The following is a 69,595-nucleotide window of genomic DNA, read 5'->3' as shown; positions in this document are numbered from 1 at the left end:
AGGGATTGATGGGTTTTGGGCAGTTTTAAGGGTGGTTTTTGACCAATGAAGCGAAGAGGCAGCATGAATCGAAGAGGCATGGAGGTTGACACTTGGAAATTGGACTGTGGGTACGTGTTTGTGAAGTTCAGAGAAAGGGACATGTGGGATTAGGGTATGTTAGTGGGCTCCATGCATGCTTACACATATCATGGAGAGACCATGGCCGTTGACAACTGAGCACCGAAGTCAGTTTTAGGACTTCTGGGTTTTCCCTCTCGCACACCAATTAGAGCCCTCCTCATTATAACGCGTGTGGAGTTGGCTGCCATGCGTGGATACACCTATCAGGATTGGTCTGGCCATTTTTGTTTTTGGTATCGGTTTTACCAATAAGGCCTCTTATATGGGTCGGTTATTTTTGGCTGCCATACATGTGTCAGCTCATTACAATTTTGTACTGCATGCAAAGGGATGGGTTAAATTCTGATGGCAGTTGAAATAATATTTCTTTATTTTTTAAAATTAAAATTAAAATTTAATTTTAATTTCGAAAAAAAGGCAAATAAAATCACACGTGGCTTTTGAGCAAGAATGTTGCTAAAACGTGTTTGCCCTTGGAAAGTGTGCTCCTTTTCCTATTAACCCCGTAGCCTTCTGTATGCCAGTAGATATTAAAATATATATATATATATATTTATTTTGAATATATATATATATATTAAAAAAATTTATTTTGATAATACTATATTAAAATAATACAAAAATATTAAAAAAATATTTTTTTTAATTTTCAACAAACACGCAGCATAATCAAATAAATTCTTCGTAAAGCTAGTCGTGGCCACTGGGCCCCAATAGCATCCAGCTCCCCAGGTGAGAGAAATGTTAGAAAATGTTTCGAACGAGAAAAATAAATAAATTAGAGAATGATGTCGAGGACCGTTCGCCTGTGCATGGTAGGGGTGTCTGTAGCTGTGCGGAAGTGATGACAACAGACACAACAATAATCAAGAGTTCCTTTTATCAACACTACGATTGTCCAGAAGGATTGGCAGGAAGACATCGTAAGAGGGACTAGGCTTGTCTTCCATGTTAAAATATAGTTTAAACTAGTTTATCGGTCGTGCTCTCTATAGTTTGAAAATATATATATGTATATATCTAAATTATTAAAAAGTTTTGATGTTATTATTATCAAACTATGTATGATGATTTAAACTTGAAAATACTTAGAAAATTTCTATGCAACTATTTTGGCTAGCATGAGTTTTAAAATAAATGATATAAGAATTGTCTCCATCTTGTAATCCAAAAATAAAGATTAATATAATACTAAAAAATAAAATAAAATAAAATTTTCATGTTAAATGGTAGAATTGAAAAAAAATATAAACAAAAAGGGAAAGCTTTTATTATATTATAAAAAAATACAAAATTTATTTATCATTAATTTAATATTGAATGATAAAATTAAATAAAACATCATATTAAAGAATAAAAATAAAAAATAGCCAAAAAATTAAAGAAAATATAATTTTTATATTAACTGATATAATAAAAAATAAAAAACTTAAATGATCAATAAAAAAACTTGTAAATATATTAAAAAAGTCCAAATATAATCCTAAAAGAGAAGCTCAAGTGTTCCACACACCTAAGGAATTTAATTACTTCCATTGAGTTTGAGCCCTATTCGCTTCAACAAATAAGTTACAACATGAATTCATTAACCTAATATTTAAAATAATATATCAAATTGTTTCAATGCTCATATGAATTAATAAAGTATTAAAATCAGAAATATTTATAAAATAAGATTTTTTAGTACTTAATAATAAATAGGTCAAACATCTTTTTAGATAGTTCATTTCTTTAATATTAAGATCAATTTTATTGATGAATACCTTTGAATACTTGCAAAAAATTCTTTGATAAGGTATTTGAGAACCCTCCAATAATAAAATCACCAACTTTGTATAGAAAAAAAGTGATAAATTCACTTAAATAGCTTTAAATTCTAAGATTTAGATTGTTCTTGTGTTAAATTTGTATCTTTTTAATGTAAGAAAAAATTGCCTATTATCTGGTAGTATAAGAAGTATTTATAGTCCTTAATCCTTGTATTTTTTCTTGACTAGATAAGCTGAAAAATAATTTCACCATGACAATATTTATAAAAAATAAAAATATTTCTTACACAAGTATCGATAGAAAATAATATCTTTTACATAATTATTATCAAGAAAGGATATTTCTTACATAAAAATTAATAGGAAAGAAAAAAGAAAAGAACTTAGCACATGTTTTTGAACTTAGAAAATAGGTCAAGATACATCATTTAAGGGTTGGGCTCAGGTTGTGTGACTAAGCCTATAAAAAAATATCGGGATGCCCTGTCCATCTCTCTTCACTCGAATCTTTGAAAATGGCCAAAAAATTTTATATTTGTAACTGTTATGAGTTTAATGTCAAATGGAAGAAATTTATAATATATTAATAGTTGTAAATCTTTTTATTAGATTGATAATTAATTTGAATAATAACATTTTATTAAAAAAATAATTGTTGTGATTAGTTTTGGTTTTCCAGCGACTTATCTCTCTAGTGCGTAATAATATAAGCTAGAATTAAAAAAGTTACGACATTATTTGTGTAGTTTAACAACAATTTTGTTTTTATATAGATCATGAATAAAGGAATTAATAAAATATTTTCTTGTGGGATTTTTCTTTAGTATAATCAGGTTTTGAATAATTATATATAATTTATGTGTATATGTTTGATTAGTGGTTAATTGTAATCTAGTGATTTTTTTTTATGGAATAGATGCTGTCGAATGATGTCAATTTTTGTCCCATTTATGTTGTCGCTTGGTTTGCATGAATTTTGTACAACAAATTAATAGCGGAGCTTTGTTTGAGGTTTATTGAAGTCTCGTGCAAGACAATTTAAAATGGTGAGTACATAAATTGGTGAGATAATATTTGAGATTGATTATTTGATTTGGTAAAGCAAAGTAAAGGATGTTCTAACAACTCAAGGACTTGATATTGTTCTTCGAGAGAGCAAACCTGCACAAATCCAAGGCAACGATGGGAACTCAATTTAGGAGAAAACAGTGAGTAAAACTTGATGGACTTTGGTTCTACCTTGAGGTTAAATACAATGTACTAGGCAACTTGAGGTATATGGAAAAGGCTGAAGAGTATTTATACTTACAAGTCATTGACAAATCATGGCTTGTTTTTTAAGTAGGATCTGTATTCCTCGAGAGTGGATGAAGGAGTGCACAACCATGTTTCAAGATTTAGTAGGTTGATGTCATAAATAGTTAATGTCGATATATATTTTGTAAGAATTTAAATTGATTTTTTTTTTACAAAGATCTATTTTAATTATGATAAAACTTGATAAATAATTGTTTTTGAAAACTATCCAACGACACTCCCAAAGAAGAAGAAGAAGAAAGTTCCATCTAGCATAGCTAGTTGCAGAAGATGAGATGTACATTATAGCTTCGGTAGCATTTCATCCAATCACAAGATAGACCATCTTGGCCTTCTTCGGAAGGGCCATGTTTTGCTTGCTAGCAAGTAGCTCACGCCTTCTGTTGTCCTGCTGCTCAGAGCGGATGTCTTGCAGTGTAGAGAGTTGACTATGCAAGCATTGATGCTCTAACCTCAAGATCCTTTCACCCTCCTGGCGACTACTTCTTCACGCGTAGCCGCATCCTCTAAGGCGTTTATATGGGGTTCATAACAGTATTGGGTTTTGTTGCCGTCATCACTCTACTTCCAGTTTTTTCGAGGCCAGACTTTAGGAGCGTAGCCGCATCCTCTAAGTCGTTTATATGGGTTTCATAACAGTATTGGGTTTTGTTGCCGTCATCTTCACTCTACTTCCAGTTTTTTCGAGGCCAGACTTTAGGAGCTTTCCTGCTGCGCTCTTCTTCGGGATGGGCCTGTCAGGTGTGGCACCTATTTTTCATAAGCTGATGCATGACAAGAACCGATCTGAGGCCCTCCAAACCACACGTTTTGAGATCCTGATGGGAATCTTGCATGGAATTTGAAGAATTGATATTCGTACGCCACAAGAATTCCTAAGCGATGGAAGCCAGGCAAGTTCGGCGTTGCCGGGCAGAGTCACCAGCCTTTTCACTTGTTGATGGTTGAGGTGCTTTTATACACGCTATCAAGACGGGCTAATCTACATCAGCTGGCGGGACTCGAATGATTGTTAGAAATTAAGGAGCAAAATGGCTTCAAGTATTATAAGGTTGAAATAATTTGAAAGAAAGCTACTGCTCATTTGTTAGTTAAATTGTAAGTGCTGATCGACATCCTTAAACTAATATTGTCGATATCCTACCGCTTGAGAGCTGATTAGGGGGTACCGAATGAATCCAAAACGTAAAAAGGTACCGAATGAATCCAAAAAGTAAAAAACAACTTCGCTGCTTTCATTGAGAGTCGAACTCAAGACCTCCCGCTTACTAAACGGGTGCTCTAACCAACTGAGCTATGAAAGCTCTCTGCGAAACCTTTATTATAAATATTTTATTATTTGTATTTTTAATAGGCCCCAGCTCAGTACGGCAGTGGTCTGGCCACGTCCATTTTTAAATATATGCGAGCTTTCTTATGCACTCGCAGTTAGAATATGTCCTTTGTGGTAAAAGGAGCATTTCTATTTTTAATTTATTGTGTTCCTCCCGCTCTATATTTCTTAAAGTTTTTATTAATAAACAACGCTACCCTTGTATTTTATTTTGGATGAATCACGGATATATACACATTATTTGAAGTTTAAGAAGCAATATATATATATAAAGTGAGTTTTTAAAGAATTAAACTATTAAATTATTCCTTCAAATAGATATTGTTTAGTGAATAATATGAAGAAACATAATAAATAAATTTCAAAAAGAAAAGAGAGGTTGTGGGACCAAATTTTATTTTTTTCGAATAAAATTAATTTGTCCGTATACATTGAAAAAAATGGTGAAATTTGAATTTAACAGTTACGAAAATGTTTCCTTTAGCCATGTAGTAGGTTAATAAAGTATAAAAATGAATTGATTGTTAAGTAACCATAGAATACCATTTTATACACAAAGTGTATACGACGACAAAGAGTGATTTAAAATCGAATGATCCCATTTCATATTTTGATCAGTCTTTTATTTAGAAACATTGCATCATGAAAGTAAACCCTCTTCTCTTCACTATAAAGATGTCTTATAATATTTAAGATGTTCGCATTTAAAGTATGAAAGTTTTTTTTTTCTATAAATATATTAAAATAATATTATTTTTTTATTTTTAAAATTTTATTTTTAATAACACGTGTCTAAACAATTTAAAAATATTAAAAAAATAAATTTTAATAAAAAAATAAATTCAACCGAGCATAATCAATACTGTCATCATCTTAATATGGAGGAGAAAACTAGATCAAAGACGTTGTTGTGCAGCTGTGGGGATAGAGCTTGAGACCTGCAAATTGAGATCCTGTCTCATTTCAATTGGAAGGAAGGCTTCAAAAGATATCCTGCTTTTTAACGCTTGATGTGGCTGTGACCATAACTCCAATCATGTAAATTCATTGCAACTACCCGAATTAATTAGTTTCTCACCATGTACGGGTAACACTGAGAGTTTATATATATATTAGCACAGGGAAAAAAATAATTAGAACTAAAAGATATTTTAGAAAATAAAGAGCTTGATGAATAGCTGGCAAACCTCATCCAGGACTCATGGGTCGCATTCCTATGCGACTTCCTAAGAAAATGATCAGAGCAGCAAGACTATAATCAGGCTAGCATCCTTGTACGCGTGAGGACATCTTTGACGTACTTCTTGGAGACACATTCTCGTCGAATTCTTAATGCCTCGAGATCCTAATTGATACCTTACAGATCAACCGCTGAACAATACACACGAATGACTATGATTATAAGTGTGCACCGCAGCATTGATTAGGATATGCAAGCGTTTGGAGATTTCCGGTGGAATTTGTGGACTTCGAATTCTTATTTTCTCTCCAATCATTTAGAGGGCAGTAGATAGATAAAATGTGACAAAGTAAAATGATCGGAGGACTTTATTATTAGCATGTACAGGGGACGACTTTCTTGTACCAATGGTTTAAATTTTCAGTGAAGGACAAAAAGTATTAATGGATGGAGACTTACTTGGGTTCGTTTGGAGGGAGAGTCTGAATGTGAAAAATGGTGGTGTTTCCACGACACCATAATGTGTAGCAAGTTTTGACCGTGCCGTTGTTGGGGACCATCTTGACAAATCTCAAGCCGCAACCGGAAGCCCATGCTTCAATGGTTTCATATATCAGAGGAATCTACAGTGAGATACTGTCGTGTAAGCAAGATTTCAGGCATTATAATTGAAGCCTATCAAATATCTTAAGGTCTATATATATATATATATATATAAAGCTCAATTCATTTGCTCAATAAAATTAGTCGAAACAATTATGACTTTTTTTTTTTTGGTTAATTGGGTAATTTTTAGTCATTTTCCTCTAATTAGATTTAAGACATCATAAAAAGAACACGGTGATGCCATTTTTTATTCTCTTACATTTTATTATTTATAGCACTGTTCAATTTTGTCCTTAAAGTTTTGTTATGGCTGTCCTAATTTTCTATCATTTCTCTTCGGACTGCATGTTACCGTATGTCTAAGGTATCTAGGTTGTTCCAGGATTAAATGAAATATCAATTTTGTATAAGAAGATTTTTAGTGATTATGAATTAAAAGAACAATGATTTAAATTGATATTGATTAAATCAATAGACTTCTCTCTTTCATGGTAAATTGTTCGGGGGCGTGTAAATATACAAAAGAACAATTTTTTACTATTTTATGTCTGGTCCCTTTTATTTTTAGATTTTTCATTTAGGTTTAAGATTTTACATTTTTTTTAAAGTTTCAGTTCCTACATCTTCAAAGAAAAAAGGGAAAGTTGCTGAAATTTTTTAGGGGAGAGAAAGCTTCCAGAAGGCTTAGATTTCAACAACCAATAATTTTGTTTTTAGTATTTATGGATTTTATTTTGATAGACCAGCTTAACAGAGTTAGTTTTCATCTTCAATAATGTAAAAAAAATTGCATTTAAATTTGAGAAGCTTTTTTATATTTGATTTTATTTTGATTTTTTAGATTGATTATAATGTATTTTGTTATTAGAAATAGCATTGTAGAAGTTCACGTGATGTTTTTTTTGTTATTTTTTTTATGTTTTCAAGTTAATAATTTATTGAAATTTAGAATTTTTTTATTTAAAAATTTAAATTCTAATTATTATTTTTTTATAATGCAGGCACATTCTTTTCTTATATTAAAATTCAACTTGAAATCTTACCGAGCATTTACACATTTCTAGTTCATAACTAGATTTGTAGTGTTTGTTTTCCATAATTTCTTAATAAATATCAAATTCAAAATAATAACATGAAAAATATATGCACTTGTCATCCTAATTCATCATTAAAAAGGTTCAAGATAAAAATAATTTCAAAAAATATAGCTTAATTAATCAAATCTTACTACTAGTAAACTTAAAAATTACTAAAAAAATTTATAATTATTAATTTTAAGAATTATAAAATTAATTAAAACATACATACATACATATATATATATATATATATATATATATGTATATCCTGGATGAACGAGAGAGGTCCCGTTAAGTTTCATGATGAACGAAATACACGTCGACTGTGACTCGACAGAGTGTAGCTGTGCAACCAGATTTGAAGCTCATCTCAATTATTGTTGGTGTAAAAAGGAGAGAGCCTTGGTTCTTCTCAATAGTAAAAAATAACTACTAAATCAAAATGAAAAACAGGAAATATTTTAAACCGACGGAGTCCATAGACATGAATTACGGATCATGCCCTGGCAAAGGGCCACAAACCAGCAAAGGGCATGTGCACCTTAGGGCGTGGGACAATTTTGAATCAGACGAAGATCTTAGCTTGGCCCCATGATCGATCTTTTCAACTAGTCACATTTCCCGATCATTGTATCAAAAATCAGCCTTTGATGTATTATTTAAAGGTCACTGATTTTGTTACCTGTAATTAATAATTAAGCACCTCCTGCAGGTAATTTTCTTCAGAAAAAAAATATTACAGGCGTCGGTCTTGACCTTTGGGTAAAGGATTGGTTGATACAATGGATCTCGAGGATTTTTTACTCATGGTTTGATCCATTTATACACTAAGGTTTATATAATATTTTTTTTCATCCATTTCATGGCCGCTTCAAGGTAAATCCCTAGTAAAAACCGTAATAAGGTCGATTTGGGAGAAAATTTAGACCCCGAAACTAAGTCCATCATGTGATTCCAAAAAAAAATCTCAACGGAAATGCAAATTAGAAGGCTATTTTCTATATATATATCGTACGAATTAGTTTAGACATAATTTAGTGGTGCCGAAAAAGAATAGCAAAATTATTGGTAAGGCCCCATAAACGGCTAAACTTGAACGTACCAGGGGGGATTTTCTACCTGAAAACGAGATATAGTTTTTTGTCACTAAGCAAACGACATATACTTGGTGGAACCATAGAAAGCTAGGCTGCATCATTCGCTGTTGTTCCATCTCTACACGGACCAATTCATCATTGATTTCATGCAAGAATTCACGTGGAAGCTTGAAAAGGGGAGGGTTTTAGATACTTCACATCAACAAATCAAATAGAATTAGAGTTTTGGGATTAATGTTTCTCTAGTGAAAGAACAAATCTTGTGGCCAAGAACAAGGTCGGCCAAGCCTTCTAATTAACTAGAGAAGTGAACAATAAAAAGGGAAACTCTTAGCTTTTGTTTTGGTATTGGGTTTTAGAAGAAGGTTAGGTAAAAAAATTAAAATTAATTTTTTTATTTGAACTATTTTGATATATTTATATTAAAAATATTTTTTAAAAAATTAAAAAAATATATTTTTAATATATATTTTTAACTATAAAATACTTTAAAAAATAATTATTATTTTATCTAGTTTGATGATAATTCAGCAAGTAATTATTTTAAAATCAGTATATTAAAACGATTTTAAATATATATAAAAAAAAAATTAGTAAAAAAAAGTTCTCCAAAGCAACATGGACTACTACCAAACGTGCAGACAAGGGGAAAGAATCTCATTTGTTGTGTACACTCATGCAATTGTATGCATTAATAATATTTATGTTCAAATTGGATAAAGAAGCTATAGTAATTAGACACTTGAGTCATTAGTTAGAGACACAGCGAGCCAGTCAGAACACATATAACCCCGCACCGTTCGCTAGTGTTGAATTTGAATACCAGGTGTCACGCGCCAAATGCATCCCATATAATTTATTTATTTTTTTGATAATTGTATCCCAATATCATAGAAAAAGTCTATCTTAATATAAAATAAAAAATTATTTTTTAAAATAACATCATTTTAACTAAATTTATTTTAAAAAAAAAAATCACTAGGATTTTTACCTTGACTGAGTTTTTATTCAAGCCAGATTAATAAAATCTTTTCAAAATCAGTCAGCTTTTAAAATGAACCCTCCAAATTAGTCTAGAATTTATAACTTAGTTATTATATTATTATTAAATTTAATATTAGAAAGTATCTAATTATTTTTAAAAATATATAAATTTGACATTATTATATATTAAAAATAAAATAAATTTTTTATATTTGATTTTGCCTTCTCCGATATCAATCAAATGAAATAAGAAGAAAATCAATTTATTTTGTACAACACTAACACATAAAATTTTATTTTTATTTCATATTATATCTTATCTTTTTTATTTTAATTATATTTTTTTATCCCAAAATAATAACTAACTGTTAGTTTTAACATTCGAGCTTATACTGATTTTCTTACTAGAAAGAGATTGGACACTATCCCTTTCTATTATTTAAGGACATGTTGGTCAAATTACTTTCAAATTATCAAACAAATAAAAAGAAAAGGAAAGGAAAATGGTACTCAGATAATACCTAATTATTGACCCCATTCAAGGTCCCCATGGGTTCACTAGTAGAGTAAGCTGGACATTTATCGTTTCCCTTGTCACAAATGCTTACCAGTTGGTGCAGTCTCCTACATGCTGGCAATTCTGGTTGCTTCACACACAGATAAAACAAGATGGGTGCGAAAGGATAGAGCAAAAGACAAAAAAATAGTCTATGATTTGAATGTGATTCATTTAGTTTTTCATAGCTCTATTCCACTACCGTCAAGAGCGGAATTGCGTTTTCATTCTTATTCTCTCTATCACTGTAACTGTAATTAGTAATAAGTAGCCTTTGTAAGAAAGCCATTTGAGGTTGGCTTCAAAAAGAGAAGACTGGAGATGAATGTATCAGCTTCTGAATATAGTGGTGGTGGCAGTGAATCTGGTTGGACATCATACCTGAACCAATCGTCTAATTCAAAACATCAATATCAGGGTTTCGGTGGTTTTGTTGATGGAGATTATGCAAGAGTAGAGGAAGACCAAGAGGAGGATTTGTCTATGGTTTCTGATGCATCCTCTGGGCCTCCTCAGTATTGTAAAGCTGATGAATACGGCTGTGATGAATTGGCCAAGAAGAGCAAAAGCAAAAAGAAGAGCAAAGAATATGGTAGAAGCAAACAGCCTTCATATCTTGACGACACTGCTAGCTCTCCTGCGTTGGGCAAGGCAAGTTGTTCAAAAGAAATGATATAATCTTCATCTTCCATATATTGGTGGAAAAACATTTTTATATATTGAAAAAATGGCTACTGGAAATATATGCAGAAAGTGAACAATGAAGGCACAACAGAACATGTCCTGGAATTCTCCCAAGGTTTCTCTGCAACACATTTTAAGGTATTTGTCAGCGTTAGGCATTTTTTTCCAGATTTTTTCCGCATTTCTTCTTATCGATCTCTCCACCTCTGGATAAATCTGAATGTGACTAGGAGCGAATCTGCATAGAGCAAAAGGAGGCCGCTAACCCCCTTAGTTTTTTCCTGCACATATCGTTTGCCCGTATGCTTTTTCATGTGTTATGGATATATCAACACATATACAAGTTCTACGGATTATTACACCATATTGTAACTTTTTATCTATAGTGTATTTCGATCCAGCCAATCACTGCAATTAAATAAAAATATAATTTTCTATTAAGTCAATTTACTTTTATTAATAAACATTTCTAAATTGACCACTAAATATGACCAAATGCCATTTCAGGGGAAATCCTCACTCAAGAAGCACCCTGGATTCTTTCAATCCTCCCATTCTGAAAAGGCAGCTTCAAAAGAACCAGGTTAGACTTTGTTCGGTGTCTGGTTGGTAATCTTTAATCTAAAACTATAAGCATTAAGGATTCATTAGTACTTCTATTGTCTGAAATTTGTGATGATTGCAGGTGATTGTCAGGCAAGAAAATGGAAGTGACAAATTGTAATGATTAGCATCCTTTGTCTCTGCCACTGCAGTTGCTCTAGACTCTGGAGAGAGAAATGGAAGGAGTGTAAAAGGGGAGGAAAAGGTCATTGGATCTCAAATAGATTTTGTTCATTTGTTTTTATTTTTGTTTTTTCCAGTTCTAATCCTTTTTTATTTCTTCTTGTCAAAGCAGTGGGAAACAACATGCGTACATTAAAAAAAAATAAACTAGTTATCTGCTTTAAGACACCCTTTTTTTTCTTCTTCTTTTGTCACCATTGCGGCGATCACACAAGGAAACTAGTAGGTCTCCTGTGCAGTCTTGCCTTCTCTACTTTAACTGGTGCTGAATCAAATTTATCAACTTGCTCGGAGTAATATAAGATAAAAAATAGCAGAAAGCAATATGTCTAATTTGGAGGCTCAAGCTTTAGTTGTTGTCAATATCTATCCTGAGCAATTGTCCAGAAATCTCGAGAATAAAAAGTTCCCTAATTTATACCAGAACTTCGGGTTATTTTGTAAGGATAAAAAACAGATTTTTCATTATCCTATTTTGACTAGATTATAAATTCTTTATATATAACTTTTACACCTATATCTATCATGAACAGTGCTTTGCCCAATATTTAGAGTTCAACATACTCTAAATCTTAATTATAATTTAATTTAAAATCTACATTACATGTCATAAAGACCGCGTTAAAAATATTTTCCAACAAGGTATCCATTTGCAACCTTCCCAACCACCCATATAAGATTGAGGAGAAAGGGCCTTGACCAAGCATAATAAGTGCCCTATTTTTTCCCTCTTCTGTAACTGCTAGCCTGCATTAAAATTAGGTAAGAGTTGGTAAAATCTGGCAATTGATGCCCCTCAGGACTCGAGCCAGACAATTTTTCCCGATGGAAGGAACCAAAAGGTAAGCCACGATTTCCACAAAAAAAGGACCAAAAGAAGAGCACCCCACCACCCCGGATAGCAACCTGCTAAGATTGTGATCCATACATAATATTGGTTGCAATTATTGAATTTTTTTTTTATTTTTTTGTGGTTTCCTTCTAAACCTCTACTAAGGGGCTCCAATCCTCAGAATTAGCAACTCATGTCTCGGAAAAAGACTCGGAATTAGGAAAAGGACAAAACCCTCACTGGTGTCCTGTCAAACCTCCTATAATGTAGTTTCTACTTCATAAAAAATAAGTTGGCATCATACTAGCAGAGGACCATGTATCGGGATTAATGCCATACCAACTATAGTTTTATTGTATGGTCAAATAACTGAAGAAATAAGGATAGATAATTGGAGACAGATACCAATATTTTAGCTTGATAGATAATTATCCTCAGCAGTCAGATCCTGTTGCCGCAGGTAACTGTGATGGAGAAGAAATAAGAAAGAGTACAGGGAGCTTTCAGATGGAATTTAGACCCTACAATCACCATAGAAGCATACAAGCTATTGTGATAAATCAACAGATGTTGGCCAGGCAACTTCTTGGACGCACTTGTCAAGCTCTCATGAAAATTAAAATCAAAAGAAAATATCAAAATCTCCAGCAACTGAAAAGCAAACCCAGAGCATCCTTTTGAAGTGGTGAACCTGGTTCTTCTTGATATGGAGAAATGAAAGAGCCTTCGACTTCAAATCCTTCACTAAATCATCACACACTGTTCATCCAGTATGCTACTGAGATCAGAGGTGCTTATAAAAAAGAACTAGCATTTACAATTTGTCTCTCAAGGAACTCTATATATTTTTTAGTTCTCCACCCAAAGAAGATTGGGTTAAATTAAACATCGACATCGATGGTGCCATCATGGGTAACCCGGGGCTTCTTGGAGCGGGTGGTTAGATTTGAGATTGCATGGGGCGTTTTGTGGTGGCTTCACAACAAGAAGGGGTGTTGTAACGCCATCCAAGCTAAGTTCAGAGCGTTCAAAATAGGGCTAGATATGGTTTGGAAGAGGTTGGGTTAAATTAAATACTGGTGAGAAGAGATGGTGCGGTTAGAAAAGGAAAAATGAAAGAAATAGGCGGAGGTTTTGTAAACAATAGGTTGGTGCTGTAATGTGAATTTTTGAAATATTATTTTTAATGTTAATTTCTAGGAGAATTACGTAGCAAATCAAATGGCCTTCGCTCTTTTCTTTTCTTTTATTATTTTTTAACAATTTATTTTTATTTAGAATTCAAATCAATATCCTTAACAAAAGTTCCACACAAGCTATATGTTCTTTTAAAAAAAAAAATATTTATGATGCCCCTCTACAATATAGTTTTTTATACCTGAATTAAGAGAATAAATAACTAGTTATTTGATCTATACTTTACCATGAGCAGAATATTTTTTTTTTTAAAAATAAATATATAAGTTTTTTCAATATATTTTTTACTTAAAAAATATAAAGTATAACTCAAAAAATTTATACACATATCTAATTAAATAAATTAAGAATTATATGGGTCAACAAATAAAACAAAAACATCAACTCTAACTAAATATGTATCTTGCAAAATCAAAAGGCCACAATCTATTTACCTGATTATATTCAATAACTCTATTTAATAAAATTATATTTTTACTTAATCAAATGATAATAAAAATAAACATATAAAATTCATTAAATAAAATCAAATGAAAAAAATATATTGTAAAGCTGCACTTATTAGAAGTACTATTCAAAAATAAATATTTTTTGTTTTTAAAAATAAATATCAATTATATAAAACATAAAAAAAATTATAGATGAATTAGAAAAATTTATTCAAAAATTAAATACATACAAAATACTTAAAAAACAACCACTATTTAAAAAATACCAAATACAAAAAAAAAAAAAAACCAAGACATGGTACTAATTTAAATATAAATTAAAAACTTATTTACAAAACAAATGCACGACTTTTTTCTAAAAATCAGAATTACCAAACAAAAACACTAGCTAAAAAATCATGAATAAATATTATTTTATTTAAAAATATATTTTTTAACATATTTTTTTATTAAAAAACCTCAAAAAACATTAAAGAACCAATAGAAATAGCTGAAGTTATTTGTTACAGCTGCGTAAGCTTTAGCATTCAAGCAAGGACTTAAATACTGAATATTTTTGAAGTCATCCAATGGAAAAAACTGAAGTTAAAAGGAGGCTGATGCAATTTGACCTCCCCGAAGAATTTGTGGAAATTTGCTAAAGTTACCTCCTTTACAATATAACCAGTCTTCCCAATTTTCATTTTACAATTGCCTGATCGATTTGACACGCTCTGCCTATCTACTCACAAAGCTATTATAGGGCAACACAGGAATAAATTAGAAGGTTCAACACGTGGGGGTTGTGAGGAGCTCTACTGCAGAAAGGAGGGAGAAGAAAGGAAAAGAAGAGGGGGAAGAAAGGAAAAGAAGAGGGAGAAAATGTGAGATTTTTTTTTTCTTTACCATGCGTTATAATAATGAGGTAACTAGCGACCTCTAATTTATTATCATGCAGGGACTTCCACCGGAGTTTAGAGTGAGAAAAGAAAAGAAACTGACTATTATTTTACTGAAGGCCAAGCTGCCGCATACCCCCGCAACCGCTACTAGAAATAGGATGCTTTATTACAGGGTATTTGTTTTTGCATTTTAAAAATATTAAAAAAAATTAAAATTTTTGTATTTACTTTAAATTAATATATTTTTAAATTATTTTAATATACTAATATCAAAAATAATTTTAAAAAAATACAAAAACATCATTAATATATATTTATTTTAATATAAAAAATTATTTCAAAACCAATCGCAATCATACTCCCTCCCAAGCAAACACTGCTTCCAAACAAACACTGCTAAAGGTCTCTGACTCCTACATGCAATAACAACGAGGTCCCATGTTAGCAGACTAAACCAGAATAACGAAACAGCAAGCAGACAATCCATAAAACAACTACGCAGGCAGACTCGATAAGCTAAGTCCAATTCTCCATTTCATTTTGAGCAAGATTTACATCTTTGATTCTTCAGAGCAGACTGCTGCGGTCCACCATTCAATAAAAAATCACTACTGAATTGAATCTATAAACTGACACATCAAACACGTATTGGACAAGGCTAAAATATGGTTAAGACAAAATTGCTATTTTAACTTGTTAACAGCAATTATTTTAGGAAATACAATGCACAGCATGCCTTGGAAACCCATAATCCCCACCCCACTCACCAGTAAGATAACAAAATTGTGATGTCAATAATATGGATCGAATTGCCATATCTTCCTTCCCTATTATGCCTGTAAAGAACCCTTGACTTAGCAGTTATGTCCCAAATATATGTCTGTGGACAGGTTGGGCATCAAAAGTTTTAACCACATCCATCCATGGTCTGTCCAGGATCAAGATAGAATTTTCAGAAAGGTGGCTAATAAATAAAACAGGATCTCTGAAAGCAAAAAATTCAAAATTTTTTCTATGTTTAGACTCTGGTTGATATTCCTTCAATTTACGTTTCAGTCCCCCATTCAAGGTAGTAGCCTGTAACTTCTTCGGTGAAGAATGCTGACTGTTTACCAAATCACCATCTTCCTCTCGATCAACTGGCATCCCAAAGTCAATTAAGCACATTGCCCTACATCAGACAAAATCTCAAACATTATATTTAACATTGAAATAGATAGCAAAGAATGCTGCCATATACGCTTCTAAAGACCATCCAAGGATAGAAGTTTAATCAATCACGAGTTCCAAGCCGGCTGTTTTACCCCTTAAACACACTCAAATCCATTAGCCCTAATTACATACTAGATGGGAACCGCCACCATGTTAATTCATTCCCTACATTACATCCTGTTTATATCCCAAGATGGGGAATGAACATGGACCAAAAAGGAGGGGGGGTCATAAATGCTTTCTCTCTAGCATTCTTTTAACAAACTTCAGAAATTTTCTAAGACACCAGTGTTTCATAAATAGTTGAGATTTACCCCTCTCAAATATAATGTTTGGAAAACCTTCCCTAGAAAACCAAGTATTGGAATGAATAGATGAGAATGAAGCCCATTCAATCCTAAAAATATAAAAGGGGAACTACAGATGGACAAATTTACATGCTATAAATGATAACAAATAAGAAGATAGAAGCAGCACCTGGCACTGTAAATGATAACAGACGGAGGACTTGACAGAGGCAGAAAAGAGAGCCCAATGACCTCCCCGGGAAATTCTTGGTATCTCTTTGGTAGAACAAATGAATGCTGCATTGACCATTGTCCTAGCTGTTTTGCCTCCACATCGAATGCACAGACTTGATTTGATGAGGTTGTGATTACAAGCACGTTGTTATTTTGAGGGGGGAAACCACCAGCTGTTACAGAGGCACCATCCAATCTAGCTATGAACCAGTGCTGCCTGTTTTACAGGAGCAAAATATAGTTAGTCCTGTGGAAGAAAACTAGTAGACTTGTAATCTACAAGGCATGAGACTCGTCAGGTGACTTAAATCCAATTAGAACAGCCAATCAAACAAATTAGGTTCCTTGACCATCAGAAACCATGGACCACATTCTAAACAGATTTCTTGAACATCAAGGGTCTCAAATAATTATAAGTAACAATGAGTGGCTCATACTTGGGCTGTTAAACATGCAGTTAAGAATGGCTCAAGATGCAAATAAAGTAGTATCAAGAAGCTAGATTCCAAACCTTTGGGTCTCCAGGTTAAATACATATGTGTCTCCAAAGCAGTTGATGGCAGCTAACCATTGCCCATCACAACTAGTAAACATTTTTGTTATGGGAGGCTCACTAGGGGGTAATTCCTCACCATATTCCTCACGACGTGGTGTGAAGGTATGTACTAGCTCTGAACTGCCCACATCCACCACCTACAGCAGTAACAAAAGCAAGCGGGAGTATTGAAAAGGCCAATAGCAATATTGGGGGGGGGGGGGGGGGTGTCTTTCAAAAATAATTATTGGTAAATACAATCACAGTAGAATTTTCTTTGCCACCCAACAAAAGCTAGAATTACAGGACCTATTTCATGACACAAAACTAGATTTTTTATGAGGTGACAGACTAAGTAGTATGCCCTGCAATAAAACATTGCACCTAAAGTTTTACACAACCTAATTGAAAATAGGTGTTTGAATGGTTTTATTTAAATCTTGACTCGATGCAGAAGACCTCAGTGAAATTTCCAGTGACATTTTTTAAAGAAAAAAGATCATTGAAAATACTTACATATATCTTTCTATCATGTCCTGCTATCATCAATCGAGATGAATCCACACTGAAAACCATGGAATGTGCATATGGCAAGTTCTGAGGGAGAGGCTTTTTATTAACAGTCCATGCACTTCTTCTGACTTCCTTCTTCAATTCAAAAAGGCAGGGTTTAAAATGGTCTGAGTAAGCAAATAAAACCCCTGCATTAGAAATGGTGCTGCAAATAATTTTCCGAGATCTCTTAGTCTTAATTCGAGCGAGAATATCCGTTGTCGCACAGCCTCTTGATGGGCCAGGACCAGTATCATTCATGGATCCACCTTTTGTTTTAACACAAAGAATATCCAGCCACGAAGATGATTGGACTAGAAGCAAACAATTTTGGTTGAATACGGTATTAAGAGCCAACTGAATTGGCACTCTTTGGGGTGCTGGGCAGATATCATGGGGCGAGAACTTAGTGAATTCCTGAGCAGAATAGGCAAAGAGCTTTGTGTCATCACCAGCAGAGATAAGCATAGGAACTCCCATATGCGCCCATTTATGGTAACTAAACTCGATAGGCTTCTTCTTATGACGAATTCGTTTAACTTTATCATCAGGCAAAGGATCTTCATTCAGAAGCACACAGTTTCAGCAAGTGAGAAACATCAAAATACAGAATCTAAGGCAACAAAAATCATACACAAGTATTTGCAATATACATTACATAAATACATACTAAAGTGCCATGAAAAGTACAGCACAGGGTAAAAGATACCATACACACCTTCTCGACTAATTGGTACTGCCACTGTCAAGGCTCTAACATCATGTGTATGAGCTCTTACATAACCGACATATATCCATTTCTTCAGCATTTCAGAAGATGTGTCGTAAACAGATTCAACTGTCTCACTAGAAAGCTTATAAAGAATAACCTGCAAACAGAAGCATAGAAAACATTAGCCAAACAGTAAACTCCAATCCCAAATGGATAGCAAATGACATTCTTGTCAGGCAAATGCAGAAATGAGTATTGTATGGTGGAATAACATCAGGTTTTCTAGAGGATTGAATTTACTTTTTACATCTCACAATGGACAGATACATATTTAGAAAATTATAGCGAGTTTAAGCTCCACATATGCAAAGTATCTTTACCTGACCATCGGATCCTGCAGAGAACACCCTGTTATGAGAAGGTGCAGCTGCTAGAGCATTCACATCACCCTTGTGAGAAGTGTGTGCCTGCAAAAGTGTCCCATGTTGAGAGTCCCAAAACTGAACAGCACCAGTACTGTCTGCACTAACAAGGGTCCCACATCTGAAATAAGAATCAATTATCAGATGTGCTGAAAAACTACAGCATGACCTAAAGTACACTATACACCTGCTTCCTACACATACTTCGCCACAAAGAACAAACAAACAGGAATGCGTGTGTATCTACCTCAGTGCGAGTAAAGACCATATGCAAAGGTCAGGTCCGCTACCCAAACCACCAAGCCCAGCTGTAATCCTGTATATCTCATTACCCAGCTTAGCATCCCAGCACCTTACAAACCTGCAAGAATGCTGACATGCATAAGATAGCATATACTTGAAAATGAAAATCATTAAAAAAATGCTTTAGAGCAAAAAAGCAACAATATTCCAGAACTGTTAGCTAATGTTATGATTAAATCTGAGGGTTTTGAAGTCAAAATCACTGAGCTACATGTGAATAGCATATTGCAAGGAAAACTCACCCATCGCTAGTGCCTGAATATATTCTACTCGCATCAGGACTCCATGTCACACTTAAAACACGCCCTGCAAACAATCACATGAGCAAATAGTTCTTCACAATTGGGAAAGCAACAACTCAGCAGAGGATTCACAGAGGTGCAGATGTCTCACCACTGACCCTGGGCAATGTTCTATTGTATATTAACTCATCCGAAGCAGGAATAGTGTATATTCGCACACACCCATCATCACAAGCAATTGCCAGACGTGGATCCTCGACAACTATTTGCTCATGTTGTTCATCCGATCCAGAATCATCTTCACTATCGCTACTGTCTTCAGAGGCTTCACCACCTTTGTATCTATTATTTAAATATCCATTTCCAAGATGCTGTGAATTGTGCTCTGTATGAATTTCTGAATCGGTAGATGGTGCCACCGCCATCTGCCAAATTGAGACCCCGGTTGACTCCAACACATTCTGCCAGTGCATTCAACAGCATATGGAAATTTAATCAATTCTCAGTATTGCGTAGCCCAACATTCAGAGAGTATATTTGCGGCTGTAAAAAAATAGGCAGCAGAATATTCCATACAAATTCTTAAAAGTAAACCAAATGCAAGCAATAATTTCACCTTCTGCTTTAAGTGAAAAATATCCCACTCCGAAACTGAACCATCAATGCTAGACGAAAACAATCTACCACAAGGTAACCCTTTCGAGCCAGCATGACACCACACTAGCGACGAAACTCGCGAGTTAGGGTCCCCGTGAATTGTCTGCGCATAAGAATTCGCAAAATGATTAAGAAAAACCTCTGACTACTTAATTAAATTAGTTTCATAAGATAAATAAGAGACTAAAAGTGTTACAATTAAGTACCAGCTGGCAGTGCCAACCGACGGAGCCAGGAGACACGAGCCAAATCTCGAGTGAGCCGTCTTCACGAGCGGCAGCGACCTGAGACTCGTCGGCGCTGGTGGCTAGACATACAACTGGAGACGGCCTCCACTCGATTGAGCTGTTCCTATAAACAGCCCCTAGCATTTCTGCTTGGCTAAAATCAAAGCCAAAAGGAGAAATCGGCGAGATATGTTCCCTAGGGTTTAAGTAGTTAGGGAGTGATGATTTTAGGAGGTGGGGAGGGAGGGAGGGAGAGCGACGTAAGAGAAGGCGATACAGTGCGTGTTAGGTTTCCTATGAGAGTTAAAGCGCGTGATTGATTCCTGTGCATTGTTTATACCTGAACCGGACCCTTGAGGGACCGGTTTATCTGGCGAAGGACAGTGTTTCTAGGGTTTCTACGGCTGGGCCGAGGCCTCTCTCTATGAAAGAGAATTTGAACTCGAAACTCCACGGTTGACCTTGCTTGGGCCTTTAAGGTGTGCTTCCAATTAAAAGTTATCAATTTAGGGGCCAATGTCAACTCTGCTGGTATTTTACATTTAAAGAATATGTTAGGCTTTAATTGTCTGCTTAGGCTAGTGTTCACTAGCCTCCGTATGCGCATTGTCATGGGACAGACTATTTTAAAAAAAAAAAAAACAAAATCATGTTCGGGTTTAAAAAAAATATAAAAACCTATTTTGGACAATTATATAATCAAGTTAAGCTAATCCGGAATATTTTGTTAAATTTGTGTAACTTAAAATAACCTTTAAAAAAAATAAAAAGAATTATAAAGATTTTTTTTTAAAAAAGCTTATATTAACATTTTAAACTTGTGATCTAGATTATTAACATTAAAATACCCTATCTAGAAAAAATATGAATTATAATTCTTAATCAATCATATATTAAATGATAAAATTAAAAAAAAATTGTATAGAAATATTTTTTAAAAAATAATAATTAAAAAACTAAAGATAGAAATTATATTAAAAATAAATTTTATATTTAATTGAATGATAAAATTTAAAAAGAAAATAATTTAGTAAAGGGACAATACAAATTTAAAAATATGGGACTTAAAATTAACATAAAAAATAAAAAAATGTATTTTAATTAAATGATGAAGTTAAAAAAGATAATGACTTTTACAAAAAGTCCATAGAAAAAATATAAATCAAAACGATAAGGATCAAGTTGAAAAATATAATGCTATGAATTTGAATTAAATGATGAAATTAAAAACCAATAAAACTTTAAAAAAAAACTAAGGCTAAAACTTGGAAATTTAAAAAATAAGGATTAAATTGAAGAATATAATATTTAGTGAGTTGGGATTTAATAATAAAATTAAAAATAAATAAAACTTATGCAAAATGATCAGGATTAAAAATAAAAAATTAAAAAAATAGAGATTCAAGTTAAGATACAAACAATGAAGAGGGTTAAGTTGTAGTTTTAAATGAGGAAAGAGAGAAGAAAATGGGAAACAAAAGGATCATCAAAAGCACGCACACACCAGCAAAAAAAGGACTTGATGACATTCTAAATTGCACAATGAAAAGGTATTATGAACACTAAAAAGCACTACTTAAAAGGTATGAGCACCCTTTACAAGTTACCTAAATGGCATGAACACCCTTTACGTGTTATGTTGCACACATATATTTTTTTTCGTTTTCTTTATATTACTAGATACAAAAGTGTTTATAAACTGAATTTTTAATTAAAAAATATTTAAAACCAAAAATTTCCATTGACCTCGTGCATAAATTTTTTTTATTTTAATATTAATTTTGTTGTTTTATTGTGTATTTTAATTGTCTATTATTTTTTATATCCGGTTAAAATCAAATTACTTCTTAACTTAAGTTGCAATAATGAAATAACATTATGAAAGTATGAAAATATCCTTTGATGTTATATGTTTAAATTATTTGTTTTAAAAAATATTTTAAACAACTTATTATACAATCAAGATAAGAAAACACTTACTTGTTTTTTAAAATGATAAGTCAATCATATAAAAACACTTCAATGTCTTTTAAAAAGAGTGCAAGCTTTTTGGGTGAAGAAAAAAAAATCATTATTATTAAAAAAATAAAATAAAGACGATGTTTGAATCACCTCAGTAATGGAAGTGGTTGAAGATCATGGTTTGGTACTAGTAGTATGTTTTTTCATTCCTTACGCTCTCATCCTCTATTTACATTCCCACGCCCTTAAAAATTTTAAGAGGCACTTTAATTATTAATCCATTCGAGCCTGGTCTATTTTATTCTAGTTAATATAAGATTCCAAGGAATATTTTCAATGATGTTTATAATTTTATACTTAGAATTTTAGTGTATTTTTATAGTCCTTTTCTCTTTTATATTTTTCTTTCATACTTGACTTATTTAATATTTTATTATTATTGTTATTTTAAATGGTAATGATATATAAATATCATGATTGAAAATCATGACAAGTATAAAATATATTATTTTACTATTTTTTTAATCATGTTATTCTGGTGATTTTTTTAATTTATTATATTAATTTAAAAAAATTAAAATGATTGGTCCTTGTCCTCAACTAAGAAAAAAATTAATAATAATTAGTTAAAATAAATGGATTTAGATAACTAATCACACCATTATCAATGATTGATGACGATTTTAAAATTTTTAGACGATCAAGTCTCGTAAATAAAATAATAAATCCGGTCAAGATTCGCTGAGACATGACGATAAACAGTAAGGTTGATTCAATAATAGTAATTGTATTTTAGAAGCAATTACAATTAAGATTTTTAATTAAAAAATAATAAACCATGGAAAATCAAGGATGAGTACACTAAAAAAACTATAAATAAAGCATATGAAACTAAATAAAAAGACACAAAGATAAAACATAAAATTTATAATAATAAATAAATTTAATTGAATTTCACGTATTGAAGCAGAACAGAGAATTTAGCAGACTTCTTCCTTATCTATAAATTATTTAATTGTTTAAGCATGACAAGTTAGAAATATAAATGATGATATAATAATAATAATTAATCCAAATTTCAAATGCCTAAATAACGTAATTCTCCAAGCAAAAATCACAATCCACAAAGCATGCTCCTATGCCGTAATCATCAAAATTACCTCGGGCTCCTCGCGTCCCCGTCCCGCCACATTGCAGACTCCAGAAGCTGCTACTATCAAAAGGATCACTGCTACTGCTACCAACACCGTCAACATCTCTCATTTATCACCTCGGAAAATACAAAAAACATTGTGCGACTGATCGGAGGCCGAGAAGTTGAAGTCGACGGAGTTATCATATGGGTGTAGAGAAAGGGACTCGCGATTCAGACAGTGAACACGAGGAAGACCTCGATGAAGAACCAGGGGAGGTGATCGAATCAGCTCCTCCTCTCAAGGTTGGCGAAGAGAGAGAGCTTGGTAATTCTGGTATAAGGAAGAAACTCCTCAAGCGTGGCCTTGGCTGGGAAACCCCAGAATTCAATGATGAAGTCACCGGTACTAATTTATTGTTTACTACAGCATTTGCTTGTTTTAGTGACACCAGTGTGGTTTTTTGTGATGAATTTTGAGAGAAATTGCTGATCTAAATGCAGTTCATTACGTGGGCACATTACCTGATGGTACTAAGTTTGATTCCACAAGAGATAGGGATTCATCTGTGATTATGAAACTTGGTCAAGGTAAGTCCCTTTTAAGAAAAAAAGTTTTTTTTTCCCTGCACGGAGTTGCTTAATCTGTGTTTTTAGATTGATTGATTGATTCTTATGTTTGTGGGTCTAATAGGGGAAGTGGTGGCTGGATTGGATCATGGGATCATTACCATGAAAAAGGGCGAATGCGCATTGTTCACGTTGCCTCCTGAATTGGGCCTTGGAGTGGCAGGGCGTGATGCTGTGCCGACGAATTCTTTTGTTCGATATGAGGTTGAGCTTGTTTCGTGGATCAAGGTGGTGGATGTGAGCAAAGATGGTGGAATTATAAAGAAAATCGTGGAGAACGGAGAAAAGCACGAGCGTCCTGGTGATTTAGATGAAGTCCTTGGTACTTCAGTTGCTCAGTTTGTGATGTACTTTTGTTCCTTTCTGTTAATCATTTGGAATGCATGAGTGGGATGATGTGGGTGGGTTTCTGTATAAAATGCAGTGAAGTATCAGGTGGCCCTTGCTGATGGCACTATTGTGGCAAAAACACTAGAAGAAGGAATTGAGTTTTATGTAAAAGACGGTAATGTTGATCAACTGGAATTTTGTGGTTCTTGTCTGGGAATATCAATTATTTGTTGATGATGCCTATTTTTGTTTAATAAAACTTGTGCTTGTATTCAGGTCATTTATGTCCAGCATTGCCAAAGGCAACCATGACCATGAAAAGGGGAGAGAAAGTCAAACTAGTTGTTCAACCTCAATGTATGTCTTTTACCACTGTTACAAATTGTTTCATGAGAGGTTATGGCATTGTTCATCTTGAAATTGAGTCCAAACTTCATGCTTTTTTAGTTGTATATCTCATAGGCTCCCTTATTTTAAATTTTAATTTTAGGCCTTCACCTGGAAAAATGATGTTTGCAGATGCTTTTGGACAGGAAGGAAAAGATGCTAGTGATGCAATCTGTCCTGTCCCACCAAATTCTACTCTGTACATTGATCTGGAGCTAACATCCTTTAAGCCTGTTATTGATGTTACTGGTGATGCTAAGGTCTTCAAGAAGATCCTGAAAGAGGGGGAGGGCTCCCTTGTTGCAAATGAAGGTGCAACAGTAACTAGTAAGTATTCTGATATTGGTAAAATCAATTTAGATAAGGAGTTTTTTGCAAAGTGACATCTCACTTGGGTCTAAAATGAAATTAGTGTGCCAGATATGTAAACCTGTCCAGGAAAACCATAGTGAATGGGGATTGCTTAAATAGTTCCAGCTTCATGTTCAAATACCTGCTAAGTTCGATAGGAATATATATGTATATTTGACATTGAATCCCTCTCTCTCCCCTTTTCTCAGTGAATCCATATATGCCACAAATAACAGGCATTCAGAAATGACAACAGCAACTGACTCTTCCAATACTGCAAAAACTATTTACTTACTTAAGAACTGATTGATCCAGAGAGCAAAACATCCTTTCCAGCCCATAGATTTCTTAACCATGGCATTGCGCAAATGTATGTTCTGGAGATATTAATCTTTACAAAATTCTTCATGCAGTTAGCTATACAGCTAGGCTAGAGGATGGAACTGTGTTTGAAAGAAAAGGAATTGATGATAGGCAGCCTTTGCAATTTATAACAGATGAAGGTTAGTTTAACTCTGATATGGTGTGATCTCTTTGTTATGGTATATCATTTACTGTTTCTGAGAATCGCTAATAGAAGAATATTGCATTTTCCGTATCTAGAGCAAGTGATCGCTGGTTTAGACCGAGCTGTGGCAACAATGAAGAAGGGGGAACATGCAATATTAACAGTAAAGCCAGAATACGGCTTTGGAAACATTGAAACAAAGAGGGATCTTGCTATTGTACCCCCATCATCAAGCTTAGTCTATGAAGTTGAAATGTTAGATTTTATTAAGGTAGTCAGTTAAGTGATTGTATTGTAGAGCTACAGTTGAGATACTACTTTCTGTTGTCAATATAATAAGACATGATAAACCACAGATGGCTATTTGTTAAGCTGCATCCCTTCTCCCCAAAGTCTCCTTTTACTGTCTGGTTTAGGATTGTTGACTTAATACTTTCTGTTGTCTAACAAATAGGAGAAAACACCATGGGAGATGAATAATCAGGAGAAAATTAAGGCTGCTGAGAGAAAGAAAGAAGAAGGAAATCTGCTATTTAAAAGTGGGAAGTATCTAAGAGCTGGAAAAAAGTATGATAAGGTAGCTCAGCACTTGATTTCTCCCATATTTCATTGCTTATGGTCAGATCTAGAGATTTTGATTTATTTTTAACTGCATGTCCCATCCCATCAGGCTGCAAGTTATGTTGGTGAAGAGGAAGTTTTTGGGGATGATGAGCAAAAGCTGGTTACAGCAATGAGAGTAACTTGCTGGCTAAACAAGGCAGCATGTAGCCTCAAACTTAATGATTTTCAGGGAGCAATCAAGTTATGTTCAAAGGTAAGATGCATCAACGAAAGTAGTTGCCAAATGCTGTCAAATTTGAAAAATCATATTACTTGAAAAATCGTTTTTCAGTGAGAGATTATATTTGGAAGGAGGAAAATTGATGATAAAATAATAGACATAAGAATTAAGTGTGAGGTATGGGATCTCTAAAGTTAATTCTGAGATATAAAAGTTATTTACTGGGTTGGAAAAATGTATGCTCGAGTTTGTCATTCCAGTCCCGTATGCTTTTACAAGTGAGTAGAAATTTGATGGCGGTTTTTCAGTTGGCACCCCTGAGAAATGGGTTCTAATTGCTATGCAGAATTTTCACAATTTCATTGAAAGGGGCAATGGCTAGATGCTATAAATGTCCTTTGCTCTTGATGAAATGATGACTCTAGGCTGTTCAGTGCTCAGTAAAAATGATCTCCGCATTTTAACTGGTTATGGGTTGAAGAATGAAGCTTCTATTTAAAATGGATAGAGAGGAGCAAATTCTCTCGGCCTTCAGCATTGTAGAAGGCTAGATAGGGATGATACAAGACAAGATGACATGTTGTATTCTGTGTTTTGATCATAGGTACTGGATATTGAGTTCTACAACATAAAAGCCCTTTACAGGCGGGCACAAGCACTGATCCAAACTACAGATTTGGTCTCAGCTGACATGGACATTAAGAAAGCTCTTGAAGTTGATCCTCAAAACAGGTACTAGAGGACATAGCACTTTCTTATACGTTTATAGCTAAGATTTTCTCATGCGTGTTCCTTGTCTTTTTCAGGGAGATGAAGTTAATTCAGAAGACATTGAAACAACTTCAAGCAGAAAGTAACAAGAGAGATGCAAAGCTCTATTCCAACATGTTTGCGGATATGACAAGGCAAACATCTGCCATAACCAAGGTAAAAAAGACACTAACCATGTCAAACACGCCTTAAATTTTAAAGCTGAAACGTTTGAGGTGCTTTTCCAGCATTCGGAGGAAGTGCTGTGAAATGGTGTCAAATGCTATTATTTTATGATTGCATTATTTTTCCAACTTTCATGGAAATGTAAAATATTCTGACAGAAATTGAAAGTCGAGAGAGCAGATGATGACATGAAAAATGGAGAGGCTGTGGCAATGGAAATGGAAATGGAAAATGTTGCTGATAGTTCATATCCACCTGACAATGGAAAGGCTGTTGATTCCTGTCAGCATCTTTGTTAAAGAAAACTTATGTATATAATAACCTAACAAGCAAGAGGGAAAATGCACGCACAGATGCAATAGAATTATTGTCCACTGTGAGATAACAAACAAATCTCCTTCGCTGCTCATCTTTGCATTATAATATTAACCGTACAGGGAATGCAACATTTGGAGACCAATGAGGGATTATTTTTTCCAGTTTCCTTTCGTGCTCTCTGTTTTCTTTTCCTTCTATTTTTGTTCCCGTTCTTCGTACCATGTTTTAGATTCGAAAATGATAATGTACTGGAAGACATGATTTGAAGTTTCAAATTAGTGGCTCAGAAGGTTGACTTTGTTAGATGGTTGGAGGTTTGATTAGTTGGATGCTTTTCCTTGCTTCTTCGGTAGGACGTTGTATTTGAGTGTTTGTGTTTTAAAAAAAAAATTAAATTGATGTTTTCTTTGTGTGTTTGATTTATGATTTTAATATATTGAAATAAAAGAAATTATTTTTTCTTTAAAATATTTTGATTTATTTTTTAAAATATTTTTAAAAAGTAATATACAGCAAGATACTAAAAACACACTAGTTCAGTTATTGCAGTCCTGACATTTGAGATGTGTATGGTATTTAAAGAAAAGTACATTTTAGAAAAATAAAAAGATATGAATAGTTAAAAATTAGAAAAACTCTTAGTTTTATCTCTCTCTCTCTCTCTCTCTGAAACAACCATAAATTTATTTCCGCTTTCTGTTTCAAATCAATTAACCTAACCTCATCTTTTCTTCAATTTCTAAACAATTTTATTTCTTTATTTTTGTTATTATATATATATATTATATTTTTTTTTAAAGCTCAATCACCAACCATGATTTGGCTTTTAAAATCACAAATCACCAAAGATCGACAGTCTGAAATCAACACCCAAAATTCCGCATGAACCTTTTATCTCATCCTCACCGCCATCCACAAACCATTATCATCAAGGGAGGAGGAGAGGCTGAAGTGATTGTCTGGGGTTAAGGGAAAAGCAAGAAGAAGGGATGAACAAGCATGCCATTGATTCACCGAAGACAACGCTTGGGATGAAAGCAAATGTTTTGACGAGGGAACCTCAGATTTAGAAATCACAGGAGGATAATCAAGTGTTCATGAGAGTAGAAGATAAAATGAGGATTTTTTTTTTTGAAAAATAGTACTTTCCAATTTTTTTTTTGGAAAATAGTGTAGTTAGAAAAATGTTTTGACGAGGAACCACAAAAATTGATAAAACTATGCTTATGATCTATCTCTTCTCTTTGAGTTTATGTACTGTTTGAGATTATATAACAGTATGATTTAAAGTATTTTTTATTTAAAAATATATTAAAATAATATTTTTTATTTTTAATATCAATACATTAATAATTTAAAAATATAAAAAATTTACAAAAAAAAATCAAAATTTTAAAAACACATGTGTATCACATTTCCAAATGGGTACTCTATCGTTCTCTCTTCTCAACTTTTCTTACTACTTTCCCTCTCTCCCTCAACGTCTAGTGATTGAAATATGACAATAATTAAATTTAAAACTAAAATACAATAATTTAAAAGAATAAGAATGAAAAAAATAAATTAAACTCCAGTAGTTGAATGGAATTTTTGCTGGCGCTAATTATGAAAATGGACTTATTTTTTTCTATATTAATCTTCATCATCAATATCTTTATTTGATTTTTAAAGGAAGCTAAAATTGCATTTTATAAAATCAGTCGCTAATTTAACATTGAAATATTTAAATACACATAAAAAAAGAAAAAGCAAGAGAAGAAAGGGCAAAACAAATTTGAACTTGTAAAACAAAGAAAACACAACTTTAAAGGATGTCATTTAAAAAAAAAAAAGCATAAGTGATCAAATTGAAAAACATGCAAACTTCAAGGACCAAAAAAGCTTTGTGAATGAAAATTTTAATTTTTACGAGAGCGTGAACAGTAGATTTCAAATAATAAAATTGCATTTTTTTTTATAATATAATATATAATGATCTTCTTCCGGCTTCGTAAGTAAGATGGCAGATGGGGCACCGCTCTGTGGTGAGAATTCGTCGACAGAGTTTGAATTCTGTTTTGCTGCCACGTCACCTTCAAGGTTCATCGGATTTGTGATCTCTCTCTAGGATCTTGTCTTGGAATGGGTTTGTACTCTAATTTGAAACTTGGCCTCTAATGGGCCAGGTAAATCTGTTTTTACCTTTTATTTATTTATTTATTTATTTTATAAATTAAATACGTATATGTGTAGGCAAAATTGAATGTCTCGAACTCACACTTCGTTTAATGGTGAGATGGTTGTTTTCCCCTTACAAATTGCTTTAAATATTACCACCGTATACTTAAAAAAAAAAGTTTTCACATGATTTATCTATCGAATTTTATTAATCCATAAAAATATAATAAATGTGAGATGTAATGAAAAAATATAAAGTCAAATTCTCTTGAAAAAAACTAAAACAATTTGAATCAATAAAAACATAAAATTGTGAAAAATACAATGTGAGATTCCCTTAAAATCCAGTCAGTGAAAAAATACACATGTTTTATTTAATTTAATTTAATAAAAAAATAAGAAGAAAAATACCAACTTGCTAAATAAACTAATTTTTACACTGAAAAAAAAAATAATGTCAAAACAAAATCTATAGGCATGTATGCTTTGTTCTATTCTTTTACCTTCTTTGTTGCATTTTGATTTGTTTTCAAAATGAAATTTTGCACATAAATATTTGAAATGAATTAAGTGTAGGTGTGAGAAAAAAATAAAAAAATCAATTAAATTAAGAAAACTAAAAAAAATAAATCGAGAAAAAAATTATTGGATTGGAAAATCCTAAAAAAAATTGTGGATTGGTTCTACTATGAAAAGTTAACGAGTATAGATGAAAACCTTAAGACTAGGCCTCTCCCTGGTCCTCACAAACCCGCCCCCTCTCTCCCAAATCACAATTTTCTCGTCTCCTTTCTCACTTCCCTTTCGTTCTTTCTTGATCACCAATCCTCCACCTAAAATCCAACAAAACCATACATAGCTAGCAACCTCTCTCCGTCGTTCAAATCACTACTCTCTCATTCTCTCTCGATCTCCTCCTTCCATCACCAAATCCCTCACACGAAAAACCTTTCTCTCCATCCTCTACCACCACAGACACGGTAATAGCCTCCTCCTCCACATCATAGGAGCGGCCTGCAACCCATTCCAATGAAACCCACACCAAGCACCCAGAACGAAACCCAACGACGCCCTCAATCTTTCTAGAGGTAAATCAAATTTATCTCTTTCTGTTGTTTTTTATTTATTGCTTTAGATTTATTTATTTTTTCATGATTTTTCTTCTCTGTTAGTTTCTTACTCTTAAGCCATGATTTTACTTTGTCGGGTTGGTTTTGCTATTAATACTGATATTTTTATTTAAATAGGATTTATTGCCATGATGAAGAAATGGCAGTTACTTTTGTGCTTGTGACTCGTCGATAGAAAATATAAACCCATGCGCAAATGTAGGAATTAGTGTAGATATAAATCTACCAGTAATAGAAACTTGAAATCAGTAAGTGATATAAATAATAAAGAATATGATGTGAAACGGTGAGTATGGTTTCATGATTAAATATAAAAGTATAAAGGTTCCTACATGAATTATAATTATAATTTAAAATTTATCACAAAATTGGTAATGAGTTTCAATAAATAAAAAATTTAGAGAAATTTAAAATAAACATGTTTTGAGAATAAGAAAGCAATTTTAAGGAATTATAATGGAAATAAGAAATAATAGTTAAGAAAGAATTAGATGAAAAAGTATTGGTGTACCAATGTTAAATATGCTGTAACAGCAGCCAATTTTTTTTTTTTAAATCACTATAGAAAAATAAAAATTTTAAAAAATAATTTTTATATATAAAATTAATTTTAAATTAGCATCAATCACAATTAAAACATGTAAATAGTATTTAATGATGACTCTAATATTACTATTAGCTTTTTAAATGTATACACATAATGAAAACAATAAAAAAAATTATTTGAGAGTTCTTGAGATTATGTTAGATAAATCTAAAGTTATTTAAAAATTTAATATTTTTTTATTTTAAATAATATTTTAAAGGTTAGATTGTTATAAATCATAAGTTACTAAATTATCTAGCTTCTAACAATAATTCACACGAACCTTTAACGAAAAATCTTCAAAATTTCTATTTAGAAAAAAAAGAATTGTTGGGCCAAAATTTTTAGCTCTTTGTTTTGTGATTTATATAATTTTTTTGTTTAATAAACAATAATATAAAAATAAAAGACATAATTTATTATTTATAGAAAAATATAATTTTTTTTATAAATTATTAAAATATCAATTTACATTTTGAATAACATCCATATTTTTCTTGAAACTAACTCAAAAAACTCTTTACTTAGCATTTTATATATCTAGAAATATAATATATGTTTTTCATTAACTAATATTTTAAAAGGTGCATGAAAAGTAATGTAATTTTCTTAATATTACATTTTTTTTCATTTTTTTATTTGTTTTTTTGTTTGTTTATTTTTTTGTGTTTTGTTTTGCATGTTTTTTTTCTTTTTTTTCCAAGATTGTTTTTTTTTTTAATATTTTTTTAAAATTATTTTTGTTAATTTTTTTTAATATTGAACTGGTTATAAATTTAATTCTATAGTTTTTTTTTTAAAAAAATATTATGAATTATTATAATTTTTCTCTATATAATTTTTTTATAATTTTTTTAAATGGTCTTTATTGATTTTTTTTTCATATCGAGTTGGCTGAGAATTTTGATTTATAGTTTTTTTTATTCAAACACTGTGGATTATTACAATATTTTTCTACCTGGTTTTTGTTTTGCTATAGTGTTTTCTCACATGTTTTTTTTACAATTATTTTTGTTAATTTTTTTTTAAAGATTAAACTAGTTGAGAATTCATCTTTAACGTTCCCTACATCTTTTTTTTTTAGAATAGTTTTTGCTAATTTTATTTTATTTAATATTGAGCTGTTTTAAAATTTAATTTTGTAGTTTTTTCTTTAAAATACTATGGATTGCTACAATGTTTCTCTATATGATTTTTGTATGATTTTTTAATTTTTTTTCTAGAATTGTTTATGTCAATTGTTTTTCTTGATATTGAGTTGATTGAGAATTTAGCTTCGTAGTTGTTTTTTTAAACACTGTCGATTGCTACTATATTTTTTCACATGGTTTTTTGTTATAATTTTTTTTAAATTGTCTTTATTGATTTTATTATTTTTAATATTGAGTTGATTGAGAATTACAACTGTATATTTTTTTATGAAACACTATAGATTATAGATTGCTACAGTGTTTTCTGGATGATTTTTTTTCTTTTTATTTTTGTTGATTTTATTTTTTTCATATTGAGTTAATTAAGAATTTAGCTTCATGGGTTTTTTTTTTTAAACACCGTGAATTGCTATAATATTCCTCCACATAGTTTTTTTTATTATGGTTTTTTTAAAAAATTTTAAATTTTTTTATGTATTAAGTTGGTTAAAAATTTAGTTTGGTAATTTTTTCTCTAAAAATATTATGAATTATAATAAATTTTTTTTATTTTTTTTATAAACTTAAATAATGTATAAACATGCTGCAAATCCATAACATCGTGAGGGATTACATCTAGTATGTTTTTCAATTATGTTTCTATTGAAAGGAAACATCTTAATATAACTACCGTGATTATAGATCAGGTTTTGTTAAGTATCTATTGAAACTAATAATTTGTTATCAGAACTCCAATAACATTATCACCGCAACAATCATTACATCATTACATGATAGCAAAATTCATCGGTACCATCACTGTTATAATCTTCAATAATATTTTAATAATTTTAATAGCATCTCCACAATTATATTATTGCGAATGAAAAATAACTTCACAAAAAAAAAAAAAAATCATAAACCAAACGCATCCTAAATTAGTTAGTTAACTTGCAACTTGCAAATTCTCTGGGACATGGTTGGGAAGAAACTATGGGACCGCCGATGTTCGTCATCATTTCTTGGGTATGGATTCGGATTTAATCCATTTGATATCCAAAGATGCAAATACTCTCATTAAGTAAATATTATCACACTCCAAAAGCCCAAACGCCTTCAGCACTGAAATCAAATATTCCCAAACTAAGCTCCATAACAGTCCAACCATTACCCAAGAACAACAGAAAGAATTAAACCAAATTAACCACGAGGGAGGGCTCTTTACTCAACTCTCCCAATGGTGAATCCCTCTCAAAAAATCAGAAGGCAGCCTCTCTCTTTTTTTCTTAATGAATTTCAATTAATTAACCCTTCCTTCACATGGTTTGTCTCCATCAATCCTTCCCATGATACCCATTACAACACCGCAACTCCTTGGCAAAAACATTTTGGATCCCACCATCATCGATGATTGCTGCTGCCTCAATTGCTGCATGAACATCTCAATTTCATTTCTTTGACCTAAGCTCCTGGCAGAAGCAGCTCTAACAAGCTTTCTGTAATCGTCATTGTCGTTACAACTTGACGAGCCAATACTGAAACTCCAGGGCAACGGAGGGTATTGTCCTGTTGGCAAGGCCATGGAGTGGCCATAACCCATCCTCGTCGAGCAGTCTATTATGCTTTTAACATAAACGTCCCTTGCTTTACACAAAAGTCTTACTGGGATTGCAACGACTCGCATGAACTTGCTTTGGTTGTGTGCTTTTGTCTTCATGCTGGATTCTAGCTGGCTAGCTAACAAAAGAGGGTTTTGGAAAGTGATCAAGAGTGAATTGAAATGGGATTATTTGAAAATAAGAAATTCGATACTCATGCTGAGAGACAGAAAGAAGGATATGAGGTGATGGGGTTAGGTTTGTGGGTTATAAGTAGAGGAGAAAATGACGCCGATGAGGTTATAGGTATGAACTAAAACAAGGCAGGCGTTGGATCGTCTTTTTTTAGTTTTTCAACTAGCACACAGGGTTAGAAAACCTTGTAAAAACGATGGGGAGAGCATTGGTGCTGAATAAATAAAGCTTATTATTATTATTATTATTATTATAAAAAGGAATGTCAAATAGCTGGATTTACTTCCAAAGCCGGAAACTGAATTACTGAAGAAACCGAAGTGGCTAGTTACGGGGCGGTGCCCTACCACTTGCATAGATTATTGTAATGAAATTTTGCAAGCCCAATTGTTTTGAGTCGGATCCAGAGAGGAGCCTATGGATTTAAGAAGGAAAAGTAACGACTTGTCAGTTTACCTAAATCTGCAGGCGCCCATAGTGAACCCTCTATATAAAACATTGGCTTTAGCCGCTCTAATAAGTCAATGACAATCTTTTTAGAATGCTTAGTGCTTGCGCTATGTTGGCCTTTACTGTGCTGCAAATCGAATCAAGTTGTTATTTTTTGGATTGTCTTTTACGTCACTGCTTTATTATCTTGAAATGCTATGTAAATTATGCCAAAAAATGCTTCATTCTGCATCAAAAGAATTCAAGTCTCTGAGTTGAAGTGCCTATGTTCAAAATTGTTCTGGAATGGTGTTTATTTTTGTTCCAGTAGAAGTTTCTTTTCCATGTTTTTGACATTTACATACTAATAATAAGTCCATTTCCTGGTACAACCGTATAGCTTGGCCAAGCAACTCTGATATCTGTATTCTTATTTTTTTTTCTTGGAGGCCGATGCTTTCATATGCCAACATGAACAATCTTATGGCAGTGATATCACTTTATTATAGTTCATCGCATGCAACAGACATTTTAAAAAAGTTTCGAATGTAACTTGTGTACAATAATATGTTTTGAAGCATTTAAACGGCAGTGTATTAAATGTATGTTCACCTAATTGCTACTTGTATATAGTATCACTATCTTACTAATTAGAAATGATGCTAGGTTATAGAATTATCAAAACAATCTTTTACCTTCTTTATGTGGAAATATTCCTGACAAATGTCCTTGTAAGATGGATTTTTGGATGCTCTTAGTGGAGAACAAGGATTTATGAAACAACACAATACTAATGGTAACACATGGCAAAACTAATGATTTATGACATCCTTTGTATGATTGGTGCACTCTGTTGTCACTGTGGTCTGAACTTGCAGTTACAGGGTGTCATCAATTCTAACTAAATAATTAGTTGAAACATTTTTATGAATTTAAATTATTTAAATTATGTATGAATTTTTATTTGAATTATGTATTTTAAGGTATATAAACTTTTTTATTGTTTATTTTAATTTTTTTATATTGTTAATTAATACTTTACTAGAGTTGTCAATATATAATTAATTAAAATATTTTATTTATAATTTTACAATTTAAATTTACAATACAAATTTATATTATATATTTCGTGTAATGTTAAAAAAGTGTTTTTTTTTTAATAACAGTGGCCTTTTATTAGCAGTGTTCGAATTCTAGGCTGCTGTCGTATCTATCCTGCAACCTCCTCTACTTTACATAGCGGTCTCCTCCTTTTGCTTTTGCTGCTTCCATAAAAAACAATACAAACAACAACATGAGCTCTTCTTTTTCTCATTCCAATAGAGGGTGCGTTTCTTATTCTTCTCACCTGATATAATTTCCCCTTTTCACTTGGTTTTGTTTGATTTTTTCCGGAAATACTATATATATCTATGTACCGCTTCTTTTCTTGGAGGAGGACCGAATCATATTTTGTTTCGTTTATAGGTTCCAGAGTTCCATATGATATGTGGGCTTTTATGAGCAGTGTTCGAATTCTAGGCTGTTGTCGTATCTATCCTGCAACCTCCTCTACTTTCCATAAGCGGTCTCCTCCTTTTGCTTTTGCTGCTTCCATAAAAAACAATACAAACAACAACATGAGCTCTTCTTTTTCTCATTCCAATAGAGGGTACGTTTCTTATTCTTCTCACCTGATATACTTTCCCCTTTTCACTTGGTTTTGTTTGATTTTTTTCTGAAATACAAAATTGGGCATTGATGGCAGAGGAAGAGGTTTGGAGATGCAAAACGATAGAGAAGGGTCTAGAGGCCGAGGCCGCGGCAGAGGGGGATCTAGTAAGGATAAAATTGATGCACTTGGCAGATTACTGTAAGCACAACCTTGAACATTACACTTTTTTTTGTCGTTTTGTTTTGAATTTTTGTTGAGATTATTAATTTTTAGTGGAAGCATATTATGAATGATGTGAAACAATTTTGTTGATTTTGTGTCTAATTTGTCACGTAATAATATAAAAGATATCTAGGTGTTGACTTAAGTTTTTGGGCTTATATTGTTTTTTGACATATTATTAGTGACTTGTTAGCCAACCGGTAACGGCTTTGAATCGCATTATTCCATTATAACTAATAAATTTAAGTACAAATTAGTGTTAACTTGTACAAGTTTCAAGTGTAAAAAAGATATGTTAGAGAATAATATAAATTATATCTTGAGATTTTTTTAACTAAGTTAAAATGATTTTTTTTTACATGATTGAACATTTTCAGGACACGGATTTTGCGTCACAAGGCTTCAGAGCTGAATTTGAATATGCGGAGTGATGGGTTTGTCAAAGTTGAGGACTTACTAAAGCTCAATATGAAAACATTTGCTAATGTTCCGTTAAGATCACATACTGATGATGATGTTAAAGAGGTTGGTTCAGTAAATACTTTTCTTTATATACATTTGCACTATTTGAGTGAGCATTGATTTCTCTAGGAAAACAATGTGGGGTGAGGGAGAATATAGCTCGTGTTATGCGTATGGCATCATTTGTTTCCTGCATTGATAGAAAACAAACTTTGCTTTCTCTAGGAAAACAATGTGGGGTGAGGGAGAATATAGCTCGTGTTATGCGTATGGCATCATTTGTTTCCTGCATTGATAGAAAACAAACTTTGATTTCTCTAGGAAAACAATGTGGGGTGAGGGAGAATATAGCTCGTGTTATGCGTATGGCATCATTTGTTTCCTGCATTGATAGAAAACAAACTTTGCTTTCTCTAGGAAAACAATGTGGGGTGAGGGAGAATATAGCTCGTGTTATGCGTATGGCATCATTTGTTTCCTGCATTGATAGAAAACAAACTTACTTTGATGTTTCAAAGACTGTCTGACAGAGATTGATGAATGATTGCCAAGGATGTTTGTAAATTCGTAGGACATGATCTTATAACTTTATTTCCCTTTTTAGACTTGGTTTCTTACCATACTTCTTTTGGAATACAAGTTTTCCAACCATAGAAGTACCATTAAATAGTAAGTTGTGATGTTTGGGGGCATTTTTATTTACTTTCTTACTCCCATAATGTTGATGGCTATTGTATGTCTATGTACAAGGTAAGAACATTTATGATGGATAAAAGATACATGTATTTATATTCTATTTCACCAGATTCTTATCTGGCTGTTAATGAAATATGATTTTTACAATTGCTAAATTTATAACAGAAGGTTTGGCTTCTCTGTAAAACTTACTCAACACCTGGAGTTCATATTATGGAAACTTGTCGTCACCCCGCACAAGGAAGTTCTATACCTTTATTTATTTTTGTTTATGAATAAACTGCCTAGAGATACATCTTTTGTTATTGCTAATTCAGGCTGTTAGAAAAGATAATAAGCAGCGACTTAGCCTCCTGGAAGAAGGTGAGGAGCTTCTGATACGTGCTAACCAAGGCCACTCGATAAAGGTGATAGATATTTGCTGTGAAACAACAATCCATTCATCCCAGTAGGTTATCTCAGTGATTATGAGTAAAACTTGGACATTCAACTGTGTCATAAGAGTGAGATTTTGCAATAATAACAAAATTGGTTCTTATGCTTTTGCTGCCCCAGCATGTTTGATAATTCTTGATATATTTATGTCTTTATTGATTGCTTAGGGCACTAGTAGCAAAGCAAAATAATTAGCTTAACTTATCTGGAAAATATCTGAAAATCAATCTGGATGAAAATTTTAATCTTGTCAAGTTAGCACCTTTGATGTATTTGTAATATTCACTTTAGGATTAAAGAAACAGAAAATGAAAAGATTTTATGTTGTTTATAAAATCTATGTTTGCTTACAAATTTTATGCTTTGTTAACTTTGACATATATGTTCCTCGTACTTGTGACCATCAAACTATCTGTTACAGAACTACACATGTCTCACTATTTTTCTCTGTACCACTTAAATTTATATTAAAACTAGTTTACGTCTCAGTTCTCTGTATACTAGGGTGTTGTGTCATTCATTATGATGTTTTCTCAAAAGAAGGCTGTGCATTAGTTTAGTCTAAACAGTTTTCTTATGCATGTGCAGACAGTTGAATCTGAAAGTCTGTTAAAAGCAATTCTTTCGCCCGAGGAAATTACAGGTAAAAGTTACTACTATGCTATATTTCCATCCTCTCAAATATGACTTTTCTATTTTCCCGCTTTTTTAGGTTATTATTTGGTTTATTACCTCCTTTCCTAATGCAGTGTGTGTACATGGGACCTATAAGAAGAATCTAGACTCAATTTTGGAATCTGGTTTAAAGAGAATGCAAAGATTGCATGTTCACTTCTCCAGTGGTTTGCCAACAGATGTTGAAGTGATTAGTGGTAAGATACACAAGGAAAACATTCATGGCTTCATGTTCTAGAGATATCATGCGATCATTGTCTTTTAAGATTTGAAGGAAGAGTCAAAATGTAGAGTGCATGTTTTTTTTTCCATGGGTTGGGGGGTGGGGGACAATAGAGTCTGCTTATCTGTTTATTAAGAACTCTTCCCAAAATAGCAAGCCTTTACCAAAATTTTGTGGATCTGAATTTTACTCGTCAGCATCTACATGACTAGAAAGAAAAATTGCCCATGGTAACGAATGGCAGGTCACTCAACAGATTTTACTTGAGTGCTCCAATGTTTACAAGAACACCTTTTTGTAGCCCTAATTTGAAAGAAAGCCAATGATGGAAGAAGGGAGGGTGATGGAAGAAGGGAGGGAGTGCTTTAGTTGCTAGCTGGGAGTATCTTTTGTTGGTGCCTTCTGCAATTGGTTCTCAAATCTGAACCTCGATTAGCTCATGTTCAATGAAGCAAGGCTTTCTAATTGATAAATCACTTAGCATACTTTTTAAGATTGTTGATGGCTTTGTATGATATATTTGACTTTTCATCTTTCAGGTATGAGACGGGATGTTAATGTTTTGATATTTCTTGATGTCAGAAAAGCACTTGAAGGTATAAACATCAACACCTTTGATCTCAATCAGATAACAAGTTGGATAAAATATGTTTACATGTTGAGTACAAATTTAGTATAATGGCGAACAAGCATGGGTGATAACTGATTCCTTGTTCTGTGTTTGCAATTATGTTTGATTTCAGAGGGAATGAAGCTTTACATTTCGGACAATAGGGTGATTTTGACTGAAGGTTTTGACGGCACTGTACCTGTCAAGTATTTTGAACGAATAGAATCTTGGCCTGATAGACGGCCTATACCCTTCCAGACGACCTAAATTTGATTGTAGGTGGTCCTCCTTTTGACCTATAAAGATGGTAGTTTACATTTTATAAGGCGTAGTTCTTCAGCTGCCATGGCATGCAAACTTGGCATGTATTCAGCTGACGCTATTGTAAGTTGGTATGTTGTAAGGAAGGTGATGAAAAAAACCAAGCTGAAGCTTTCGCCCTGTTTGGAATTGCCCTTCAAATGTGGTCAGGCAAAATTATAATCTTTCTATTAAAAATTAAATTTTTTAGATCATTTGAATGTGTTAATATAAAAAATAATTCTTTAAAAATTAAAAAAAATATTATTTTAATATATTTTTAAATAAAAAATATTTTAAAAATTAACAACTATAATTTCAAACATTCCTATCATTTCAATGTGAATGTAAGATATCATGTTATGCTTATATTTGCTTGTCGATTGTATGAAACTGTGATGATGAATGATATGCTGATTTTTTTTTTACAAAAACAGGAATTGTAAACCTTCAAACGATGATTTGAATTATCATGTTATATAAATACACAATAAAAATTAAAAAAATAATAATTTTTTAACCAAACTGAACCGGAACTTAATTGCTTAGTTATTTCAGATTGATAATTAGGTTTGAATTGACATTAATTGGGATTCTTCTCAGCCCAAACCAACCTCTAAAAGCCTCTCAATGTGATGGAGAGTAGAAAAGCCAGAACCCAACAATGAAGAACAAGTCACTTTCCTTGCCCCATTGTCTACAGTTAAAAACCCTAATTCCTTCCATTGAATCCAAAATAGATAATGAGGTGGAAGGAAAGATTGGTTAGTGATGAGAGCTTTCTTTAATCTCTTGTATTGTGAGGTGATTATTGAATGATTCCTCCCTTCCCTATTTTTTGTGTTTTTTTTTAATTTAATACTCGCACTTTTTCTTTGTTTCCTTTTCACTTCACTCCTAGAATTGCATCACGACTCTCGCAGAGGAGTCGATCCTTTGTTCCTAGCCATGCTGCTGGTCAACGGACACGCGCAGTCTGCATAGCTAAAGTTTTTAAATTCCAAGGTTACAAAACTAACCTGTAGAAACACTTTGTTATATTTTAAAAATTCAATAATTCATTACATTCACTTAAAAACAATACATCAAAATCTTTATAGCAGCAACATTGACTTGGCTTATATAGAAACAAAAATTCAATATTAACTAGAAAAATAATTAAAATAATAACAATAAAAATAATAAAAAATACCTCCTAGGACATGATCTTTTTAATTTGGAATGGTTATAGTGAGCTATTCCCTTATAAAAGTAAATATGTTGAATCTTTTAATAAAATTTAAATACCATTCAATGATTATATAAAAAAATTATAGCTGTTGTGCTCAAATTCATTGTTTAACCTTTAATGGTTATAATAATTGATCAAATCAAAGTTATACTAATACCCATTTGCAAAACTCAAGTGGAAATAATATTGCCTTAGTCACTAGATTATCAAATTTTGTTACACAAATGATGTCATAAAATATTTTATATGTAAAATGTTTTCTCATAAAATGTTTAGCATGGAGAATATCCCTATAAAATATTTTTTTATGGTGGTGATAAAAAAGAATGAGGTATTGAGATAGTAATGATGGTTGTTATGGTAAAATAATGAAAATAGTGGTGTGATTATGGTGATAAAAGAGAAGATAATAGTGAAGCGAACATTGTGGTATTGATTGTTGAAATAGTTAGATAAATTTATAAGTAAATTACTATTTATAAAATATTTTATAAAATTTCATGAGTTAAAAATATTTTTAATAAATTGATGATATTTGAAGGTTTATTGTAAAATAATTTTCAGTGATCATTTTTCTTATAAAATATTTTATGTAAAATAAAAACAATAATATATTTTTCTATACAATTGAGTGTTTGACATTTGCGATTATAGTTTGAAAATACAAATTCAAAAAAAAAAAAACTATAAATTATAGTTTTTTTCAAACACAATTTCTTACCACAATTTATGAAAAACAAGTTTAAAGAATAAAAATCAAATAACTTTTAAAATTATATCACAACGTAAAACAGATACTAAAACCGAGAGGTTAATAGCTGCTTTGAATGTCTTCATTAATTCATCCAGGTGATTTTGTTTGCCTATCATCTTCCTAGCATTTATTCATCTATGGAATACTTTAGAAAATCGAATACATTTGCTCCAAACATCAAAGTTTATATTCCGTATTATAATTTTGCCTAATGTGTGATGGTTACATCTTTCTAAGAGGCAATTTTATGGTGATGTGGTTGGCATCTGTTTGCGATTGGAGAGCTGGGTCAAATCCTTGTTCCACATGCATGCTTTCAGGTGACAATGCCTCCGAGCAACGTGTCTTCCCGACCAATCCCAGCTTCTGATCTTTCGCCTCCCAAATAGTGTCTCTGCGCATCCCATTCAGGGTGAGAATTCGCAAGACAAGTTGATGTATTCTCTCTCCCTTTGCACTCTATTCTTCACTCGAGATTTTAGTGTGCCTTTGTCTTCCGCTCTTGTTTCCCCTCTTTTTTCCCACATGAGTTTCATTACAATGTTTTGTTTCTTTCCTCTTTTTTTCTTTTAGTTTTGCTCTCTGATTTACAGTCTTTCCTATTGAAGTAAGATCAAGAAACTGTATATATTTTGATTTATGATGAATACCATTTATTAATTCCTTTTCAATCTTTGTGCTGTCTACGTAGACTTTTGTAGACACGAGGCTTCAGGAGCTTGCTCAAGACCTGGGGCATACAAGTCATTACATCCTTACTAACTCGGATATTGCTGTGGTTCATTACCTAGGACACACATGTTTAAAAATCACCCAAACTTTTCACCTGGCTCTTACCTTCCAGAACAACAAGGAGCAACGTTTTAATTCGAAAAGCATTGATCATGTTACTGGGGGTGATTTATTCAAAGTACTGAAGATGAATTCTGTGCTGCATCATGTCGGGGCTATCGGCTGGCTTGCAAATTCTGGTACCATAAATTCTGGTTCTGTAGTATGCCACTGCTATCTAGTTTATTGTTTCCAAAAAATCCATACAACCATGATGACAGAGCTACAAGAAAAAGTTGCATGGCAAGTATTGCATTTAGTGACCGAAATACAAGTGCAGCCCGTAATTGCTCCTTTACCATCCCAGCTATTTTGATGATTTTTTTGCTTCTTGCCTTGTACAGTATCTCTTTGAATTACAAATATTGCAGCGTGCAAGCTACTTCATTATCTGGACACATTTCATGCTTATACAAATAGGGTTTTTTTTTTTTATGATAAGTTCTAGTTGTTTAGTCGATGATCATCAGCAGCACTCTTTTATATTTGAGATTACCTTTCACTTTATTGCTTACTTCCAGGTGCCTTGTAATTTCATTTTCTTTTTGAAAGCTACAGGTTTGGAAGATGTCATATCTGGGGTGTAATTCCATGACTCATAAAAGACCATAAGACTCTCCGTTTTCGTGCAAATGCAATCTGATCACCTTTTTCTGGAGATTCTTGGCTTCCTTAAGGAGAAAATTTATAACAATAGCAAGTTTTTTTATTTTAATCCCTTACTAGATTTTCGACACGCAGGCAATTCTTACACTTCCATTTTGTATAAATTGAAACTGTACTTGTGCAAGGGTTGGCGTGCCCATGAAGTATAGTATAAGATTTACGGTAAACAGAAACAGAAACAATAGAAATCAGCCAGTGATGAGTATTTTATTTGTAGTGTTTAAACCCTAAAGAGTAGGAGTCCTTTTAGCCACAAAGACGAAGTCATGTAGAAAAAGGAGCCGAAGAAGATACGAGAAAATTTAGGGAGAAAACCAAAAGTAAGAACTTTTTATCATATAGAAAAAAAAGGAGCATATAAATAGTGAAATTCTAGTTAGAGTTAAATTTGAATTTTAATAAAAGAATATAAATTAAAGTTAAAGGATAAAACTAAATGACATCCAAGTTGGCTATCCTCCATCTGTCTGATCTATACACAAGCGTAATCTCTACTTGTCTAATCAAGACATTCTCGAGCGGATCACTGAAGACACCGATAAAAATTCTAGTTATGATTCCACCATCACTTCATTTATGTTGAATATGGTGGCTGCCGGGGCAAAGGGATGCACTGTGGAGCAACTGCTAGGGTCTCTACAATCTGAAAACATTTGCTGATCTCAATGCTAATTCTTGGCAAATGGTTGATCTTGCAACAATTACAAGACAATCAAGCTGGCGGCTGGAACCAGTCAGTGGGGAGCAACACCTTCAATCTTAGCCAGTAATAAATTGCGACCAACGGGAACTGTTCTTATCTTGTGGAGATCACCGCTACCCTCAGTTCCACGGTCACAGTTCGGTGATTGCCGCTTCTCTTATCCCCAGCCAATGATGTTCAGTGGGCAACAGGAATCGGCCTCTTATGTTATGTTGGTGATCAACAGTACGTCCAGCGTCAAACAATGATTGACAGCGAGCGGCAAAGATCATAAGCCTTTATTTCGGTGATGAACAGATATCTCACCCTCCACGAGCGATGCCCGTCAGCCTGCGAGATCACCGTTATTCTCAGTCTCAGTCAATGATGATGACCAGCAGGCAGAACGGAGCAGTCGTGTCCTTTGTCAATGGAGTTATGGATGGATCACCGTTACTGGCCCTGTTAAATCTTTATTCCATGAGATAACTAAAGATGTTTATCACACAGAAGCCAAAATAGTGGACATGGTAAGAACCATTATTATTATAGTTCACCGTCATTCCACGAAATTCTTAAACGACATCAATTTTTTTTCATTGAAGAACCATTATTATGCAAGAGTGTCCTTAAGCCTTGATGAAGTTTGTTTAAGGTGATGGTCAAGCAAAGGAAAAAAAAAATATGATCAAAATATTTACTATTGTCCAAATGCAAATTTGTTTTGTCGCCCTTTTTCTCCTGCCCTGTTCCTGTTGTCTTGCTTTCGTGTTTGCTCCGCCTTGGGTTACCGACGGCTTCCGCCCTGATCCTCGTTATTTTGATCTCCCGGTTGGCTTCCGAGGTCTCCTCAGTTTGTTCTTTATGTTATCAAATACAAGAAATTCTGTGCCCTTTATAATCAAGTTCTTTTATCTCCTGTTGCTAGTTTCAGTTCTTTTATTCTAGGTTCCTTCTCTGTTCTGAGAGGCCAGACCAAATACAAAAAATTCTGTGCCCTTTATAATCAAGTTTTCCTCATTTATGTTTTTCAATAATAAACTTTAAATAAAAATAGTTGAAGGATTACATGGCATAAAATACCGGAAAATATGGTTTTATTTATTATTATTATTATATTTTTTAAAAACATGTTTCCGAGTGGGAGAATACCTTAAGGGTATTTATGAAAACCTAAAAAAAACCCAAAACTTATATATAGTTTGTTAAACACGAAACCCTAATAAAAAACACATCACTCTTTTTTTTTGCCTCCTCTGCTTTAACAGCAACATCAGCCGTTCAACCCTAGCAACACTAGCTAAAATCATGGCTTTGGCTGCAATGAAACCTATGAAATTTGGTTTAGAGGAATATCATGATCAAGTTCACCGTGTTAGGATTACTCTTTCTTCAAAGAATGTCAAAAACCTTGAGAAAGGTGTGTTCTTTTTATATCAATTAAGGTTTTATGATGTTTTGTTTATTTTTGTTTGCTTATTCTTATTTTATTTGGGTGAAATTTTTGTTATTTTATGTAGTGTGTGCTGATTTAATCCGTGGTGCTAAGGATAAAAGCTTGAAAGTCAAAGGACCTGTAAGGATACCAACCAAAGTTCTTCGAATTACTACTAGAAAAGCTCCAAGTGGTGAAGGTATTGATTCGAAATTCAGATTTAATTGATTAGTTATGTCCTTTTGTTTTATTGCTCACAAAATTAAATATATTTGTACTGATTTTAATTATTGTATGTTAACTGCCATTTGAATTTTAAAAATAAAATTTGTTTCTTTATATTGGATCGATCATGACAGGATCAATGTGTATATAAATGTTCAATAATTTTATTTATTAATTTTCAGGAACAAACACTTGGGATAAGTTTGAGCTCCGTATTCATAAACGAGTGATTGATCTTTTCAGCTCAACTGATGTAGTGAAACAGATAACTTCCATTACCATTGAACCTGGCGTGGAGGTTGAGGTTACAATTGCAAGCTAAAGGATCTGTTCTTTATTAATGTTTTTCTTATGAATTGCAGAATGAAGTCTAGAAATTCTGGTTCTTGCAATGGTTTTTTTGTTTCTTTTTGGAGCAGTTTTAATTAGCTATATTGGATTTCAATTTCCTATAATTAATTGTTCTCTTCGATGAACTATTTGGTGAATCTTGAAGGCCTTTTGTTTTTTGTTTTTTTCCACATTATGCCATATTTCTGTTGATTTTTATCAGTTTTGTATATCATGATGAATGGGATTTTGACAGAGATTTTAAGGGTGCGTGGATGTATTTATATTTACAGCTAGTCTCCTTCATGACGATCTCTAGATTTAACTGCTCTCAAATTCCTATGGCCGTTTGAACCTTACACTAGGGTCTCCAAAAATGGGTGAAAGCATTTTGCATTCAAACTCCTAGCGGAATTGTTAGCCACGTTAAATCATTTTATGAGAAATATAATTAATTTGGAAATTCGGTTTTCAATTTCAGTTATTAGTATGTATATACAGCCTGTATAATTAATTTGACTCTATATTTACTGCCTCAGTTACCCCAAGTTGTCAAAGACCAAGCCCTTTTCAACTTTTTGCTAGAGCCTACAGAGAAGGGATTGAAAAAAAAGGATTTAACCTCTTACATTTTAGTAATTTTATTTTTCTGCTTTCCTTTTCGAGAAGAGCATTTAGCGATTCAAAGAATACAACGAAATGGAAGCAAAAAGGGTCATGTTCATTTACTGCTTTAGTCAGCATGCAGCATGTATATTCCAGCTCCTCCCTGAATCTGAAAGCAAGAAATTAGTATTTATGGATGATGTTTTTGCAGAAGATGCAATATGCTTCATGAGGAATTTAAATGCGAGTCACGTGCAAGATGTGTCGATGCTTTCTTTGCATCTAGCTGTTAGAATGGAATTGAATGTCCTGGCAGTGTCCAAAGAGTCGAGAGTTATTTCACAATTGGAGTTCGTGCAGTCCAACTTTCGGATGTTAACTTAAGCGAGTCTAGAGTTTGGGCAAGGGGGCTTCCGCTCTGCAGTGAGCGGTGTTCAAGTTTGGGTGACTCTCTTCGACCTCAATTTATGAAGTTGACACTGCTACCTCCATTTCTATTTTATGGCAAGTTGACACTGCCACCTCCATTTCTATTTTATGGCTGGATCACTGCTGCGATTCATCGTTCAGTATGGTCTAGGAATCCAACCATGCCTTGTCCTGAAAAGATTACATTTAATCCCATGGACATTGAGTTGATGATTTCTCTTTGCTGGGATGCCACCAGGGATTTCAGTCTTCTACAATCCCTCAAACCACGTAACAAACGAGGGTGTCATCGAGAAGTAGCTCTTCTAGAATTGGAAGAGAAAAAAAAAAAACAGCTAATTGCAATAGCTTACTGCATGCTGGTTTATCCAAAATGCTCAAATATTTGATGAGAAGAAACTATTAATCATTGAGCAATTTACAGCAGACAGTAAGGATTTATAGATGATGAGATGGGGAGTCAAACTAATCAGCAAAGCATATGCTTCAAACACAACGCAAGTGCATCTATACGCAGACACACACAACCCGGGATACCTTTCTTTGGCATCCAAGAAATTTTCTTGCCTTCCAACTCAAAGAATCATATCCACCAAGCTGAGATCATCCATGCCATTTGGAATAATATTAAATTATATACTTTCCAGAAAGGGAACAAAGGCTCTTCCAGCGCATAAGTTAGGATTATATGAGATGGAATATAATTGCACACAGAGTAATTCTCCAAGTTTAAGTCAAGGAATCAAAACAAGTCCCCTACATGATGAGAAGATATGGACAGAATACAGCAATGGAAATGGAGAGTAAAATTGCCATGCTTTCAAGAAAATACTTCAAAGTCTCAGGGAAAGATCAAAATAAACAATGACGGTTTACCTCCTCCAAATTCATTGCTTAACAACTAACTCTTGCATATTCTGTCTGATGAGTAAAATCAAATTCCAGTGAAGAAACCCGGCAAACATGCATTGAACTAGAAATTACCAAAAATTGCATATCCAGAAATGAAAAAAGGAACAGAAGGTTGGGCCAAGACCACAGTGGCAAAATTTAGTTTCGGAGAGTTGGGAGCTTAATAAATGTAATCAGCTCTGGCAGAAATGTGTCCTTCACATCACATTCATCAACGGAACGTTACAACATCCTGGAATATATCATGTGTGGAGAAGAAAGGATAAAACTCTAGGTCAAATGCAACGCATAACTAATATCTATTGTTCACTCAGAACAGCAAAAACAGAGTGAGGAGCATGGTGGACTTTTGAATCAAGAATATATGCCACAACAGACACAAGCTGGTCTAATAGAAACTAACCATCAAGATCATTCACAACAAGCAAGAGAGAAATAGCTACAGCTGAAATTGTCATGGATATCATTACCACACTGAGCCTTTGTACAAAAAAAACACAACTATACAGTAGTCAAATGAATTCAATTTGTTCAGTAAGAAGAAATAAATGTGAAATTCACGTGTGCTATTTTATGAAATGATACAAGTCCAACAATCAGCATATGCTCTATCGGTCATGAATTCTACAATGCCGAAACTACAACAACTACATATTCCAAAAAATAGGAAACAAAAGAGAAAGATGGTTCTGGCCTTGTTTTGATACAGTGCAGGGAGTGCCCAACGAAACAAAATCCACCGACCAAACAATCTTCAACAGAGGACACGATATTCCTCCTTGTACAGCATCAATCAAACATATATGAAAGACAATTTTCATGTAGTGAACAACACATAAATGTTAAGAAAGCAATTGTAAGTATCATAATGAACAAGGAATGTTTTCCAAAAAAATTCAACTCATCTTGCAACAGCCTTCTTGTCTCCATAGTAACTGAGGTACCACGGTACGAATTTCTTCAACCCTGTCTGCAGATCCGTGGTAGGCTTATATCCAAATTCCTTTTGAGCATAACTAACATTTGCGTGTGTATATGGAACGTCCCCGTTGCGTGGAAACTTCATAACATTCCTTTTAGCCTTAACCTTCAAAAGCCTTTCCAAAATGCTAGCGAGATCAGTAACTGGCACAGGAGATGTATTCCCCAAATTGAAAACCCTCAATGTGCCGGCCCTTTCTTCTTCCCTCCACTCCCGGTACTCTTCTATGCTGTATCCAACGAACCCAAACAGCCCTTCACAATATCATCAATGTAGGTAAAATCCCTAGCAACAGTCCCCTGATTCGCAGCCTCAAAAATCGGAATACTCTTCCCTTTCAAAATATCCTTGGTAGAAAAGAAACATGCCATATCCGGCCTCCCCCACGGTCCATAGACCGTAAAAAATCGCAACCCAGTAAGGGCGTGCAATTTCCTTACCAGCTTTCTTGTAGCAGCGTATAAACTAGCAGGTCGATCAGTTCTTTCTTTCTCAGAGAAAGGCACTTTAGTATTAAGCCCATAAGCAGAACTAGATGATGCCCAACCAATAGCTGGTTGTGGATTGGTCCAGGCCATGGTTAGCTTGGGGCGGGATGGACCGAGATTAGAAATGTGGGAGCGTGCTTTTACGAAATTCGGCAAGTTTTTTATTTATTGGAGGAAAAATCTGGCAAGTTCATGCCAAAATTAGTCGTAGGATCACACACCCCGCAGCGCTGATAAAAATATCAAAAACGCAAACGTACGGCGGCCCAACAGAGAGAGACAAAACATGAAATGGGCCGTGTAGAATTGATTTCGCCCACTGCAAGAATACTATATATATTTATTTATTTATTTCTTGGAGGAGGACCGAATCATATTCTGTTTCGCTTATAGGTTCCTAGGTTCCAGAGTTCCATATGATATCTGCCCTTCTACGATAAAGATGCGTGATTACCGTAGTGCCCCTGGGATCGAGGCAAGAGGGCTACATTTTGGCTCCTTTAGCGGAATCAAATCGTCGAAGAAATTATCATGTGATCGAGGTATTGACTATTGAGTCGAGATTAATGACTGAGTAGAATAAACCCAAGGTCCCTCAAGTTTTGGAGTTTAATCAAATTAGTCCCTTTACTTCAATTTTGATCGCTCAAGACCTTGTACTCTTTATTATTGATCATGCAGGGTCCCTCCTTCCAAATACATCATTAAAATTATAAGAGGTCTATTAATGATATTGTTCATTTTAAGATACCAACGATTCCAACCATACCATAAGGAGGGATCATATTAATTTGGAAAAAAAATCGAGTATAAAAATTAAATAGAAGAATAAAAAACAAAATTAATGTTAGTTTTTTTTTAATTAGAAAAATAACCTTCCAAAGACCAAAAAAATAAAAAACTTTATAATTTAATGTTATTAAACTTACAAATCAAATCAATTGAAAGCTTCCATCTTTCTCCACTACGCTCTTTTGTTTATTTTCAATCTTTTCATTATTTTATTTTCTATATAAAAAAAAAGTAAAACTATTTTTTGGATCTGATTTTTTTTATTTCTCTTTTCACAAGGCTTAACCAAGGCATTCAATCTCATTAAATTGACATTGGTATTCAGTACCTTAAATCGTCCATCATGGACACAGATAGAGGAATCACACTTTACCGGCAAATAAAAGAAGCAAGGTTTTGTGTGGTCAAAATTGAATTACTAGAGGGCAAATTTGACAAGTTTTTGAAACTTGAAGGACCATGAATCTATTTTACCCTATAGCTAAATGCTTGCTAACCTTATATTAATATTAACAAACAATACAGTGTACCAGTACATTTGCATGTATTTTTCTGCAAGTTTGACTATTTTTTAAAAAACTTTTAAAAAATAACATGGGTATGAAGATTTTTTTGACAATATTATTAAATTTGATTAAGCTATTCAATCTTAAAATTTACAAACTTAGCTTCTTGACTAGCACAAGTTTTAAATGAAACCGTGTGGAAATTGATTTAAAGTGAATTATTCAATTTAATAGGTTCAGAAATAATATAAATGATCAGTAAAAACATGACATAATTATTAAAAAAACCTTAAAATAATAATTTTTTTATAATATTGAGACAGTGTTAAATTGGATCAACCTTGGTTATCCTGCGACCGAGATTATGTATCTCAATGAGTTTAATAATTTTGTTATTTTTATAAATTATTTTTATGATAAAATTAGATACTTGCAAAATCGAGTATCAACCTTGGAAAAAATTTATTTGACATCATGATAACTTTATAGAAAATTAAAAAAAATCATGAATTTTATTTTCCAACCAATACAATATCAAAGAAGAATGAAATAAAAAAAATTGGAAAAAATAAAGAATCACAAGCCTCATGTCTTTGAAATAAATTTTCTATTTCAGTTTCTTCGGTGTATTCTTAAATTAACACAACTCTATAGTTGAGTTTTTAGGCTTCGTACTATTTCAAAGGATGACCACAAGCCTCATGTCTCTCCAGTATAATCTTAGATTAACACGACTCTCTAATAGGGTTTTTAAGCCTCATGTTATCTCTAGAGATAACTACTAGTCTTATATCTCTCAAGTGTAGTCTCAAACTTGCATGATTCTCTAGTGAGACTCTCGACCCTTATGTTATCTCCAGTGATGACTACAAGCCTCTTACATATCTAAAGTAGTCTTAAACTTGCATAACTCTTCAACGAGCCTTCTCGGCCTCACATAGTCTCCACAGGCCTCCTAAATTTCTTTATTTTTTTTACTTATTTTTTTCTTTTCTAGCTATATGCCCCAATATATACACCCCTTTTTTTATACGAGTTATATATATATATATATATATTCTAAAAAACTGTCATGATCAAAGAAAACACGTTAGCATAATTTTTTTGAACTCTCAATTATGTTGGGTTGGCATGCACCATCTATACACACAAACCTCAAACAGGTGTGTTAGGCTTAGCGCATTGCAAGGCCCAGACGCAATTAGGTTTGGCCCCTACCAAATCCAATGCTTGGGTCTGACAGTAGTTGCCAAGCCCAACAACTAGGTCTAGCGTGTATTGCTTGAGAGTGTTGAGCCTAAAATTTTTTTTTCCATCACACCCTAAGTGTTGTTGGGCACTCTATACTCGCCTTGGCTTAACACATGACCGAGTGCACTACACCTATAGATTAAAAAATAATGTCCAAATCTAATGTCACACCACATATTTTTACATAAATCTTAAAGGGATTATTTTTTAATAATTAAATAAATTTACGTACCGACACTAGTAAATGCATTAAAGTCTTTCATGGCCTACCACGTATCTATCTTTTAATTAAATAATTTTAATGAAAGACAAGTGTATTGTGTCTTAGGTGTATATTGAATGTAGGGGTGAACATTTTTCTTTGTTTCAATTTTCTCCTAAAAGAATAACTGAATGAATTTTTTTAAAATAAAAACTGAAATAAAAAAGAAACAATTAAGGTGTGAATTAATGGACCTCGTTGTTACATTTTTTATAAGGATATAAAAATATTAGAAAAAATTAGAAAACAATGGGTTGAAAGGATATCAGTTGTTGTTTTAAGGGAATTTGATGTTAGGTGTCAAGAATATATGAAAAACAAGAGGCAATGGCAAGAAAACCATGAAGAAAGTTGGACAATCTCTAAAAATTTAGTTGGAGCTCTAGATTGTTTACAAGGAAAGACGGTAGTAGAAGAAGAAAATTTAAACAAGATAAATTTTGTTAGTGCTTGGAGAAGTTTGGCAACGAAGGTGGACCACTTGCTTTTTAATTGCTTTCTTACGAGCATTGTGAAATTTCATGATGTTGGTGTTGAAAGGTTTAATTGTAATATATAAATTTTGTTTGAAGTATTTAGGGCTTAGTGCTTAAGGCCTAAAACTTTTTTTCCTAAAACCAATAATGGCTTGGAGTTGTTAAAGATAAGTGAGAAACAGCTTGAGATTCTATCTTATGAGGAGGAAAAAGGATGAAAGAGAATGGTATTATCCATTTAAATGTAGCAGGACAATTAAGATATAAAACAAAAAAAAATATTTATAATTTAAGGATGGAAAAGCTTAAGGGTGATAAAGAGATTGAGAGAAAGCTTGGGGGGTGTCTGATTTGATTCAGGCTTTAAGATTATGAGAAAAGTTAGTATTCATATCTAATTTTCTACTTGGTTCAATGCTATTTGAACCGGTTTGGTGCGGCTCAATCGATTTCAAATTTTGAAAAACAAAACCAAACCAAATCAAATTGAAGCTTTTTTTTTCTAATCAATTATATATTTTTTATTTTATCAATTTTTTAGTTGTTTTGCTTACTATTAGCTGAGTAGAACACAACCCACAACTAAAAAAAATAGAAATTACTTTACAATCCCTCCATCCTCAAGAAAAGAACAAAGTTTAAGGGGTATGAATATATCTTGAATCACCTTAGTAAAGAGTTCATTATTTCTATATTTTACTGCATATATATTTTTCTAGTATCTCCTTTTAAAATGTTATTATATTTTTTTTATTATAAAGATACTTACTTAAATATTCGAGAGTTCCTAACTTCCTATAAAAGTCATTTTACATGTATTTAGCTTTTTATATCAAGCCACACTTATTTTACCATGAAGAATAGAGCATATTGCAGGATCAAATGACTAACAAATTTATCCACCTATAAGAGCCTTGTTCTTAAGCACCTTACATCATCAATCCTTATGCTACCCAGCCTTGTTCTTAAGCACCTTACATCATCAATCCTTATGCTACTCGGATTTTGCCTCTAATTGAACAGCTGATGGTGCCAGAGTTTCCTATCACTTTGTCTAATGTGGAGTGACATTAGGAAAATGGTTTTGACGAGCAACCAGATATTGTTTATGGGGACGGAGATGGCACGGTGAGCATGGCAACCTAGTAGCAATTGAGAACCTATGGTTAAAAATCAACCTCTCAAGGGTGAAAGGAATTGGCGGGATTTCTCCAGAATGATACGGCCCTTGGTGAAATAACACGAGAAATTTCTAGTATTAATTCTGATGCTATCAGCACAGTTATAATCATGGATAGATATGCATGGATGAGCTTTCAGAGCGTTGGAGATCCCTGATTCCGCCTAATGTGATGTGATTTGTGTGGCCACCTTGTCCAACGTCATATCTTCTGCCATGGAGAAGGTAAATGGGGCAAAATACATGGCGTTTCCCTGGCGGTATTTTTCTTTTTTAATGAAAATAGCAGGATCTCTGTTCCCTGTGCAACACTTGGGCACAATAATTTAGCTCTGAATTCTGAATTTTTGATCCACTAATTAAAAAAGCAAAGAAAAGCGAGGAGGCAACAAGAGAAAAGACAACCTGTACACGGCCTCAAAAGAATAATGGTCAAATCTCTACTTGCCAATTCTTCCACTGCTACCATTGCTACAGCTGCTGCTTGCATTAACTTTTGTTTTAGGCAGAGTTTAAATAATTAATTAAAAAACAATAATTAACTTCGAGGCAGAGGGGACGCACGATTCCCATCGGACACGTGTCACTCTCTAGTTCGCCCAAAAAGCAAGCAAAAGTGCATCAAAGTGGTCAAACAAGAGACCGGAAAGGCAACCCAAGGCGTACGTATACAGTCAAGACCCAAGATAACCGGTCAAGAGTTGAGCTGGCACTTTACAAAAGGCACGCTCTCAGCGGGCCCCGCCCCCACGGGACTTCCAGTTCCCTGATCCATCTAGTTTTTTATTCATTACAGAGATTAATGATTGATTAAGATACCATGAAGTATTTTGAAAAGATATTAGTTATTCTACTTCAGAAAGAAGAAGTGTGGATACTTTATTTATGCAATATTTCACTCAATTGAAATTACCAGATATTTGCTAAATATTGAATTATTTTTTTTATTTTTTTATCTGAAAATTCACAGATACCCATCTCTTTGGATTTCCATGATCCAGAGACCGGATATTAAGGTGATTGACGATACGACTGCACGTGTGGTGCACAGTTGCCAATGGTTTGAAACACTGGCTATAGCCGGTCACTCCCACTAAGCTCCTCTCTTTATCTTTTTTTTTTACCTCCTTCCTCGTCTAAAAAGTAAATAAAAATCAGGCATCTCATCTTAATGACAACAGTACATGAATGATTCCATTCCATTCAACACACACTTTTTTTTTCCTTTCTTTTTTCTGGGGCCTCCATTGGAAGAGACTCCATACTTGCTAGATAACTCTTTCATTTTCTCGACCTCAAATGCTCTTACTCTACTAGGTATGTTCATGTCCAAATTTCTTTTTTCAAATTTTTTTATTTTATCTATGCGGTGAATTTGAGTTGTGGAGGTTCTGTTCATCATCATTGTTTTTTTTTTTCAATCCGTTTTGATTGCTCTTTCCTCACTTTTTATGTGAAGTTGGGTTGTTGATGATTCCTCCCTTTTCTTTGAACTTAAAGATGAAGTTAGTTTACTCACCACTTTGGTATTAGAGAAGAGGATTACATGTTGATGATGATAATGATGGGAAAGACTGTTACTGTTTTGACCAGAGACTCTTTATGCCTTCTCTCCTTTTCTCTTTTCCTTTCCCGCACGTTGCTTGTCCCGTGGATTTGACGGGTCTTCTTCTACTATTATTCTTTTCCTCTTGAATTAGATTTAGATTTAGCTTCTTTTGTTGGATAGTGGGTAGTGTTTTCTTTCCAAAAGGGTATTGCAAAATGCCGATGTATCAGCCAAATAGCCATAGAAATTTAAGGCTAGATGTGGGTGCTGGTGGACAAATCCTGGATCTAGAAACAGCCATTAAAGATGGCATTTTGGGCGGCGGCGGCGGTTTAGTTTGTGCTGGCGTGACGGAGAAATTGGATCTGAAGAAGATGATTGAGGAACTTGAATCAATAGAAGTGCCATCCGTGTTTATATGTCCAATTTCATTGGACCCTATGCAAGACCCAGTGACTCTCTGCACTGGACAGACTTACGAGAGATCCAACATTCTCAAATGGTTCTCTTTGGGTCATCGCACGTGCCCCACTACAATGCAAGAGCTTTGGGATAATACGGTGACGCCAAACAGGACTTTGCAGCAGCTGATTTATAGCTGGTTCTCGCAGAAGTATTTGGCTATGAAGAAGAGATCAGAGGACGTGTTAGGGAGGGCCACTGAGCTTTTGGATTCTTTAAAGAAGGTTAAGGGTCAAGCTAGAGTGCAAACTTTGAAGGAGCTAAGGCATGTTTTGGTTGCCCATTCAATGGCGAAGAAAACAGTGATGGTTAAGGGTGGAGTTGCCTTGATTTCTAGTTTATTGGGTCCTTTTACGACTCATGCTGTGGGTTCTGAGGTAATTGGTATTCTTGTGAATTTGGATCTTGATTTGCCATCCAAGGCAAATTTGAGGCAGCCTGCAAAGATTTCCTTAGTTGTGGATATGTTGAATGAGGGTTCGATTGAGACCAAGATTAATTGTACGAAATTGATCGAAATGTTGATTGGAAGAAAAGATTTGGGATCAGAAAATGTGTCGAGTTTGAGTCTTTTGGCGGGTTTGTTGAGGTTGGTGAAAGATAAGAGACACCCCAATGGAGTATTGGCTGGACTCGGTTTGTTAAATACCATATGTTTAGATGAATCCGTTAGGAACTCCGTTGTGAACATTGGGGCAGTTCCTCTATTAGTGGAGCTATTGCCCGGTTTGAATAACGAGTGCTTGGAATTAGCACTTCATATTTTGGAGGTTCTGTCGACCATTCCGGAGGGTAGATTGGCTTTGAAGGACTGTGCCAACACAATCCCTAATGTGGTCAAGTATTTGATGAGCAAATCAGAGAGCTGTACTCAGCTTGCATTATCAATACTGTGGGCGGTTTGCAATCTTGCACCAGAAGAATGTGCAGCGCTTGCTGTGGAGGCAGGTTTGGCAGCGAAACTACTTCTTGTAATACAGAGTGGCTGCAATCCTGTGTTGAAGCAGCGGTCAGTTGAGCTCCTGAAACTGTGCAGTCTAAATTACACGGCTACTATATTTATTTCCAAGTGTAAGCTTTCCAGAACGATAGAGTGAATGAAATTGGCAGATTGTTGATACATAGCATTTCTTTTACCTCGCAAGAGGCGAAGGAGCTCTTGGGATCCGATGGAACTCGTGGTGGGGGTTGGTAAGGTACCCCTCTCACTCGCCTGTGTATATTAAAGAGCTTTGATACATAGCATTGATTTTCCATAATAGAAGCATCATAACGTGTATCTTAGGCTAATCACATGTTGTGTACCTGGCAATCCACTGTCTCTAAGCTGGTGGTTTTACCAAAAATCTCTTAGCGAGCGAGGTTGTTGTTGAATTCAATTGTTTTTGTTTGCCAAAGGGAACTGAGCTGGGTCATGGATTCGTGATTGTTTCCATCCTCAACAAATGTGTAAAGTATGTCTCTAATGGAGCTTTGGTGAGGTTCTGGTGGTTTGGAAAGTAAGGAAGGCGTTTGGGAATATGCAATTCGTACAGGGATGTATCATCAGTTGTATTTGTAGTCACTTGTATGTTGTTCCGTTGATCCCCAGTTTTACACCCTTAATTTGTAAGGGTTTTGTGGGGTGGAAGTATATTCTTTTATTTCAGTTCTTAAGTATCTTTTACCCCGAGTCTCAAAAGCTGTAGAATGGCAGAGTTTCTTGCTTTCATTGTAAAATCATGCTTGAAGAGCACCCGTTCGTATTTATACATGCTTAAACTATTCCATTTTTCACTTTTGCTTGGGGCTTCTTTCAAATCATTCTTGTCTGTGTATTCACTCTTGAAGTTCTCTGCAATTTGTGATTTTTGCTCTCTAAGGTCGGGATGCAGAGTATCCTTGGTGCTTAATAATTATCACTCCTTTGTTTTTTTGAAAGATGTATTTGAATGGGGGGATAGAAAGGAAGAGATCATCAAACTCGACTTTGTCTGGAGCTTTTGAAAGTTCTGGAGAAGCGGGGATGATGATATGGCATAGAATTAGCAATTACAGTCCTGTAATCCACGGTTGTTTGCTCATATAGCGCTGGAGCTTGTATGTTAATCTACAGATTTTGGTCACAGCAGAGCAAGGAAATGTAGAACTAGGAGTGGATTGTTAGAGACGTGGCAGGCCTCCAAGAACAGCAAACTTAATTGGCATTAACAGAAAACTAGGGTTTTACCAAACTCTTCCTCCCATTATATAATTTTTTTTATTTAATATTAAATTTATTAGTTATGAAAGTTCATAATTTTTTAATTTAATTTTTATAAAATTAAAACATGAGTTTAATGAATTAAATTAGTTTTGTTAATTAACTTTATTTTTTATAGTTTCATTAACCAAAAAACTAAAGAAGAAGGGGGTTTTATTGTACCCCTCCTCACATTATATTATTTGCTTGAATATTTTTTTAATCTTTGTTATTTTTTTCAATTTACTTTTTATAAAATTATATCAAACTTATGACCTGAACCATAAGTTTGATGGGTTAATTTAGTTAACTCGAGTTTTTTTTTTTATTTGATTTTTTTCTTTTTAATTTCATCCTTCAACATTAGATTAATTGAAAATTAGACTTTATGATTTGTTTTGGCTACTTTTTATGAGGTTATTCTAATCTTATAACTTGAGTCATGAATTTAGTAGATTAACCCTAGTTGACTCAAGTTATTTTTTTTGTGCACTAATTCTAATTGGGTTTTTTATTTTATTTTTTAATATTAGATTGATTGAGAATCAAATTTTATAATTTATTTTAATTTATTTTTCATTGGGTTATCTCGATCTCACGATCCGGCTTATGGATTTAATAGGTTAACCCAAGTTGACTCGAATTATTTTTTAGGTCCTTTTTTGTAATTGATTTTTGTAATTTTTTTTTTAACATTGAGTTTATTAAAAATTAAGTTTTATCTTCTTCATATTTTTTTTGTGATTTACTTTCTTTGATAACAAAGAGGTAGAAAAGACATGTTTCACTAAAAACAATGAGATGCAATCCTAAAAAAATAATGAAGAATAGCAAAGTTTTATAGCAAAATAATTGACAATGCAACACCCTTCTTAAATCAACTCTCCCAATGATATTTGTGTCTCGTTCATTTTCCAACCACTTGTTATATTGAAGATGATTTGGTAAAAATATAATAGATGACATTATCTTTTATAAACTCAACTTGTCTGTTGTTTATCAGCTTACAAACTTGCTATAATATAATTCTTGTAATTTTTTAGTTGAATGGCTTTGGATAAAAAGGTAAAGATATTTGATGTATCTTGTTTACAATAATCACAATGAATTGTGAGGTAGGACAATATGAATCTTTGAAGAACTCAATGTGTTAAAGGAAATAATTTACAAACTTTAATTAACCAGATAAGTGTCAGAAACAATATTTTGATGAGGATGTAAAAAGGGATAAAGAGGTATATTCATAATGAACTTTTCACTATTGACTTCCATATACGAGGGCTTCCTTTTAAAGTGAATGATTTGTCTTATCATATTTGTTAATCAAATCTTTATTTTCTCAAGAAGTTATCTTGTTTTTGTTCGGGTTAAACTCTTATATTTGCTTCTTATAGATCTTGGTTGGAGTTGATATTTAGGGATGAGCTTATATTTCTTCTGTCAATGAAAGACATGCATTGTTGCAAAGCTAATAAATATTATATGCATGCAAGAAAAAAAGAAGATAAATTAAACATGAGTTCACTCTGTAAAAGGTGGCAACGGTCATCATTTGAAGTTATTATCACACTGATAAGGAAATTTATATTCATCACAGTCAATTTGTAATAATCTAGACTCTTTTATAATCTAGGTAACAACTATTTATCACCCAAAAGTCTTGGAATTCAGGATATTACATGTTAAGCTTTTTTTTTGATATAATTTACAGATAACACGTACAACCTAAAGTTATGTTCTAATATTTAAGTGAACATAAATATGTTTTCTGTCAGGACTCAAAAGAATATCAGATTTGTCCAATGAAGGTCTTTATAAAAGCAATATAGGGGCGTTGCGAGAAATGATTAAGGGTTGTACACCCACTTTTACCAAACATATACTCAGATATGAGTTCATGCATTATAACCCTGACCAATAGTTGTAAGACAAATCATTAATTCCCCACCTAACCTAAAAACTTATATATGTGTGCTTTTAAAAATTAAAACATGGGGCACGTGGGTCAATACTATAAAATGCATGATCAACATGTATAAAAATTAAAGCATATAAGAAACATTAAAGAAAATGCATGTTAAAATAAATACACATACCAAATAATTAAAACACAACAATCAGAGAAAAAATAAAGCTTAGTCCATAGGAAGTCCTTAATAGAGTTGCTATTTTGTTGTACATGCATGGCATCTCAATCAACATTCTCTCGAAGTTGGATCTTTGAGGTGATGGATGGAAAGGACAAAGAATTCTTATTCTTTATTAGGAAAAAAAAGAAGATGGATTAGCCATCTAGTATTTTGATCATTAAAAACCTTAATAGGTCTCATAATCTGGATACAGGGATCTGGATAAAAAGACTGGTTATTTATAAAAATGATGTATCATTCATAGTATTTTTTACTTAAGATTAGATGCATTCTTTATTTATTTAACATGAAATAAGATATTATTATATTTTTTAATTGTTGGTCAGTCTAATAGTCAAAGTGAATCCATCATGGCAGAATAGAACATAATTTTATGGGTCATGCCTAAGCATTCAAAAATCAAAATATATTTTTTGTATTTTTTTTCTATCAGAGATACATCTTAAATATAAATTTGTAATAATTAATGTGATGAAAAAAAATAAGTTTTTTTGGTATTTTTGAAATATAGGCTAAGTTCTCATAGATTTTATAAATTGATATTAAATTCAAAAATACACGCAAAGATATTTATTAAAATATCTTTTAAAGAAATATAAAATTTAAAGTAAAGTTATTTATTTATTTATTAAAGAAATATTTTTATTGTTTTCATGGAAATGAATCGATTTATTTAATACAAAAAAAGTGTCTCACATATAGCTAGATTATAATTTCAAATATTAAATATAGGAAAGTAAAAATAATGAGAAATTAAAAATTAATTGCAAAACAATCTTTTAAAAATTAAAAATTTATTAAAAATTAGACCAAAACCACAACAAGACACCAATAATATTTTTATCAAGCTATTTTAAATAATATATCAACTTAAAACCAAGCAACATAAAAAATATCACACAAATCTTATTACTTTCACAAGTTTCATTCAAATTTCATGATAATTCAAATAAATCAACATAAATCTAAACATAATCCAAGAATCAAAAATCAATGCTCAATGCAACATAAATTCAATCACAATCCCAAAATCATTATTTAATGTTCAAATAACAATTACAATCTTATAAAAATAAAACTCATAATCCAAAATAAATTATCAAATAAAAAAATCAATTCAAATAAAATAATGTCTAAAAAGTCCAAAATTATGCACAATAATAAATATTTTATCCTAAAATTTTCACAGCAATAATTGTTTCAAAATTTTGAGGTTGCGAATCAATCTCCTGAAGTGTTTGAACGTTGAAGTATTCAAAATCTACTGTTATTGAGGTCGAAGGGCTCCTGAAACAGTGGTGGTGCATGTATCCATGCATCACCACTGTTGACATATTGTGTATGCATGCGCCACCGCTACTAGAGGGGAGTGTGATTGTGGATCTAGTGCTCCTCTTCGCTCTTACAATAGTGGTGAAGCTCGACGCTGCTCGAGGAATGAGATTTGAATATATATATATTGACTTTCTTTCTCTTCCACTTTCTTTAATTCATCCCCTCTATGTACTAACTTTCACAACAGTGGAGGTCGTGTCTCCTTGTCTGTTTTCACTGTGAGGAGGAGCTAGAGCAACGTCGGTTGAGATGTGGAGGAGCTGCCAAGTGTGAGGCTGGTGTAGAGAGAAGCCATGAGGGGAGTTAACCAATGGTAAAGAGAGGCTATGGGTGCCGATGGATAAGTTACTCATGTTGGCTGAGGCTATGGTGGCTCACAACGTAGAGCTCTTGGGCATTACATTGCTGGAGAGAGACGGTTGTCGTGGGAGGAGATTTGGGTTGGAGAAGCAATGTCAAGGCGTCAGTTGGAGAGGCTGATTTATGGTTGGCGGTGGTCAAATGATGCGTGGCGATGGGGGCAAAGAGAATGCTGGTCTGGGTGTTTAGTTGTTGATGGGTGGTGGTATGGTGAAGGACGAAGGTTGTTGGCTGGGTGAGATATGGAGTTACAAAATTGGTTTATGGATGAGGGAGAGAGGCCCCTTTTTTCTTTCTTTTTTTTGGCCTTTTCTTGGTTTTGGAATGCATGTGTATAAGTTAAAGAGAAAAGTGTGGCCAAATGGTTTTTTGGCCTTGTCTTTTCTTTTTGTTTCTGGCTAATGCTTCTTTTCCTCATGTGTGTCAGATTTTTTTATTATTTATAAGTAAAATAATTTTTTTTAAAATTGCTTAGTTTTAGGTAAATTTTGTGATCAAACAATTCAAAATCATTTTGAATTTTTTTTTTTATATATATATATATATATATTTTATCCTCTTGTTTAAATATATTCTTGTTGTTTTGATTTTTTTTTAAAAGCAACGTTAATAATTAACCTACCAGATGAAAAAAATAAATCAATAATTTTAAAATAAGTGTTTTAAAAATTAAATGCACCTAAAGTAAATTTTTAAATTTTCAATTCCTTTGAAAAAATTGAAAATATAAAAATGACATAAATATATCAAAAATATATATTTTAGATTTTTTGCTATTTTTTGATTTTAAAAAAGAAAGAAAGAAAAGGGGGATAAAAAATCCACTTATGAAATTAATTAAAAAAGTTCAACATATTTATTAAATTTGAACGAATGCATGATATTTTGCATTATTAAAATTATTCTAGGAAGAAACTTAGTATCCAATCTAAGTAAGAAATAACTCTTATAATGACCTTATAATGAGGTAATTATCGTTTGAGATAGTTAGTTAATAATATTTTTTAATTATTTTTCATTTAAAATTTACCAAATTAATGTTATTTTAAATGTTTTCATGATCTTGTTATATAATAAAAAAAACACTTAAAATGTATAAATAGTAATACGATGCTTTTAAAAACTAAAATACTTGAAAGAAACATATTTCATCTCATTATTAAATATTAAATAAACACTGGTGAAAATTATTTCAACTCGTATCATTAGGTGCAGAAGTTTTCACACCATCAATAAAATGGAGCCTATGGACTGATACGCAACAAAAAATAAATGATGGAAATTAGTTCAAGTACAGGGCACTCAAAAGGGCTTTTCGCCTCTGTTCGGCGCTGTAGGAAACGCGCTTCAATCTGCAGGGCCCATGACTGGCCACAAGGATTGAGGATGCGGTGCCACCAAACAAGGGTGGGACCGTAATTTCAAGAACTGTCCCGTAAAGGCTCAATAAAGGGAGTTGGGTTGTCTATTTATACGGTATTCAAATTTAATTTTGATTTTTTGAGCGGTGCGGTGACCTACAATACAATACAACAGCGAAATCTTCAAGGGTCTTTTGATAATTTCATACTTATGTTACCTGCCCGACACAACAAAGAACAGCGGAAGGCTGCACTGCACAGTTCACAAGGTATAGCTTTTTATTCTATTTTATATATTTCTACTCTACACTCTTCTTCCCTGTATCGCCGCACCATGGGAAGGTATGGTTCCCATTCTTTAATGCCTTCGTTGCAATTGTTTCGATTTTCATCGCTTTCTTTTCTTGTCTTTCATTTCATGTGGTGAATTTGAGCTGTCCAGGTACTTATTGCTGCTCACTGTTACTTCACTTCTTCTTTGTGTGTGTGTGTGTGTGAGTCCCTTTTAGTTACTCTTTCCTTGTCATTATTAGCCTTTTATGTGAACCTGGGCTGCTGACGATTTCGCATTTTGGTTTCCTTTTTGAGTTGCGTGAGAAAGCTTTAGTGCTAGAGAAGTAGAATATACATAGAATCATAATGTCTTTGATGATGACGAGGGAGAGTTTCTTACTTACACTCTAGTAACCAGAGATAGAGATCAGATAAAAGAGCAAAAATAAATCATGCAATGTAGAAAATATGTCTCCTTTCAGTTGATTCTTTGTGTACTATGTATGTGAATGAGAGAGGGTGCCTTCTGCCATCTATCCTTTTCTTTTCGTTTTCTTTCCCACACGTTTCTTGTCCCGTGGATGTGATGGGTCTTGATATTTTTATTATTCTTTGCCTTTTCCTGTGACATCTCAGGGTTCTTTGTTGAAACAGATTTTATCTCTTCTTGTTGGCTAGTGCGGAGTGTTGTTTTCTTTCTTAAACGGAACCCCGAAATGCGGATGTTTGAAGCAAATAGCTATAGAAACGTAAAGCTAGATGCGAGTGCTGGTGCTGGTGGCCAAGTTCTAGACCTAGAAACTGCCATTAAGGATGGCATTTTGGGCGGCGTTACCGGCGGCGGTTTAGTTTGTGCTGGTGTGGCGGAGAAATTGGATCTGAAGAAGATGGTTGAAGAGCTTGAATCAATAGAAGTGCCGCCGGTGTTTATATGTCCGATTTCGTTAGACCCAATGCAAGACCCAGTGACTCTTTGCACCGGACAGACTTACGAGAGATACAACATCCTCAAATGGTTCTCTCTGGGTCATTGCACGTGCCCCACTACAATGCAAGAGCTTTGGGATGATACGGTAACGCCAAACAGGACTATGCAGCAGCTGATTTATAGCTGGTTCTCGCAGAAGTTCTTAGCCACGAAGAAGAGATCAGAGGATGTGCAAGGAAGGGCTATTGAACTTCTGGATAATCTGAAGAAAGTTAAGGGTCAAGCTAAAGTGCAGACTTTGAAGGAACTTAGGCAGGTTGTGGCTGCACATTCTACGGCAAGGAAGGCTGTGCTGGATAATGGCGGGACTGCCTTGGTTACATCTTTTTTGGGCCCCTTTACTACTCATGCTGTCGGGTCTGAGGCTGTTGGAATTCTAGTGAATTTGGATCTCGATTTTGCAACCAAGTCGAATTTGAGGCAACCTGCAAGGATTTCCTTAATGGTGGATATGTTGAATGAGGGTACTATCGAGACCAAGATTAATTGTACCCGATTGATGGAAATGTTAATGGAAGGGAATGATTTTGAGCATGAAAATATGTCGAGCTTGAGACTTTTAGCTGGTTTGTTGAGGTTGGTGAAAGACAAGAAACATCCAAATGGGTTATTGGCTGGACTTGGTTTGCTAAAGAGTATTTGTACACATGAATCGGTAAGGGGCTCAGTTGTGAGCATTGGAACAGTTCCTCCATTAGTGGAGCTATTGCCCAGTTTGAATAATGAGTGCTTGGAATTAGCGCTCTATATTCTGGATGTTCTTTCAAGTATTCCCGAGGGAAGATTGGCTTTGAAGGTTTGTGCCAACACAATACCGAATGTGGTGAAGTTATTGATGAGGGTTTCCGAGACATGCACGCGGCTTGCTTTGTCGATATTATGGGCAGTTTGCATGCTCGCACCAGAAGAATGTACTGCACTTGCTGTGGAGGCGGGTTTGGCAGCCAAACTACTACTAGTAATACAGAGTGGTTGCAATCCTGTGTTGAAGCAGCAGTCGGTTGAATTATTGAAATTGTGTAGTCTAAATTGCACATCTACCATTTGTATTTCCGAGTGTAAGCTTACGAGAACAATACAGTGAATGTGAGAATTTGCTGATATATACCATCCGTTTCACCTGTCACAAGATGGATAGGGGCTTGAGCTCGGGAGATTAGATGATGCAAAATGGGGTCGTAAGGTATTCGTTTCTCTCGCTTGTATATAGATCAAAGATCATTGATACACTGTATTGGATTTACATGATAGAAGCGTCATAATGTGGATTTAGGCTAATTGCATATTGTGTAATTATTAATCCACTCTCTATAAGCTGGCAGTTCGCCAATTTTTTCTAATATATAATAACCCAAAGAGGTTATGTTGTTAAATTGGGCTGTTCTTTTCTTTCGCCAAACTGCCGCCAATCCGATCCCTAGTTTGGTGATAGTAGCCATAGTCAAGAGAGCGATAACGTGATGGTTTTTTGGCCGGAGTGGGGTGATGACAATTCGGTGAGTGGATGTGGGGAGGGAATTAACCCTTGCAGATGGGCTTGCATTTTTCCCTTGTAATTTTAGTTAATTTTCAACATCCCATTTGGGCTATCGCTCTCTGTGGAGAGCGCGTATATTTTCCTAACTGTTTAAATTGGTGTTTTACTATGACTCGGTCATTGCAGTATTTGTGAGGACTCTGCAGTCTGCATTCAGTGTAAGCTCATGATCTGTATCTTTTATTGGGACTTTTTACCTTTCCTAGTTTGTAGCTAGTTTGTAGGTAGTAAGCTTAATCGTTGACATAATAATTCATGTCAGTTTCTCACTGCAATATCAAATTAAAGCCTCTGCCTGTGTGCACCCCACACGCATATGAGCCTTTTCTGTTCAAGAATAGTAATAGCAGATGAGAACCTGTTGATGCGTTGATTGAGTTGATGTTTCAACCTCTCTCTCCTTCCATTTTCTTTGCATCGTTTGATGGGAAGCGGAACAGGCAGGATCGTTGAAAATTAATTTTGGTTTTGCTAAATAGCACTGTCAGAAGGTTGCAGAAATCGCTGCTGCAATTCACAGAGCAATGCATTTTTCCTGCCGTATATTGAATTTCAATAGTTAAAGAGACGGTGGAGCAAATGGACGTAGGTTTTGGATCTGCTGGTCAAACCAAGTCCAGAGTCACCAAAATTTTAAGGACCTGCCCGTTCACAATATCAATGCTTTCAACTAGGTGCGTTGTTACCTAAAAGTACATGCTTTTCCAGCCGGAATCCCGTAAGACAGTTCACTGCCAAGATTTGGATAAGCAAGAAGGATTCCAGGGGCCCTGGATTCCTCTTTTGCTGTCACCTCTTTCGCCACAAAAAAAAAAGAGGGGTTGTTGTTTGGGGGGGGGGGGGGGGGGGTGTGATTAAAAATGAGTGGGAAAAAACTGCCTAATCCCATCTTCGAATGAGAACCAGAAATATCGATGCTAAAATATAAATACAAAACGCTTGAATTAGAAGCTAGTCCCTCCATATTGACTCCATGACAGCAAGAGTGGATCAATTAGAAGCCCTTCTTTTTCCCTGCACTTTTTATAAAAGAAAATTGACCGTTGTCGTCTTTAGGCCAGCTTCTACCGCCATACCCGAATCATAGATACTCTATAAGTAGACTGAGTATTGCATGGCATTGCTCAACTTATACTCGAAACTAGCCTACAAAGAGCATTGTCCAAGGGGACAGCTGGAAAGTGTAGGATAAGAACTGGGGGGTATTACCTCCATTGTATGGTCTCAAGCCCATTTCACCTTCCCTTTAAAGAGAAAGAAAGAATAATGATGATGATGATTGGTCAGCAACTCTGACCACCTTCAACTTACATCACCCATTTGGTTCAAAACTTTAATAGAAGCATAATTTTATTAGCTGAGTCTTGTAAGATCCTCTGTCGCCATATTCAATGATCAAAAAACGCAAGCGATCTTCATTGTTTTCTTGTCCTGTCTGAATTGTCAAAACATAGGAGTATGCTCTAGGGCGTATTATTGACAAGCAAAAGCATGATGCCACGAGTATTGGTTGTTTTGTTATTCAAGCCTAGCTGGTGTCTTAACTCTGTCAAGGTCGGCAGCACTTAAGCTTCACATCAAAGGTGGTCAGCTTAAGAAAATGTGAAAAACATTGTTTCACATAATAAATCTTTAGCCTTCTAGCTTGTCTGCCTTTAAATTCAATGACTACGTCCAGCTAGCATCAAAGGTGGTCGGAGTCTTGACTCTGTCTAGGTCGACAGCACTTAAGCTTCACATCAAAGAAGGTCAGGTTAAGAAAATATATAGTGAGCTTAATTACAAGATCCTTTGCGGCGCTAAATTGGAGTAGGCAAGTTCAGATTGTCCACACCTATCGCAGGTGTGAGGACCGGCTTGCTGATTTAATTTGGCCTTCTCGGTCGCTAGGGGATCGTTTCTCGGGTGATTCTCAGGTTGGAATCCTTCTTTGAAATTTTGAATTACCTGCACGGACGATGATCCGGTACGGTACAGAAGTGGCGTTACCCCGAAATGGTCGCCTGTATTCATTTCTCGGCGGAGGCCCCTTATTCGTTCCCATCCATGATTCAGTATCCACCCTACATGGTGTATGCCATGCAAAACAACCCAGATAAAGAAGCCCAGGATGTAACCTCCAGGCTTGGTTGTAGCCTGCCTCAGTTCTTGGATTGCAATTAATATCCAATTCAAACAAAACAAATCGAGCAACCATTCATTAGTTGCATTGTGGATCAGATCTGCAGCTAGAAAGTGACCCTTGAAATATGCAAACATTTTTACATTTTATTTTCATTTTAATAAAACACGCTCACAAAACAAAACACTATTTATTAAAATAGAATCTTTTTTGAAAAATTTATCTAGTAACTCTCTAACTCCGCTGCTAAGTATTAACAGGTTAGTTAATGGTAGCTGTAGTAATATATTGAAGACAGGTTTGCGGGTGTGTGGATTTGAGTATAAATGTTTGCTTTAGATTTTGATGAAGGAAGAATTGACTTTTAGTGTGTTGCTTGATAATATGATCTAGATGTGTTAGCAAATGTAAATTAAAATAAAATTAATTTTATTTTTATAATCTCTTATGATTATAATTCCAATACCTAAAAAATATTAATATCAATTTGAATTTATTTTGAAAATCATTTTTAAATATAATTAAAATGTATTATTAAACACGTATCATAATCACAGTCTAAATATAGTTTGATTGTTAACGCTTTAAAGAGTGTGTTAAAAAATGTGGTAAAGATTGGAAATTATGCATGAAGTCCAAAGAAAAACATAAAAAAACAAAATGATTAATGAATAAGAAAAATACATCAAAGGCTGTCATGGTTTTTTTAAAACTCTTAAGACATCTCTCTTGATCTTCTCGTCATCAGTTTTCTCTCCTATTTTATTCTACTATCAAAGACTGATTTCTAAAATCTTTAAGCATCGATTTATGGAAGTAATCCTTTATTATTATTATTATTATTATTATTATTTCAGCCATCTTCATCCCTTTTGATAACCACTTGTTGAAATTCTCTATTTCTTTTCCTACTCAAAGCTTCAAAAAACATGTCTTCCACGTCATAACCCATGAAAAATCTGTCTTCATGAGGACCGTACGTCGACACCCTTCGTCAATCCTTATGGCATCGATCTTATCACTGTCAACCCTAATGGAATCGTCAGTTGCAACCAGCTCTTACAAGCTCACCATTATCTCTCTTTTAAATTCACAAACAACAA

At 33.6% G+C, this 69,595-nt stretch overlaps 8 protein-coding genes, 1 long non-coding RNA gene, 1 other non-coding gene and 1 pseudogene across 13 annotated transcripts in view; 7 read left to right on the top strand and 4 right to left on the bottom strand.

Annotated features, from left to right (window-relative positions):
- LOC105120550 (uncharacterized) overlaps positions 1–492 on the bottom strand; it is a 1,763-nt gene extending 1,271 nt beyond the window's left edge. Inside the window, exon 1 of the mRNA XM_011018802.1 lies at positions 1–492. This exon is cut by the window's left edge and continues 1,271 nt beyond it. The gene's annotated coding sequence lies outside the window, so the exon portion shown is untranslated.
- Positions 493–4,439: 3,947 nt separating this feature from the next.
- Positions 4,440–4,513, bottom strand: TRNAT-AGU (transfer RNA threonine (anticodon AGU)). Its single transcript has one exon. It is a non-coding gene; the product is annotated as a tRNA-Thr (tRNA).
- A 5,737-nt stretch (positions 4,514–10,250) lies between these two features.
- On the top strand, positions 10,251–11,679 carry LOC105120549 (uncharacterized). Its single transcript, XM_011018801.1, has 4 exons — positions 10,251–10,695; positions 10,795–10,866; positions 11,236–11,311; positions 11,414–11,679. The coding sequence occupies exons 1-4, from the start codon at positions 10,366–10,368 to the stop codon at positions 11,440–11,442; spliced, it is 507 nt and encodes a 168-aa protein (XP_011017103.1). The 5' UTR covers positions 10,251–10,365; the 3' UTR covers positions 11,443–11,679.
- A 3,692-nt stretch (positions 11,680–15,371) lies between these two features.
- On the bottom strand, positions 15,372–20,562 carry LOC105120547 (U3 small nucleolar RNA-associated protein 4-like). Of its 2 annotated transcripts, none has more exons than XM_011018798.1 (11): positions 20,236–20,562; positions 19,989–20,132; positions 19,524–19,833; positions 19,373–19,436; positions 19,075–19,188; positions 18,786–18,948; positions 18,412–18,562; positions 17,658–18,253; positions 17,118–17,299; positions 16,563–16,823; positions 15,372–16,044 (listed from the first exon to the last, which is right to left on the bottom strand). In XM_011018798.1, the coding sequence occupies exons 1-11, from the start codon at positions 20,398–20,400 to the stop codon at positions 15,735–15,737; spliced, it is 2,460 nt and encodes an 819-aa protein (XP_011017100.1). In that variant the 5' UTR covers positions 20,401–20,562; the 3' UTR covers positions 15,372–15,734. The 2 variants fall into 2 exon arrangements, with proteins under 2 accessions (XP_011017100.1, XP_011017102.1); XM_011018800.1 differs by having other exon boundaries at positions 20,226–20,311.
- A 2,753-nt stretch (positions 20,563–23,315) lies between these two features.
- Positions 23,316–27,896, top strand: LOC105120546 (70 kDa peptidyl-prolyl isomerase-like). Its single transcript, XM_011018797.1, has 13 exons — positions 23,316–23,756; positions 23,855–23,941; positions 24,045–24,302; positions 24,405–24,485; positions 24,587–24,667; positions 24,830–25,024; positions 25,462–25,551; positions 25,652–25,827; positions 26,011–26,133; positions 26,227–26,373; positions 26,945–27,072; positions 27,147–27,267; positions 27,435–27,896. The coding sequence occupies exons 1-13, from the start codon at positions 23,558–23,560 to the stop codon at positions 27,573–27,575; spliced, it is 1,827 nt and encodes a 608-aa protein (XP_011017099.1). The 5' UTR covers positions 23,316–23,557; the 3' UTR covers positions 27,576–27,896.
- Positions 27,897–30,460: 2,564 nt separating this feature from the next.
- Positions 30,461–40,249, top strand: LOC105120543 (tRNA 2'-phosphotransferase 1-like). Of its 3 annotated transcripts, XM_011018793.1 has the most exons (10): positions 30,463–30,839; positions 36,003–36,145; positions 36,287–36,470; positions 36,567–36,671; positions 37,073–37,220; positions 38,171–38,260; positions 38,877–38,931; positions 39,038–39,160; positions 39,726–39,782; positions 39,930–40,249. In XM_011018793.1, the coding sequence occupies exons 3-10, from the start codon at positions 36,307–36,309 to the stop codon at positions 40,061–40,063; spliced, it is 876 nt and encodes a 291-aa protein (XP_011017095.1). In that variant the 5' UTR covers positions 30,463–30,839; positions 36,003–36,145; positions 36,287–36,306; the 3' UTR covers positions 40,064–40,249. The 3 variants fall into 3 exon arrangements, with proteins under 3 accessions (XP_011017097.1, XP_011017096.1, XP_011017095.1); XM_011018795.1 differs by lacking the exon at positions 36,287–36,470 and having other exon boundaries at positions 30,461–30,839; XM_011018794.1 differs by lacking the exon at positions 36,003–36,145 and having other exon boundaries at positions 30,462–30,839.
- Positions 40,250–40,462: 213 nt separating this feature from the next.
- On the top strand, positions 40,463–44,972 carry LOC105120544 (uncharacterized). Its single transcript, XR_841354.1, has 2 exons — positions 40,463–40,900; positions 44,200–44,972. It is a non-coding gene; the product is annotated as an uncharacterized LOC105120544 (long non-coding RNA).
- Positions 44,973–45,505: 533 nt separating this feature from the next.
- On the top strand, positions 45,506–46,352 carry LOC105120545 (40S ribosomal protein S20-2-like). The gene is made up of 3 exons (XM_011018796.1): positions 45,506–45,680; positions 45,781–45,894; positions 46,103–46,352. Exons 1-3 carry the CDS (start codon positions 45,569–45,571, stop codon positions 46,240–46,242), a joined length of 366 nt encoding a protein of 121 aa, XP_011017098.1. The 5' UTR covers positions 45,506–45,568; the 3' UTR covers positions 46,243–46,352.
- Positions 46,353–48,742: 2,390 nt separating this feature from the next.
- Positions 48,743–49,757, bottom strand: LOC105120838 (UDP-glucuronate 4-epimerase 4-like; annotated as a pseudogene).
- A 5,533-nt stretch (positions 49,758–55,290) lies between these two features.
- LOC105120542 (U-box domain-containing protein 30-like) lies at positions 55,291–57,926 on the top strand. The gene has a single exon (XM_011018792.1). The coding sequence runs from the start codon at positions 55,899–55,901 to the stop codon at positions 57,240–57,242; it is 1,344 nt and encodes a 447-aa protein (XP_011017094.1). The 5' UTR covers positions 55,291–55,898; the 3' UTR covers positions 57,243–57,926.
- Positions 57,927–63,837: 5,911 nt separating this feature from the next.
- LOC105120541 (U-box domain-containing protein 30-like) lies at positions 63,838–66,206 on the top strand. Its single transcript, XM_011018790.1, has 2 exons — positions 63,838–63,914; positions 64,482–66,206. Exon 2 carries the CDS (start codon positions 64,562–64,564, stop codon positions 65,915–65,917), a length of 1,356 nt encoding a protein of 451 aa, XP_011017092.1. The 5' UTR covers positions 63,838–63,914; positions 64,482–64,561; the 3' UTR covers positions 65,918–66,206.
- The last annotated feature ends 3,389 nt before the right edge of the window (positions 66,207–69,595 follow it).

This window comes from Populus euphratica, unplaced genomic scaffold (genome assembly GCF_000495115.2).
Source record: "Populus euphratica unplaced genomic scaffold, PopEup_1.0 scaffold6.1, whole genome shotgun sequence".
NCBI classification, from domain to species: Eukaryota; Viridiplantae; Streptophyta; class Magnoliopsida; order Malpighiales; family Salicaceae; genus Populus; species Populus euphratica.
Note: the sequence above shows the minus strand (reverse complement) of the source record. Positions and strands in the feature narration are given on the sequence as shown.

What these genes read in the sequence shown, in the direction of transcription:
- LOC105120543 (XM_011018794.1), top strand. Translation starts at nt 36,307, where the DNA reads ATGTGGGCTTTTATGAGCAGTGTTCGAATTCTAGGCTGTTGTCGTATC. An exon ending in GATGCACTTGGCAGATTACT is followed by an intron (nt 36,672 to 37,072) that starts GTAAGCACAACC and finishes GAACATTTTCAG; the next exon opens with GACACGGATTTTGCGTCACA. An exon ending in TTCGCCCGAGGAAATTACAG is followed by an intron (nt 38,932 to 39,037) that starts GTAAAAGTTACT and finishes TTCCTAATGCAG; the next exon opens with TGTGTGTACATGGGACCTAT.
- LOC105120542 (XM_011018792.1), top strand. Translation starts at nt 55,899, where the DNA reads ATGCCGATGTATCAGCCAAATAGCCATAGAAATTTAAGGCTAGATGTG.
- LOC105120541 (XM_011018790.1), top strand. Translation starts at nt 64,562, where the DNA reads ATGCGGATGTTTGAAGCAAATAGCTATAGAAACGTAAAGCTAGATGCG.
- LOC105120545 (XM_011018796.1), top strand. Translation starts at nt 45,569, where the DNA reads ATGGCTTTGGCTGCAATGAAACCTATGAAATTTGGTTTAGAGGAATAT. An exon ending in TGTCAAAAACCTTGAGAAAG is followed by an intron (nt 45,681 to 45,780) that starts GTGTGTTCTTTT and finishes TATTTTATGTAG; the next exon opens with TGTGTGCTGATTTAATCCGT. An exon ending in AAAAGCTCCAAGTGGTGAAG is followed by an intron (nt 45,895 to 46,102) that starts GTATTGATTCGA and finishes ATTAATTTTCAG; the next exon opens with GAACAAACACTTGGGATAAG.
- LOC105120546 (XM_011018797.1), top strand. Translation starts at nt 23,558, where the DNA reads ATGGGTGTAGAGAAAGGGACTCGCGATTCAGACAGTGAACACGAGGAA. An exon ending in TGAGTTTTATGTAAAAGACG is followed by an intron (nt 24,486 to 24,586) that starts GTAATGTTGATC and finishes GCTTGTATTCAG; the next exon opens with GTCATTTATGTCCAGCATTG. An exon ending in GCAATTTATAACAGATGAAG is followed by an intron (nt 25,552 to 25,651) that starts GTTAGTTTAACT and finishes TTCCGTATCTAG; the next exon opens with AGCAAGTGATCGCTGGTTTA.
- LOC105120547 (XM_011018798.1), bottom strand. Translation starts at nt 20,400, where the DNA reads ATGCTAGGGGCTGTTTATAGGAACAGCTCAATCGAGTGGAGGCCGTCT. An exon ending in GACATGATAGAAAGATATAT is followed by an intron (nt 17,300 to 17,657) that starts GTAAGTATTTTC and finishes TTACTGCTGTAG; the next exon opens with GTGGTGGATGTGGGCAGTTC. An exon ending in GTTATCATTTACAGTGCCAG is followed by an intron (nt 16,045 to 16,562) that starts GTGCTGCTTCTA and finishes TGTCTGATGTAG; the next exon opens with GGCAATGTGCTTAATTGACT.
- LOC105120549 (XM_011018801.1), top strand. Translation starts at nt 10,366, where the DNA reads ATGAATGTATCAGCTTCTGAATATAGTGGTGGTGGCAGTGAATCTGGT. An exon ending in TCTCTGCAACACATTTTAAG is followed by an intron (nt 10,867 to 11,235) that starts GTATTTGTCAGC and finishes ATGCCATTTCAG; the next exon opens with GGGAAATCCTCACTCAAGAA. An exon ending in GGCAGCTTCAAAAGAACCAG is followed by an intron (nt 11,312 to 11,413) that starts GTTAGACTTTGT and finishes TGATGATTGCAG; the next exon opens with GTGATTGTCAGGCAAGAAAA.